This window comes from Drosophila sechellia, unplaced genomic scaffold (assembly GCF_004382195.2).
Source record: "Drosophila sechellia strain sech25 unplaced genomic scaffold, ASM438219v1 U_178, whole genome shotgun sequence".
NCBI lineage: Eukaryota > Metazoa > Arthropoda > Insecta > Diptera > Drosophilidae > Drosophila > Drosophila sechellia.
The window spans coordinates 31,978-86,171 of record NW_022611116.1 but is presented as its reverse complement, the minus strand read 5'-3'; the positions used below and the strand labels follow the sequence as shown (position 1 = coordinate 86,171).

At 40.9% G+C, this 54,194-nt stretch overlaps 1 protein-coding gene and 8 long non-coding RNA genes across 23 annotated transcripts; all 9 read right to left on the bottom strand.

The window, feature by feature from the left end:
- Positions 1 to 7,341: 7,341 nt before the first annotated feature.
- On the bottom strand, positions 7,342 to 8,758 carry LOC116802600. 3 transcript variants are annotated; one of them, XR_004362926.1, is made up of 7 exons: positions 8,732 to 8,758; positions 8,380 to 8,661; positions 8,166 to 8,310; positions 8,048 to 8,102; positions 7,786 to 7,986; positions 7,600 to 7,682; positions 7,342 to 7,537 (listed from the first exon to the last, which is right to left on the bottom strand). It is a non-coding gene; the product is annotated as an uncharacterized LOC116802600 (long non-coding RNA). The 3 variants fall into 3 exon arrangements; XR_004362925.1 differs by having other exon boundaries at positions 8,048 to 8,310; XR_004362927.1 differs by having other exon boundaries at positions 7,342 to 7,529; positions 8,048 to 8,310.
- Positions 8,759 to 9,957: 1,199 nt separating this feature from the next.
- LOC116802602 lies at positions 9,958 to 11,061 on the bottom strand. Of its 2 annotated transcripts, none has more exons than XR_004362930.1 (3): positions 10,762 to 11,061; positions 10,057 to 10,692; positions 9,958 to 9,999 (listed from the first exon to the last, which is right to left on the bottom strand). It is a non-coding gene; the product is annotated as an uncharacterized LOC116802602 (long non-coding RNA). The 2 variants fall into 2 exon arrangements; XR_004362931.1 differs by having other exon boundaries at positions 9,961 to 9,999; positions 10,061 to 10,692.
- LOC116802603 lies at positions 11,060 to 11,707 on the bottom strand. The gene is made up of 3 exons (XR_004362932.1): positions 11,217 to 11,707; positions 11,134 to 11,159; positions 11,060 to 11,075 (listed from the first exon to the last, which is right to left on the bottom strand). It is a non-coding gene; the product is annotated as an uncharacterized LOC116802603 (long non-coding RNA).
- Positions 11,708 to 11,987: 280 nt separating this feature from the next.
- On the bottom strand, positions 11,988 to 13,028 carry LOC116802604. Its single transcript, XR_004362933.1, has 3 exons — positions 12,509 to 13,028; positions 12,437 to 12,452; positions 11,988 to 12,360 (listed from the first exon to the last, which is right to left on the bottom strand). It is a non-coding gene; the product is annotated as an uncharacterized LOC116802604 (long non-coding RNA).
- Positions 13,029 to 14,982: 1,954 nt separating this feature from the next.
- On the bottom strand, positions 14,983 to 16,398 carry LOC116802599. 2 transcript variants are annotated; one of them, XR_004362923.1, is made up of 7 exons: positions 16,372 to 16,398; positions 16,020 to 16,301; positions 15,807 to 15,950; positions 15,689 to 15,743; positions 15,427 to 15,627; positions 15,241 to 15,323; positions 14,983 to 15,178 (listed from the first exon to the last, which is right to left on the bottom strand). It is a non-coding gene; the product is annotated as an uncharacterized LOC116802599 (long non-coding RNA). The 2 variants fall into 2 exon arrangements; XR_004362924.1 differs by having other exon boundaries at positions 14,983 to 15,170.
- A 6,448-nt stretch (positions 16,399 to 22,846) lies between these two features.
- Positions 22,847 to 25,344, bottom strand: LOC6621401. Of its 3 annotated transcripts, XR_004362922.1 has the most exons (7): positions 24,422 to 25,344; positions 24,214 to 24,358; positions 24,001 to 24,146; positions 23,525 to 23,550; positions 23,438 to 23,466; positions 23,275 to 23,358; positions 22,847 to 23,221 (listed from the first exon to the last, which is right to left on the bottom strand). It is a non-coding gene; the product is annotated as an uncharacterized LOC6621401 (long non-coding RNA). The 3 variants fall into 3 exon arrangements; XR_004362921.1 differs by having other exon boundaries at positions 22,847 to 23,089; positions 24,001 to 24,358; positions 24,422 to 25,341; XR_004362920.1 differs by having other exon boundaries at positions 24,001 to 24,358; positions 24,422 to 25,340.
- Positions 25,345 to 26,503: 1,159 nt separating this feature from the next.
- Positions 26,504 to 27,834, bottom strand: LOC116802601. Of its 2 annotated transcripts, XR_004362929.1 has the most exons (6): positions 27,526 to 27,834; positions 27,316 to 27,456; positions 27,198 to 27,252; positions 26,935 to 27,136; positions 26,750 to 26,802; positions 26,504 to 26,694 (listed from the first exon to the last, which is right to left on the bottom strand). It is a non-coding gene; the product is annotated as an uncharacterized LOC116802601 (long non-coding RNA). The 2 variants fall into 2 exon arrangements; XR_004362928.1 differs by having other exon boundaries at positions 27,198 to 27,456.
- A 7,146-nt stretch (positions 27,835 to 34,980) lies between these two features.
- Positions 34,981 to 45,317, bottom strand: LOC116802608. Of its 8 annotated transcripts, none has more exons than XR_004362943.1 (4): positions 36,532 to 36,544; positions 35,433 to 35,936; positions 35,247 to 35,329; positions 34,981 to 35,192 (listed from the first exon to the last, which is right to left on the bottom strand). XR_004362943.1 is itself a non-coding variant. In XM_032727027.1 (4 exons), exons 2-4 carry the CDS (start codon positions 45,060 to 45,062, stop codon positions 35,165 to 35,167), a joined length of 216 nt encoding a protein of 71 aa, XP_032582918.1. In that variant the 5' UTR covers positions 45,063 to 45,121; positions 45,179 to 45,317; the 3' UTR covers positions 34,981 to 35,164. The 8 variants fall into 8 exon arrangements, 3 of the variants coding, with proteins under 3 accessions (XP_032582918.1, XP_032582917.1, XP_032582916.1); XR_004362942.1 differs by lacking the exon at positions 36,532 to 36,544 and adding an exon at positions 36,010 to 36,279; XR_004362944.1 differs by lacking the exon at positions 36,532 to 36,544 and having other exon boundaries at positions 35,433 to 35,607; positions 35,694 to 36,277.
- LOC116802609 lies at positions 43,601 to 44,293 on the bottom strand. Its single transcript, XR_004362946.1, has 3 exons — positions 43,757 to 44,293; positions 43,674 to 43,699; positions 43,601 to 43,615 (listed from the first exon to the last, which is right to left on the bottom strand). It is a non-coding gene; the product is annotated as an uncharacterized LOC116802609 (long non-coding RNA).
- Positions 45,318 to 54,194: the final 8,877 nt, after the last annotated feature.

The following is a 54,194-nucleotide window of genomic DNA, read 5'->3' as shown; positions in this document are numbered from 1 at the left end:
CTCTAATTTTACTTCCATTTCCATGGCCCCAATCGTTGCGACGGCCTCGGCAACTAATCACGTTCCGGAGGCTCCAAGCTGCAAACCCTGACGAAATGGCCACAAAACGCGGCGCACCTAGCCACCCTAGATGAACGACCAAGCCACAATCATCACTGTCGACTCCTCTGCCATAATGAGACAGATCACACCACAATAATGGCAGCAGCTCCAAAACTACGTGACGACCGCTGTTCCGGACCTTTCTTCAGGCATCCTCTTCCCGACGACCGCCGAAGCTGACCTGCAATTTAACAAGCTAAATAAATAATCGCAAACATCTACCACTGAGGGTGGAAGAGAAAACCAACAAATGACAGCGGCGCGTCATATTCTTACCACCAATAAATTACCTGCACGCTTTCCGGACATACATATGGCAAGTGGCGCGCATCCAGCGTCCGAAGCAAATTTCCTGCCAAATCACAACTAATACTCACCTCCAATGACTCTTGAGGCTCCAGCAACTCGGTGCTTCCGTCCTTCTGGCGGGGGTACCTGAAAAGAAATAAAATGTATAATATTAGTACCTAATTTCAATGTTTTTTGTAAAATTACTACAAATTATTAATGTAAACAAAACATATAAGATGATAATGTTACCAGTCCATGTTTCTGTCTATAATCTAAGCCTAAAGCAAAAAAAAAAAAAAATACTAACTAAATATTAAATACTAACTATGTCAAATCCCCAACTCACCTCATGCAATGTTAAATTCTAAATTCAAATAATTGTACCTATATATTGCACAAAATGTAATCAAAGGCAAAATAAATTGTGGATGCGGAACAGAAGTCATTCTGTCTCCGTACCTCCACCAGTAAAGTTAAACACAGCCAACTGGTGATCCAACGCAACCAAAAAGAGAAACGAGCCCTGCAAAGAAAAAACAAAATCGCCATCCTTCGTGATTATAAACACAATAAATTGACAATCTTACAACGCCGTCTCCTCCTCCTGATGCCACTGCACTAACAAGGATTACTATCCCGGAGCTGACATCATATTAAAAATAATTAAAATCCGTCTCCAAATTGTATAAATTTCCCCAGCACCGTTTTTTCAATGATTTCCTGATAACCTGAAAGGAAAGGAAAATTAATAAGAATATAATACAAAACTAATCAAGGACACACAGAAAAATGCAAACCTGACGAGCTCATCCTGCCGATGAAGCGCACGTAAATCAGGAGACAGGCAGCGCAAAAGCAAAACTAAATCGCCAACTTTCGCGATTTTAAACACAAAAAATTGACAATTTTAGGATGCCGTCTCCATCTCCTGACGCCAAAGCATAAATAAGGATAATTTGCATGGCGCAGATGCCACATCAAAATGCTGCAAATCCTGTCCTTAAATTGTATATTTCTCCTCAGTTCTGTATCTTCGACGAATTTTCCGCTAACCTGTAATGAAAGGAAATTAAATAAGAATGCGATACAAAAATTATCAAGGACACATAAATAATAACAAACCGGACAGACAAAGTAGCATATGCTAGTGGACGGCCTCATCCTGCTGACGACAAGCACGCAGCTCCAGCTTCCAAGACCACAACTATTGAAACAAGGGAACACAAGCTATTACTGGGAAAAATATAATTATAATATAATACTTATCTAATTGACAACTTGATGACTCCAAAATCGTGGCATTCCAGCTGCAACAACACAATAACAAGGGCCTCCAATTTAGCCCTCACAAAACGTACCTGAAAAGCAAATAAATCAACGCAATTAAAAAAGCAATTAAATACTCACCCCAGACTAGCTTCCCTTTTAAGTACCTGAAAAACAATAATAAACGCAACAATATAAACAAATATACACCAATATAATACTTACCTTAAATTAATTCCACTCAATGTACCTGAAACAATACAAATTAATGCAATCATAATTAACAAATAGCATATATAATACTTACCAAATACTATTTTTGCATCCATTTCCATGGCTATTCCGTTGCGGCGGCTCTCTGCTACAAATCTTAAAACGGCGGCCCCAAGCTGCCAATCCTGACGCTATGGCCACAAGACGCGGCGCACCTGGCTTCCTTCGGTGACAGACCGAGCCACAATCCTCTCTGATGACTTCTTCGCCACGAGACGACTCCACCACCATATAGACAGCGGCTCTCAAGAAATGCAATGACGGCTGCGTGGGGCAACTCATTGCAACTCCTCTTCCTGACGAACGGCAATTTTATCTGCAATATATTCAAACAATTGCATAAAACTGCCACTGACGATACAACTGATACTCACCAAATGACGGCAGCGATGGATGCCGATACCAAGAACAACTAACCTGCAATCGCCGGCCGGACAAAATTGTTGCAAGTGGCCCACTTCCAGCGGCCGCAACAGACCACTGCCAAAATGCAACAAAACTTACCTGCGATGACTCCTGAGGCTCTCTGCGACGCGGTGCTCCTGTCCTTCTGATGGGGGTACCTGAAAAGAAATAAATAAAACAATGTTAGTCTAAAATTTTAATGTTTTCTGCAAAATAATTTCATTTTATAAATGTAAACAAAACATGCAAGCTGATAATGTTACCAATCATGTCAATGTCTGAAATCCATGCCTACAAAATACTAACTTAAAAATTAATACTAACAAACTATGTCCAAGCCCCAAACTCACCCCAAGCTATGTTAAACTCAAAAATTCAAATTATTGTACCTACATATTGCATTTATTGTAATCAAAGGCAAAATAAAATTGTGGATGCGGAACAGAATTCATTCTGTCTCCGTACCTCCACCTACAAAGTTAAAAAAAAAAAAAAAAAAAATAACAAACCGGACAGACAAAGTAGCAGACGATAACAGACGGCTCCATCCTGCTGACGTCAAGCATGCAGCTCCAGCTTCCAAGACTCCAACTATTGAAACAAGGGAACACAAGCTATTACTGGGAAATATATATGTATAATATAATACTTATCTAATTGCAAACTTGATGACTCCAAAATCGCGGCACTCCAGCCGCAATAACACAATGACAAGGGCCTCCAATTTAGCCCCTACAAAACGTACCTGAAAAGCAAAAAATCAACGCAATTATAAACGCAATGCAATATTCACCCCAGACTAGCTTCCCCCATAAGTACCTGAAAAACAATAACAAACGCAGTTATATAAACAAATATACACAATTATAATACTTACCTTAAATTAAATGTACCTGAAACAACAAAAATTAATGCAATCATCAAATAACAAATATTATACTTACCAATTTCTATTTTTACATCCATTTCCATGGCAATCTCGTTGCGGCGGCTCTCTGCAACAAATCTCGAATCGGCGGCCCCAAGCAACCAATCCTGAAGCTATGGCCACAAGACGCGACGCACCTGGCTTCCTTCGGTGATTGTCCGAACTACAATCCCCACAGACGACTTCTCTGCCACGAGACGAACTCCACGACCATAATGCCAGCAGCTCAATAAAAACGCAATGACGGCTGCGCTGGACAACTCTTCGCAACTCTTCCTGACGACCGGCAATACGCATCTGCAATACAAACAAACTCACTAAACAATTGCATAAAGCTGCCATTGACGATATAATCGGATCTTCACCAAACGACGGCTGCGTGGGATGACGCAGCTGAGAATAAATCACCTGCAACTTGTTGCAAGTTGCCCACTTCCAGCGGTCGCAACAGACCACCGCCAAAATGCAACAAAACTTACCTGTGATGACTCCTGAGGCTCTCTGCGACGCGGTGCTCCTGTCCTTCTGATGGGGGTACCTGAAAAGAAACAAATAAAACAATGTTAGTCTAAAATTTTAAATTTTATTGCAAAATAATTTCACTTTAAAAATGTAAACAAACATGCAAGCTGATAATGTTACCAATCATGTCAATGTCTGAAATCCTTGCCTACAAAATACTAACTTAAAATTAATACTAACTAACTATGTCCAAGCCCCAAAAACTCACCCCATGCTATGTTAAACTCAAAAATTCAAATTATTGTACCTACATATTGCATTTATTGTAATCAAAGGCAAAATAAAGTTGTGGATGCGGAACAGAATTCATTCTGTCTCCGTACCTCCACCTACAAAGTAAAAGTCTCCGTACCTCCACCTACAAAGATAAAAATCCACCTACAAAGTTAAAGTTTTAAAAGTTAAAAAATAATAAGGGGAAAATTAAATAAAATAATTTAAATAAACAAATAAAATAAATTAAATAAATAAATCAATAAACAATTAAATTAAATTTATTTAATTAAAACAAACGCGCTTCGCTTGCCTATTACTTTCACGCGCAAACTTAAATTCGTTCGTCAATAGACAAATTAATTGTTATAAATTGTCTTCCGGCCGCAAAGTAATAAACCGCGACAACAATTAACATTGAGTGGTCTAAAGAAAACGAATAAATAAACAGTAATTGTGCAGCCGCGAAAAAACCGCGAAAAGACGCCGCCCCAACCAAAGGAAACCAGGAGAAGAAAAGCAGAGAGAAAGGAAGAAATTACACTTGGAGAAATTTTAAAAGAGAAGGAGGAGTTCCAAAGCAAAGAAACGAAAAACCGGAGAACACATTAAATCAAAAATCAAGGGTATTTATACCACCACAACTATCGCAATATTTTTATTTTTTATTAAAAATTATATATATTAATAAAATAAAAAATAAACATGTCCAGCTCTGACCACCTTTTCTCTGAAGACGAGGTGCTTTCAATTACCTCTAGCGAGCGATCTTCCCCTATTCACGTAAATATTTCGCCTATGTCTCACGGGTCTGGCAATTCCCTGGTTAAAACGACCAATATTAACCAGAAGAAATTGCCTTTAAAACAAAAGAAAAGCCCAATTAACTCTTCTTGGGTAGCCATGAATTTCTTTAATTCCCTTTCTCTAAATATGAAAGAGAATATAAATGCCAAAAATGCCCAAAGAGACCCCCTCTCGATCACCAATACTGCTGCAGTCAATGTTGGCGCCAAAAGCAGCATCTCGAAGGGGAAATCGCCGTCTTCTCCTTCATTCTCTTCACAAATACACAAAAGAAATTCACTCCCCACAATGACTCAAACAAATACAGCCGCACACACAAACACCGACGCTACTCAAAGAGAGTTTTTATCCACCACAGCGACCAGCACTAATGCAGCCGCAGCCACTAATACGGACACAGAATTTTCCCCTCCTTCTATTACACACACACAAATAAATAAAGCTACCAAAACTAATTTAGAAAGCTGCTCTAGACCTTCCGCGCTTGCCAATTCAGAAACTCAACTCAACAAAGCCAATGATATTGACAGTGGGGAAATTGCTTCCCCACTTATACAAATTAACGAAAGCAAGCAGGAGGAAAAACCAAGTACAACTGCCAAAGCTTTCTGGTCAATTTTTAACCCTAAGCCGGACACTTCTAAACTCAGCCTAAGCATGAAACCCACCACTCGCTCCATAAATACTGGGAAAAGAAGCATTTCCCCTCACCAAAGGAGTGCTTCTTTACGCCCTGATGCTCAGGGCGATTTAAAAATAAAATTACCCAACAATAGATCCATGCCCACTGTGGGGAATTTAGCAACAGCTCGCACCCTTAGTCGGCCTGCTGCCAAGCGGGACTTATTTAAATCACCGTCCAAGAGCCCAGACGAGCAGCCCATGAGTTTCTCGGAAGTGGTTGCTGGAACAGGTCCAATCTTTGTGGCACCTTCAGTTCCGGCTCCAACTACGAAAACCCCGGCCAAGAGGACTAATGACGATCTGGACTGCTCCAGTTTTAAGACGCCAAATAAACGACTATGCGTGACCACCAATTTCAAGTCTCCCAGCATTTTCCCACCCCTCACCACACCCGTTTTCCAAAGCAAGGCAGCCAAATCTGTATATGAGGAAGCCAAAACCAGGAATCGACCCTCAAACCAGCCGTTACCCTGCAGCACCAATGCTCCTGCACGCAGCGCAACGACGGCACCCCCTCAAAATACAGATGCTGAGCTGCCACCTTGGAAACTTGTGCCACTAAGCTGCAGAGCGCCACCCATACTCGTTGACGACGTCAAAGAAATTGTCCCGCTCCTGGAAAAGCTAAACTATACAGCAGGAGTCTCCAGCTACACTACCAGGGCAACTGAAGGGAACGGGGTCAGGATCCAGGCCAAGGACATGACCGCCTACCACAAAATCAAAGATGTCCTTATTGCAAACGGCTTTCCCCTATTCACCAACCAGCCAAAGTCCGAGAGGGGCTTCCGAGTTGTAATCAGACATCTCCACCACTCCACTCCATGCTCGTGGATTGTCAAGGAGTTGCTGACGCTCGGATTCACAGCTCGCTTCGTCAGAAATATGACGAACCCGGCTACAGGTGGGCCCATGCGCATGTTTGAAGTTGAGATCGTCATGGCCAAGGACGGCAGTCATGACAAAATTATCTCACTCAAACAAATCGGTGGGCAAAGAGTGGATATTGAAAGGAAAAACAGGACACGGGAGCCGGTCCAGTGCTACAGATGCCAGGGCTTCAGGCATGCCAAGAACTCATGCATGAGGCCTCCAAGATGCATGAAATGCGCTGGCGACCACCTGTCATCCTGTTGCACCAAGCCAAGAACCACCCCTGCTACCTGCATCAACTGCTCTGGAGAGCACATTAGTGCATACAAGGGATGTCCTGTTTACAAGGCTGAAAAACAAAAGCTTGCGGCAAACAACATTGACACAAATAAAATACGCATAATTAAAGACGCAACCAACAACTTTTATAGACGTCAAGGCCCTCCTCCACGCAATAACACCCCTCGGCTGCCACACAGCTCAGCAATCCTGAACAGATCAATCGCTGAAGCCCGCCAGGAAGCAGCCAGAAAGTCGATGCTAAATCCATTCCGACAGAATATGAATGACAGAAGGCCACGTTTTTCCTCCCATGACACTGCCATTCAGACGCGGCTGAATAAATGGCGCCGAAACACTAATAAGTTACCCAAAAAGGGTAGGATAACTTCAAAAAACAATGCAAAGCCAAGAATGGCACCCAAGACAAGCAACCCAGCGCAAAGACATCTGGAAAATTACCAGGACATGCTCCGAAAACAAAGGAGTGAAGAAAACGACCAGGAACCTGAAAAAGGTACTTCAAATCCCATGCAAGTTAGAAATGACAGCCCTCCTACCACCAGCAGAGCTGCTAGAGCTAGCTTCAAGCCAAGATTTATAGATGAAGCCACGCCATCGCCAATAAACTACAATCCTAACTCGCAAAAAGGCTTCTTGGACGACCACACAACAAACTTAGCAAATAGAGTCGACAATTTAGAGAAGAAAATTGACAGTTTATTGGCCTTAATCATACAAGGAAGAGTTAACAATCCTGACATGGAAACTTCCAATTAATCCTACATTTACTTATACTTATTCTAACAACATCTATATCCGATGGAAAAGCGCACGTCAGTCTGCTCCCAAACTCTTGCTCGGTCATCTCCTTCCTCGACACAGCCTAATTTCCTTAGAATACAAATTCAATTAGATAATGGAATTAAAATATAATCAATATAATCAATACTCACACCTCAAAGCATCCGGATAATCAAGCTTACGAAAACGCACTCCAGCTGATACTGATGAAAGATACGAAAAATACAACCAAGTCCTATAAGATGAAGCGGTAGATCGATACGAAAAGGATTAGTGTGGCAGAAACATGATGAATAAAAGGCGACTCGCTGCAGCAATTTATGCACAACGTCACTTACCTGAACCTCCTTGCCACACGGTCCCGATTAGTATCCCTTATCTCCGATGCAATCCACTTGCAGTGCTGCACTGCAATAGACGGGCCATATAAGCTGCCTACGCTTCGTTCAGGGCTCTCAGCGCGGAGCTGCAAAATCTATCCTTTCCACTACTCTTAAATTCTCTCAGATCGACGAGCGCCTACATTAGAGACGCTAAACCTGAAAACAAAACAATTAACCAATAAGAAAATTAACAAAGACAATCAAATAAAGCACTTACCTCAATAAACACAGCCAACTGGTGATCCAAAGCAACCAACAAGAGAAGACGAGCCCTGCAAAGAAAAACAAAATCACCATATTTTGTGATTATAAACACAAAAATTTGACAATCTTACAACGCCGTCTCCACCTCCTGATGCCACTGCACTAACAAGGATCATTATCCCGGAGCTGACATCAAATTAAAAAGAATTAAAATCCGTCTCCAAATTGTATAATTTCCACAATTCCGTTTTTTTTTTCCAATGAATTCCTGAGAATCTATAATGAAAGGAAAATTAATAATAATATAATAATAAATTAATCAAGGACACACAGGAAATTACAAACCTGACAGGCAAACCAGCAGACACAAAAATACGACCTCATCCTGCCGATGACGCGCACGCAAACCAGGAGACGGGCCCCGTCAAAGCAAAACAAAATCGCCAACATTTGCGATTATAGATACAAAAATCTGACAATTTTATGATACCGTCTCCACCTCCTGACGCCAATGCTTTAATAAAGATCATTTGCGTGGCGCAGATGCCACACCCTTACGCTGCAAAACTTGTCCTCAAATTGTATATTTCTCCCCTGTCCTGCATCATCGACGAATTCTCTCCTAACCTGCAATGAAAGGAAAATAAATAAGAATGCGATATAAAAACTACTCAAGGACACATAAATAATAACAAACCGGACAAACAAAGTAGCAGACGATAACAGACGGCCCCATCCTGCTGACGTCAAGCACGCAGCTCCAGCTTCCAAGACTTCAACTATTGAAAAAAGGGAACACAAGCTATTACTGGGAAATATATATTTATAATATAATACTTATCTAATTGCAAACTTGATGACTCCAAAATCGTGGCTTTCCAGCTGCAATAACACAATGACAAGGGCCTCCAATTTAGCCCATACAAAACGTACCTGAAAAGCAAATAAATCAACGCAATTATAAAAGCAATCAAATACTCACCCCAGACTAGCTTCCTCTTTAAGTACCTGAAAAACAATAATAAACGCAACTATATAAACAAATATACACCAATATAATACTTACCTTAAATTAAATTCCACTCAATGTACCTGAAACAACAAAAATTAATGCAATCATAATTAACAAATAGCATATATAATACTTACCAAATTCTATTTTTACATCCATTTCCATGGCAATCTCGTTGCGGCGGCTCTCTGCAACAAATCTCGAACTGGCGGCCTCAAGCAACCAATCCTGAAGCTATGGCCACAAGACGCGACGCACCTGGCTTCCTTCGCTCAATAAAAACGCAATGACGGCTGCGCTGGACAACTATTCGCAACTCTTCCCGACGACCGGCAATATGCATCTACAATACAAACAAACTCATTAAACAATTGCATAAAGCTGCCATTGACGATATAATCGGATCTTCACCAAACGACGGCTGCGTGGGATGACGCAGCTGAGAACAAATCACCTGCAACTTGTTGCAAGTTGCCCACTTCCAGCGGCCGCAACAGACCACCGCCAAAATGCAACAAAACTTACCTGTGATGACTCCTGAGGCTCTCTGCGACGCGGTGCTCCTGTCCTTCTGATGGGGGTACCTGAAAAGAAATAAACAAAACAATGTTAGTCTAAAATTTTAATGTTTATTGCAAAATAATTTCATTTTAAAAATGTAAACAAACATGCAAGCTGATAATGTTACCAATCATATCAATGTCTGAAATCCTTGCCTACAAAATACTAACTTAAAATTAATACTAACTATGTCCAAGCCCCAAACTCACCCCATGCTATGTTAAACTCAAAAATTCAAATTATTGTACCTACATATTGCATTTATTGTAATCAAAGGCAAAATAAAGTTGTGGATGCGGAACAGAATTCATTCTGTCTCCGTACCTCCACCTACAAAGTAAAATCTCTCAAAACTCAGACTGACGAGCGCCTACAAGAACTGACGCTAAAACCTAAAAATAAAACAATTAATCATTAACAAATTAAACAAAACAATCAAATGCACTTACCTACTTGACCACAGCCAACTGCTGATCAACATCTAACGCAACCGACAGGAGGAGGCGGGCTTCGCAAAAACAGAACGAAATCGCCAATTTTCGCGATTATAAACACAAAAAATTAAAAATCCTAAGACGCCGTCTCCACTTCCTGATGCCACTGCATTAATAAGGATCACTAGCGCGGAGCTGACATCACTTTTAAAAGCTTCAAAATCCGTCCCCAAATTGCATCATTTTCCTCAGTATCTTATGCCCAATTATCTTCCGATAACCTGTAAAGAAATGAAAATCAATAAGAATATGATGCGTAATTAATAAAGGACACACAGAAAAACTTAAAACTTGCCAGGCAAACAAGCAGATACAGATATGCGATTCCATCATCCTGACGCCACGCACGCAAATCCTTCAACGCAACCGACAACAAGAGACTGGCACCACAAAAGCAAAATAAATCGCCAATTTTCGCGATTATAAACACAAAAAGTTGACAATTTTATGATGCCGTCTCCATCTCCTGACGCCATTGCACAAATAAGGACCACTTGCGTGGCACAGATGCCACATCAATATGCTGCAAAATTTGTCCTCAAATTGTATATTTCTCCTCAGTTCTGCATCATCGACGAATTCTCTCTTAACCTGTAATAAAAGGAAAATAAATACGAATGTATACAAAAATTACTCAAGGACAATTAAATAATAACAAACCGGACAGAAAAGGTAGCTGACGCTAGTTGACGGCTCCATCCTGCTGACGACAAGCACACAGCTCCAGCTTCAAAGACCTCAACTATTGAAATAAGGGAACACAAGCTATTACTGGGAAAAATATTTTTATAATATAATACTTATCTAATTGACAATTTGAAGACTCCAAAATCGCGGCATTCCAGCTGCAATAACACAATAACAAGGGCCTCAAATTTAGCCCTTACAAAACGTACCTGAAAAGCAAAAAAAAAATCAACGCAATTATTAAAGCAACACAATACTTACCCCAGACTAGCTTGCTCCTCAAGTACCTGAAAAATAATAATAAACGCAACTATATAAACAAATATACATCAATATAAGACTTACCTTAAATTAAATTCCACTCAACGTACCTGAAACAACATAAATTTATGCAATCATAAAAAACAAATAGCATATATAATACTTACCAAATACTATTTTTGCATTCACTTCCATGGCTATTCCGTTGCGGCGGCCCTCTGCAACAAATCTCGAACCGGCGGCCCCAAGCTGCCAATCCTGACGCTATGGCCACAAGACGCGGCGCACCTGGCTTCTCTCGGTGACAGACCGAGCTACAATCCGCACTGACGACTTCTCTGCCACAACAAGACGAACAGCAGCTCTATAAATACGCAATGACAGCTGCGCGGGATTCATCTTGCCACTGACGATAACCAAATGACGGCTGCGCTGGATGTTGCAACCGAGAACAAAGCACCTGCTACGCCGGCCGGACACACTTATTGCAAGTGGCCCACTCTCAGCGACCGCAACAGATTACAGCCAACTTACAACAAAAACTCACCTGTAATGACAACTAATGCTCCTCAGCGACTCGATGCTTCCGTCCTTCTGGCGGGAGTACCTGAAAAGAAACAAATTGTATAATGTTAGTCTCTAATTTCAATGTTTTTTGTAAAATCACTACAATTTATTAATGTAAACAAAACATGCAAGACGATAATGTAACCAGTCCATGTCTCTGTCTATAATCTAAAGCCTACGAAAAAAAATACTAACTTATTATTAAATACTAACTATGTCCAAGCCCCAAACTCACCTCATGCAATGTTAAACTCTAAATTCAAATAATTGTACCTACATATTGCATAAAATGTAATCAAAGGCAAAATAAATTTGTGGATGCGGAACGGAATTCATTCTGTCTCCGTACCTCCACCTACAAAGTAAAAGGAAAAATTTTAATAAGAATATGATACAAAATATAATTAATTAAGGACAAAGCAAACCGGACAGGCAAATAACCAGGCGACAATAGGCGACAACAGGCGGCTCCATCTTGCTGACGATAAGCATGCAACTGCTCTTTCCAAGATTGTAAATTCTGAAACGAGGAAGCACAAGCTAAAACTGGGAATTAATTACTTTAACAAAACACTTATCTAATTGCCAACTCGACGACCCTAAACCCGCGGCTTTTCCGCTGCCATGTTCCAAAAACAAAGGGCCTCCCAATTAGTTACAAAACGCAGCTGAAAAACAAAATATTAATGCAACCTTAAAAACAATTATAACACTTACCACCAGACTAGCTTCCACCTAATGTACCTGAAAAACAAAAATAAAACAAAACAAAATTAATGCAATAATTATAAAAACAAAAAATTATAAATATCATACTTACCTCCCACTAAACGTACCTGAAAAAACACAAAATGACACAATCACAAAATCAAATAACAAATATAATACTCACCCAATCTCTAATTTTACTTCCATTTCCATGGCCCCAATCGTTGCGACGGCCCTCGGCAACTAATCACGTTCCGGAGGCTCCAAGCTGCAAACCCTGACGAAATGGCCACAAAACGCGGCGCACCTAGCCACCCTAGATGAACGACCAAGCCACAATCATCACTGTCGACTCCTCTGCCATAATGAGACAGATCACACCACAATAATGGCAGCAGCTCCAAAACTACGTGACGACCGCTGTTCCGGACCTTTCTTCAGGCATCCTCTTCCCGACGACCGCCGAAGCAGACCTGCAATTTAACAAGCTAAATAAATAATCGCAAACATCTACCACTGAGGGTGGAAGAGAAAACCAACAAATGACAGCGGCGCGTCATATTCTTACCACCAATAAATTACCTGCAACGCTTTCCGGACATACATATGGCAAGTGGCGCGCATCCAGCGTCCGAAGCAAATTTCCTGCCAAATCACAACTAATACTCACCTCCAATGACTCTTGAGGCCTCCAGCAACTCGGTGCTTCCGTCCTTCTGGCGGGGGTACCTGAAAAGAAATAAAATGTATAATATTAGTACCTAATTTCAATGTTTTTTGTAAAATTACTACAAATTATTAATGTAAACAAAACATATAAGATGATAATGTTACCAGTCCATGTTTCTGTCTATAATCTAAGCCTAAAGCAAAAAAAAAAATACTAACTAAATATTAAATACTAACTATGTCCAAATCCCCAACTCACCTCATGCAATGTTAAATTCTAAATTCAAATAATTGTACCTATATATTGCACAAAATGTAATCAAAGGCAAAATAAATTGTGGATGCGGAACAGAAGTCATTCTGTCTCCGTACCTCCACCAGTAAAGTTAAAAAAAAGGCTCCAACTACGAAAACCCCGGCCAAGAGGACTAATGACGATCTGGACTGCTCCAGTTTTAAGACGCCAAATAAACGACTATGCGTGACCACCAATTTCAAGTCTCCCAGCATTTTCCCACCCCTCACCACACCCGTTTTCCAAAGCAAGGCAGCCAAATCTGTATATGAGGAAGCCAAAACCAGGAATCGACCCTCAAACCAGCCGTTACCCTGCAGCACCAATGCTCCTGCACGCAGCGCAACGACGGCACCCCCTCAAAATACAGATGCTGAGCTGCCACCTTGGAAACTTGTGCCACTAAGCTGCAGAGCGCCACCCATACTCGTTGACGACGTCAAAGAAATTGTCCCGCTCCTGGAAAAGCTAAACTATACAGCAGGAGTCTCCAGCTACACTACCAGGGCAACTGAAGGGAACGGGGTCAGGATCCAGGCCAAGGACATGACCGCCTACCACAAAATCAAAGATGTCCTTATTGCAAACGGCTTTCCCCTATTCACCAACCAGCCAAAGTCCGAGAGGGGCTTCCGAGTTGTAATCAGACATCTCCACCACTCCACTCCATGCTCGTGGATTGTCAAGGAGTTGCTGACGCTCGGATTCACAGCTCGCTTCGTCAGAAATATGACGAACCCGGCTACAGGTGGGCCCATGCGCATGTTTGAAGTTGAGATCGTCATGGCCAAGGACGGCAGTCATGACAAAATTATCTCACTCAAACAAATCGGTGGGCAAAGAGTGGATATTGAAAGGAAAAACAGGACACGGGAGCCGGTCCAGTGCTACAGATGCCAGGGCTTCAGGCATGCCAAGAACTCATGCATGAGGCCTCCAAGATGCATGAAATGCGCTGGCGACCACCTGTCATCCTGTTGCACCAAGCCAAGAACCACCCCTGCTACCTGCATCAACTGCTCTGGAGAGCACATTAGTGCATACAAGGGATGTCCTGTTTACAAGGCTGAAAAACAAAAGCTTGCGGCAAACAACATTGACACAAATAAAATACGCATAATTAAAGACGCAACCAACAACTTTTATAGACGTCAAGGCCCTCCTCCACGCAATAACACCCCTCGGCTGCCACACAGCTCAGCAATCCTGAACAGATCAATCGCTGAAGCCCGCCAGGAAGCAGCCAGAAAGTCGATGCTAAATCCATTCCGACAGAATATGAATGACAGAAGGCCACGTTTTTCCTCCCATGACACTGCCATTCAGACGCGGCTGAATAAATGGCGCCGAAACACTAATAAGTTACCCAAAAAGGGTAGGATAACTTCAAAAAACAATGCAAAGCCAAGAATGGCACCCAAGACAAGCAACCCAGCGCAAAGACATCTGGAAAATTACCAGGACATGCTCCGAAAACAAAGGAGTGAAGAAAACGACCAGGAACCTGAAAAAGGTACTTCAAATCCCATGCAAGTTAGAAATGACAGCCCTCCTACCACCAGCAGAGCTGCTAGAGCTAGCTTCAAGCCAAGATTTATAGATGAAGCCACGCCATCGCCAATAAACTACAATCCTAACTCGCAAAAAGGCTTCTTGGACGACCACACAACAAACTTAGCAAATAGAGTCGACAATTTAGAGAAGAAAATTGACAGTTTATTGGCCTTAATCATACAAGGAAGAGTTAACAATCCTGACATGGAAACTTCCAATTAATCCTACATTTACTTATACTTATTCTAACAACATCTATATCCGATGGAAAAGCGCACGTCAGTCTGCTCCCAAACTCTTGCTCGGTCATCTCCTTCCTCGACACAGCCTAATTTCCTTAGAATACAAATTCAATTAGATAATGGAATTAAAATATAATCAATATAATCAATACTCACACCTCAAAGCATCCGGATAATCAAGCTTACGAAAACGCACTCCAGCTGATACTGATGAAAGATACGAAAAATACAACCAAGTCCTATAAGATGAAGCGGTAGATCGATACGAAAAGGATTAGTGTGGCAGAAACATGATGAATAAAAGGCGACTCGCTGCAGCAATTTATGCACAACGTCACTTACCTGAACCTCCTTGCCACACGGTCCCGATTAGTATCCCTTATCTCCGATGCAATCCACTTGCAGTGCTGCACTGCAATAGACGGGCCATATAAGCTGCCTACGCTTCGTTCAGGGCTCTCAGCGCGGAGCTGCAAAATCTATCCTTTCCACTACTCTTAAATTCTCTCAGATCGACGAGCGCCTACATTAGAGACGCTAAACCTGAAAACAAAACAATTAACCAATAAGAAAATTAACAAAGACAATCAAATAAAGCACTTACCTCAATAAACACAGCCAACTGGTGATCCAAAGCAACCAACAAGAGAAGACGAGCCCTGCAAAGAAAAACAAAATCACCATATTTTGTGATTATAAACACAAAAATTTGACAATCTTACAACGCCGTCTCCACCTCCTGATGCCACTGCACTAACAAGGATCATTATCCCGGAGCTGACATCAAATTAAAAAGAATTAAAATCCGTCTCCAAATTGTATAATTTCCACAATTCCGTTTTTTTTTCCAATGAATTCCTGAGAATCTATAATGAAAGGAAAATTAATAATAATATAATAATAAATTAATCAAGGACACACAGGAAATTACAAACCTGACAGGCAAACCAGCAGACACAAAAATACGACCTCATCCTGCCGATGACGCGCACGCAAACCAGGAGACGGGCCCCGTCAAAGCAAAACAAAATCGCCAACATTTGCGATTATAGATACAAAAATCTGACAATTTTATGATACCGTCTCCACCTCCTGACGCCAATGCTTTAATAAAGATCACTTGCGTGGCGCAGATGCCACACCCTTACGCTGCAAAACTTGTCCTCAAATTGTATATTTCTCCCCTGTCCTGCATCATCGACGAATTCTCTCCTAACCTGCAATGAAAGGAAAATAAATAAGAATGCGATATAAAAACTACTCAAGGACACATAAATAATAACAAACCGGACAAACAAAGTAGCAGACGATAACAGACGGCCCCATCCTGCTGACGTCAAGCACGCAGCTCCAGCTTCCAAGACTTCAACTATTGAAAAAAGGGAACACAAGCTATTACTGGGAAATATATATTTATAATATAATACTTATCTAATTGCAAACTTGATGACTCCAAAATCGTGGCTTTCCAGCTGCAATAACACAATGACAAGGGCCTCCAATTTAGCCCATACAAAACGTACCTGAAAAGCAAATAAATCAACGCAATTATAAAAGCAATCAAATACTCACCCCAGACTAGCTTCCTCTTTAAGTACCTGAAAAACAATAATAAACGCAACTATATAAACAAATATACACCAATATAATACTTACCTTAAATTAAATTCCACTCAATGTACCTGAAACAACAAAAATTAATGCAATCATAATTAACAAATAGCATATATAATACTTACCAAATTCTATTTTTACATCCATTTCCATGGCAATCTCGTTGCGGCGGCTCTCTGCAACAAATCTCGAACTGGCGGCCTCAAGCAACCAATCCTGAAGCTATGGCCACAAGACGCGACGCACCTGGCTTCCTTCGCTCAATAAAAACGCAATGACGGCTGCGCTGGACAACTATTCGCAACTCTTCCCGACGACCGGCAATATGCATCTACAATACAAACAAACTCATTAAACAATTGCATAAAGCTGCCATTGACGATATAATCGGATCTTCACCAAACGACGGCTGCGTGGGATGACGCAGCTGAGAACAAATCACCTGCAACTTGTTGCAAGTTGCCCACTTCCAGCGGCCGCAACAGACCACCGCCAAAATGCAACAAAACTTACCTGTGATGACTCCTGAGGCTCTCTGCGACGCGGTGCTCCTGTCCTTCTGATGGGGGTACCTGAAAAGAAATAAACAAAACAATGTTAGTCTAAAATTTTAATGTTTATTGCAAAATAATTTCATTTTAAAAATGTAAACAAACATGCAAGCTGATAATGTTACCAATCATATCAATGTCTGAAATCCTTGCCTACAAAATACTAACTTAAAATTAATACTAACTATGTCCAAGCCCCAAACTCACCCCATGCTATGTTAAACTCAAAAATTCAAATTATTGTACCTACATATTGCATTTATTGTAATCAAAGGCAAAATAAAGTTGTGGATGCGGAACAGAATTCATTCTGTCTCCGTACCTCCACCTACAAAGTAAAAACTTCTTGCCGCAAGGTCCTTTGAATTATCTATTATCACCGCTGAAATCTACACACATTGATGCTCTGCAAAGGTCGGGCCAACAACGCTTCCACCTCGTCGATCAGGACACTTTGCTGCTCCCATAAACTCCCAGCTCGACGAGCGCCAACAGCGAGTTGACGCTAAAACCTAAAAGCAAACAATCAACAACAAATTAAATAAACAAAATAAAATCAAATCAAATAAAGCAAATATCTCACCCACTGCAGACATAGCTTACCCACATCCTATGCACTAGACAAGAGGAGACGGCTCCATCAAACGTAATACAAAATAGCCAACTTTTTGCCTTTTAACACAAAAAAATCGACAACATTACGATGCCGTCTCCACCTCCTGATGCCACTACTCCAATAAGGATCACTAGCGCGGAGCTGACGCCACACAAATCAATCGCACTATTTGTTCCCAAATTGTATACTTTTCCTCAGTATCGCATCATCCACGAATTTTCCGAAAACCTACAACGAAGGGAAATTAATAAGAATATGATACAAAAGAAAATTTAATTAAGGACAAATATAAATTAACAAACCAGACAGTCAAATAAATAGACGCCAACAGGCGACTCTCTCCCGCTGACAATAAGCACGCAAATGCTTCTTTCAAGCTCGTAAACTCTGAAACAAGGAAGCACAAGCTAATACTGGGATTTACGAACTTTAACAAAACACTTATCTAATTGCCAACTCTACGACACTAAGCCCGCGGCTCTCCTGTTGCTATGTTCCAAAAACAAAGGGCCTCCAAATTAGTTACAAAACGTTCCTGAAAAAACAAAATGTTAATACAACCAAAAAAAAAAAAAAACTATTAGAACACTCACCACCAGATTAGCTTCCACCTAATGTACCTGAAATTAAAACCAAAAATAAATGCATTAATTATAAAAACAAACAAACAAATTACAAAAAACCAAAAAAAACAATTAGAATACTCACCACCAGATTAGCTTCCTCCTAATGTACCTGAAATCAAAATCAAAATAAAGGCATTAATCATAAAAACAAGCAAACAAATTGCAAAAAACAATTGGAAAACTCACCACCAGATCAGCTTCCACCTAATGTACCTGAAATCAAAACCAAAATAAATGCATTAATAATAATAACAAACAATTATAAACACAATACTTACCTTCTACTTACCTCCCATTAATTTCCTGAAAAAACACAAAATTACACTATCATAACAATAAATACTCACCCAATCTCTATTTTCACACATTTCCATGGCCCCAATCGTTGCGACGGCCTCGGCAACTAATCCTGTTCCGGAGGCTCCAAGCTGCCAAACCTGGCGAAATGGCAACAAGACGCGGCGCACCTAGCTACTCTCGTTGAACGACCAAGCCGCAATCTAAACTGACGACGCCTCTGCCAAAACGAGACAGATCCCTCCACAACAATGACGACCGGCAAAGCTGACCTGCAATTTAACAAACTCCATAAATAATTGCATACATCTACCACTGAGGGTGGCAGAGAGAACCACCAAATGACAGCGGCGCGGGATAAACTCTCCACCTATAAATTACCTGCAACGCTATCCGGACATAAATGTTGCAAGTGGCGCGCATCCAGCGTCCGTAGCAAATTCCCTGCCAAACACATCTAATACTCACCTCCAATGACTCTCGAGGACTCCAGCAACTCGGTCCTTCCGTCCTTCTGGCGGGGGTACCTGAAAAGAAATAAATTGTACAATATTAGTACTAAATTTCAATGTTTTTTGTAAATTAATTTCAATTTATTAATGTAAACAAAACATGCAAGATGATAATGTTACCAGTCCATGTCTCTGTCTATAATCTAAAGCCTATGAAAAAAAATACTAACTTAATATTAAATACTAACTATGTCCAAGCCCCAAACTCACCCCATGCAATGTTAAACTCTAAATTCAAATAATTGTACCTACATATTGCATAAAATGTAATCAAAGGCAAAATAAATTTGTGGATGCGGAACAGAATTCATTCTGTCTCCGTACCTCCACCTACAAAGATAAAAAAAAAATGCCTTTTAACACAAAAAAATCGACAACATTACGATGCCGTCTCCACCTCCTGATGCCACTACTCCAATAAGGATCACTAGCGCGGAGCTGACGCCACACAAATCAATCGCACTATTTGTTCCCAAATTGTATACTTTTCCTCAGTATCGCATCATCCACGAATTTTCCGAAAACCTACAACGAAGGGAAATTAATAAGAATATGATACAAAAGAAAATTTAATTAAGGACAAATATAAATTAACAAACCAGACAGTCAAATAAATAGACGCCAACAGGCGACTCTATCCCGCTGACAATAAGCACGCAAATGCTTCTTTCAAGCTCGTAAACTCTGAAACAAGGAAGCACAAGCTAATACTGGGATTTACGAACTTTAACAAAACACTTATCTAATTGCCAACTCGACGACACTAAGCCCGCGGCTCTCCTGTTGCTATGTTCCAAAAACAAAGGGCCTCCAAATTAGTTACAAAACGTTCCTGAAAAAACAAAATGTTAATACAACCAAAAAAAAAAAAAAAAACTATTAGAACACTCACCACCAGATTAGCTTCCACCTAATGTACCTGAAATTAAAACCAAAAATAAATGCATTAATTATAAAAACAAACAAACAAATTACAAAAAACCAAAAAAAACAATTAGAATACTCACCACCAGATTAGCTTCCTCCTAATGTACCTGAAATCAAAATCAAAATAAAGGCATTAATCATATAAACAAGCAAACAAATTGCAAAAAACAATTGGAAAACTCACCACCAGATCAGCTTCCACCTAATGTACCTGAAATCAAAACCAAAATAAATGCATTAATAATAATAACAAACAATTATAAACACAATACTTACCTTCTACTTACCTCCCATTAATTTCCTGAAAAAACACAAAATTACACTATCATAACAATAAATACTCACCCAATCTCTATTTTCACACATTTCCATGGCCCCAATCGTTGCGACGGCCTCGGCAACTAATCCTGTTCCGGAGGCTCCAAGCTGCCAAACCTGGCGAAATGGCAACAAGACGCGGCGCACCTAGCTACTCTCGTTGAACGACCAAGCCGCAATCTAAACTGACGACGCCTCTGCCAAAACGAGACAGATCCCTCCACAACAATGACGACCGGCAAAGCTGACCTGCAATTTAACAAACTCCATAAATAATTGCATACATCTACCACTGAGGGTGGCAGAGAGAACCACCAAATGACAGCGGCGCGGGATAAACTCTCCACCTATAAATTACCTGCAACGCTATCCGGACATAAATGTTGCAAGTGGCGCGCATCCAGCGTCCGTAGCAAATTCCCTGCCAAACACATCTAATACTCACCTCCAATGACTCTCGAGGACTCCAGCAACTCGGTCCTTCCGTCCTTCTGGCGGGGGTACCTGAAAAGAAATAAATTGTACAATATTAGTACTAAATTTCAATGTTTTTTGTAAATTAATTTCAATTTATTAATGTAAACAAAACATGCAAGATGATAATGTTACCAGTCCATGTCTCTGTCTATAATCTAAAGCCTATGAAAAAAAATACTAACTTAATATTAAATACTAACTATGTCCAAGCCCCAAACTCACCCCATGCAATGTTAAACTCTAAATTCAAATAATTGTACCTACATATTGCATAAAATGTAATCAAAGGCAAAATAAATTTGTGGATGCGGAACAGAATTCATTCTGTCTCCGTACCTCCACCTACAAAGATAAAAAAAAAAACGCAATTATAAATACAAATATACACAAACACAATACTTACCTTAAATTAAATTCCACTCAATGTACCTGAAACTACTAAAATTAATGCAATCATAATTAACAAATAGCATATATAATACTTACCATATACTATTTTTGCATCCATTTCCATGCCTATTTTGTTGCGGCGGCCCTCTGCAACAAACCTTGAACCGGCGGCCCCAAACTGCCACTCCTGGCGATTACGGCCACAAGATGCGGCGCATATGGCTTCTCTCGGTGATAGACCGAGCTACAATCTTCACTGACGACTTCACGAGACGAACTCCACCATCATAATGCCAGCAGCTCTACAAAAACGCAATGACAGCCGCGTGGGATTAAATTCTAGCCACTGACGATACAACTTACCTTCACTAAACGACCGTGGCGAGGAATGCTAAAACCGAGTACAAATAACCTGCAACACCGGCCGGACATACTTGTTGCAAGTGGCCCACTTCCAGCGGCCGCAACAGAACACTGCAAAAATGCAACAAATCTTACCTGTGATGACTCCCAGCGACTCGGTGCTTCCGTCCTTCTGGCGGAGGTACCTGAAAAGAAATAAATAAAACAATGTTAGCCTAAAATTTTAATGTTTATTGTAAAATAATTCTATTTTAAAAATGTAAACTAAACATGCAAGTCAATAATGTTACCAATCCATGTCATTGTCTGAAATCCAAGTCTACAATAATACTAACTATAATTTAATACTAACTATGTCCAAGCCCCAAACTCACCCTAAGCTATGTTAAACTCAAAATTCAAATTATTGTACCTATATATTGCATAAAATGTAATCAAAGGCAAAATAAAGTAGTGGATGCGGAACAGAATTCATTCTGTCTCCGTACCTCCACCTGAAATGTTAAAAATCGCAGGATCTTCTCTAGGCACTTTATCCCGAACAGACTAGAAAGAAGCAGGCAGAGGTACTTGAAAATGACAAGGGACCATATCACCCTAAAACAGACTGGACAAACCCTCTCACCTAAACTTCTAAAAATCCCTGATCTAGATGACTGCAGAACCCTAAAAAAGCGAAAGGAGAGAGATAAAATAAGGCAAACACATCTAGTTGAACTCCCCACCCTGCTGAGACTAGAGGAAGAAGAGGAAGAGCTTAGAAGAATAAAAAAACAGGAAGAGATAGAAAGAAGGGAAAGGGAAAGCAAAAAGTGGCCTCCAGATAGATGGTGCGAATCAGAAATCAACCTATATAATAAGCAATATAGAAGGGGCGATCTAACCAGACAGGAAATAATAGAAATATTTAAAGGACAACCACTAAATGTACAGAGAATAATCTTACCCGACTACGAAGGAGACCAAGAACAAAATTAAAATAAATCAGAAAAAAGCAAAATACAGAATTAACCAAAACTGGCGGAAGGGGTGGCAAAATATATAAATAGAGAAGAAATAAATAAAAAAGGCTAAAGGCTCACTTACAGGTTATTTTATAAAGGGAAATGTCTTACATATAAATGGTAAAATCCAACTTATAACACCTACTGGATGATATAGACTGCGCAATCGAATTGCGCTATCCTGGCGAGATGGTGAATGCATCACTGGCGATCCGTCTCTCATTCCAAACTGATGGATTTGTGCCTGAAACAATCGCCGCTTTATGAAGACTCCATCAGCCGCTTTGTCTGTCACTTCACCACCGTTTTCCTGAAAGAAAGAGAATAATTTTTTAGTCTTCCTTCTCTTTCCTAAAAATACAATAAAATTTCATTCCTGAAAACCGGCGTGTTCTTGGCATCCCAGTTGCGTCGGCCTTAATATCAGCTGCTACAAACGTACCTGGAAAATTAAACAAATATAAAAGCAATTAAAACAACAAACGTAATACTTACCTCCAGAATAATCGCAAACGTAAAGAAATCAAAACCAAGGGATCCCAGCAGCGTCGGCCTCAATCTGAGCTGCAACAAATGTACCTGAAAACAAAAACAAATATTAATTCAATTATAACAACAAACTTAATTTAATGCAATTTAAAACAAACATAATACCCACCTTCAGAATAGCCGACCTGAAAAATATACCTGAAAAACAACAAATAATGCAACTATATAAATAAACAAATACAAATATAATACTTACCTCCAAAAACCGTCCAGCCTAGGCACCTGAAAAATACAAAGGGAAAAAAAAAATAAAATACCAGCAGCAACAACAGCAACGACGCAGCCGCCACCGGCAGCGGCAATAGCAGCGACGCAGCCACCACCAGCAGCGACGCAGCCACCACCAGCAGCGACGCAGGCACCACCAGCAGCGACGCAGGCACCACCAGCAGTGACGCAGGCACCACCAGCAGCGACGCAGCCACCACCAACAGCAACAACAGCAGCGACGCGGACGCCACCAGCAGCGACGCAGCCACCACCACCAGCAGCAGCAGCAGCTACGTAGTCACCTTCAGCAACAACAACAGCAGCGACGCTTTCACCACCAACAGCAACAGCGGCGGCGACGCAACCACCACCATAAGCAACAACAGCAGCGGCGGCAGCGACAGCAGTAGCAGGGAATGGTTTCGGCCTCAGTCGCATACCTTGCCAATCGGTTGGACTTACGAAGTATGAGACGTCGATTATCCTGCGGACAAATCCTTCCTTCCGGATGCCTGAATATTTTGGCGAGCCAGCTGATCATTGTTTTTCCGACTCCATACCTGACCACTGGACAATCATCCTGGACAACAATCACCGGCGATTCAAATCTGGAAGAAAGAAATCTGGATCAGTTTGTTTCCTTCAGATTTGTATGTAACTGCATCCCTGACAAACCGGAGCGTTTCCATCAGACGACGCTGGACTGCGGCGCATTTTTCCACCCGCCACAGAATGGACGCTTGCATCAGGCCTGACGGGCCAGATGGGCCGATGCCTGGTACACGATGGCATCTCCGCGGTGGCGCGATGAGCAGCGACGCTGAAAGAAATAATAATATTTAGTTTGCGGTACAAAAAAGGAGAAAACTACATCACAATTTACATCAACAAAGGTAACATATGTTTTCCTTTCCCTTTTCCAAGTAGTAGTGAGACCAGCTACCGAGAATGACCTGGAATACCGGCTAACGCGAAGCAGGGTATCGATAAAGATTCTGGCGGGAAAAATGCCAGAACATCGATTACCAGCTATATTGCTTTTACCCCCGATTTATCGAAGCCCAGGAGTAGTGAGACCAGCTACTGACAATGACCAATGACATCGGCCAACGCGAAGCGATATATCGGTTACCATTCTGACGGGAAAATCGCCAGAACGCCGATTACTAGCCGTGTTTTTTCCCTCCGATTTATCGAAGTCCAATAGCCCGCCTAGGCTTCCCGACCAAAACGGCGCGTCAGTGGTGATTAAAAATCCGACAGAGGCACCAGTGCAACAGCTACCCAAAGTGAACAAGACGGAACGGCATACAAAATGGACGGACACAATGGAAACCAAAGTGAAGGATGGGCAACTGTGCTATCTATCTCCTCGGACGATAGCAACTGCTCGTCGTCGCCGCCATCAGCCAGAGTCTCATCGCTGGAATCCTATGCCACAACAATTTAATTTAGAATATACATCCACCCAAAACTGTTTCCCACTAATACTACAAATTTTCTCTCATAAAATTACTTAAACTTAAAACTACTACTACTTATAAATATTTTTAACTACCGTAAGCTAAGGCTACTTAACGTAAAATCTTAACTTAAATCAGGGCGCGGATAACTGCTGCCAAGCAAATCAAAATTGTCCTCGAAATTGTAATTCTTAAATAACTATTATAGCCAAGGCGCGCACAACTGCCGCCGATCCAAAAATGTAAAATGCCATAAATTGTAACTATATATTTTTAAAACAAAAATCAGAGTACAATAAAATGACAGCACCAACAGGAGCTGAAAATATTAAAAAAAATAAAAAAAAAAAAAAAGCCTACCACAAAATCAAAGATGTCCTTATAGCAAACGGCTTTCCTCTATTCACCAACCAGCCAAAGTCCGAGAGGGGCTTCCGAGTTGTAATCAGACATCTCCACCACTCCACTCCATGCTCGTGGATTGTCAAGGAGTTGCTTACGCTCGGATTCACAGCTCGCTTCGTCAGAAATATGACGAACCCGGCTACAGGTGGGCCCATGCGCATGTTTGAAGTTGAGATCGTCATGGCCAAGGACGGCAGTCATGACAAAATTATCTCACTCAAACAAATCGGTGGGCAAAGAGTGGATATTGAAAGGAAAAACAGGACACGGGAGCCGGTCCAGTGCTACAGATGCCAGGGCTTCAGGCATGCCAAGAACTCATGCATGAGGCCACCAAGATGCATGAAATGCGCTGGCGACCACCTGTCATCCTGCTGCACCAAGCCAAGAACCACCCCTGCTACCTGCGTCAACTGCTCTGGAGAGCATATTAGTGCATACAAAGGATGCCCCGTTTACAAGGCTGAAAAACAAAAGCTTGCGGCAAATAACATTGACACAAATAAAATACGTACAATTAAAGACGCAACCAACAACTTTTATAGACGTCAAGGCCCTCCTCCACGCAATAACACCCCTCGGCTGCCACACAGCTCAGCAATCTTGAGCAGATCAATCGCTGAAGCACGCCAGGAGGCTGCCAGAAAGTCGGTGTTAAATCCTTTCCGACAAAATATGAACGACAGAAGGCCACGTTTTTCCTCCCACGACTCTGCCATTCAGATGCGGCTGAATAAATGGCGCCGAAACACAAACAACATACCCAAAAAGGGTAGGACAACTTCAAAAAACAACGCAAAGCCAAGACTGGCATCCAAGACAAGCAATCCAGCGCAAAGACATCTGGAAAATTACCAGGACAAGCTCCGAAAGCGAAGGAGTGAAGCAAATTACCAGGAACCTGAAAAAGGTACTTCAAATCCCATGCAAGTTAGCAACGACAGCCCTCCCACCACCAGCAGAGCTGCCAGAGCTAGCTTCAAGCCAAGAATTATTGATGAAGCCACACCAACGCTAATAAACTGCAATCCTGAATTACAAAAAGGCCTCTCGGACGACCACACAACAAACCTAACTAATAGAGTCGACAATTTAGAGAAGAAAATTGACATTTTATTGGCCTTAATCATACAAGGAAGAGATAACAATCATGACATGGAAACATCCAATTAATCCTACATCTACTTATAGTTATATTAACGATATCTATATTCGACGAAAAAGCGCACGTCTGTCTGCTCACAAACTCCTCCACTGTCATCACTTTCCTCGACGCAGCCAAACTCATCTGGAATAATAATTCAATTAGTGGATGGCACAAAAACAATAAACAATACTCTCACCTCAAAGTACCCGGATGAGCAAGCCCAAGACAATGCACTCCAGCTGATCCTGACTAAACGATGCGGAGAAAATCAACAGGACATAAAAGATGAAGCGGTAGATCGATATGAAAAGGATTAGTGTGGCAGAAACATGATGAATAAAAGGCGACTCGCTGCAGCAATTTATGCACAACGTCACTTACCTGAACATTCTTGCCACACGGTCCCGATTAGTATCCCTTATCACCGATGCAATCTACTTGCAGTGCTGCGCTGCAATAGACGGGCCATATAAGCTGCCCACGCTTAGTTCAGGGCACTTAACGCGGAGCTGCAGAATCTATCCTTTCCACTACTCTTAAATTCTCTCAGATCGACGAGCGCCTACATAAGAGACGCTAAAACCTGAAAACAAAACAATAACCCAATAAGAAAATAAACAAAGACAATTAAATAAAGCACTTACCTCAATAAACACAGCCAACTGGCGATCCAACGCAACCAACAAGAGAAGACGAGCCCTGCAAAGAAAAACAAAATCGCCATCTTTCGTGATTATAAACACAAATAATTGACAATCTTACAACGCCGTCTCCACTTCCTGGTGCCACTGCACTAAAAAGGATCACAATCCCGGAGCTGACATCATATTAAAAAGAATTAAAATCCGTCTCCAAATTGTATAAATTTCCTCAGTACCGTTTCTTCAATGATTTCCTGATAATCTGTGTGGAAAGGAAAATTAATAATAACAGAATACAAAATTAATCAAGGACACACAGAAAGATACAAACCGGACAGGCAAACCAGCAAATACAAAAATCCGGCCTCATCCTGCCGATGACGCACACGTAAACCAGGAGACGGGCCCCGTTAAAGCAAAACAAAATCGCCAACTTTTGCGATTATAGATACAAATATCTGACAATTTTATGATGCCGTCTCCACCTCCTGACGCCAATGCATAAATAAAGACCATCTGCGTGGCGCAGATGCCACACCTTTATGCTGCAAAACTTGTCCTCAAATTTTATATTTCTCCCCTGTTCTGCATCATCGACGAATTCTCTCCTAACCTGCAATGAAAGGAAAATAAATAAGAATGCGATACAAAAACTACCCAAGGACACATAAATAACAACAAACCGGACAGACAAAGTAGCAGACGATAACAGTCGGCTCCATCCTGCTGACGTCAAGCACGCAGCTCCAGCTTCCAAGACTTCAACTATTGAAACAAGGGAACACAAGCTATTACTGGGAAATATATATTAATAATATAATACTTATCTAATTGCAAACTTGATGACTCCAAAATCGTGGCATTCTAGCTGCAATAACACAACGACAAGGGCCTCCAATTTAGCCCATACAAAACGTACCTGAAAAGCAAATAAATCAACGCAATTAAAAAAGCAATAAAATACTCACCCCAGACTAGCTTCCTCTTTAAGTACCTGAAAAACAATAATAAACGCAACAATATAAACAAATATACACCAATATAATACTTACCTTAAATTAATTCCACTCAATGTACCTGAAACAACAAAAATTAATGCAATCATAATTAACAAATAGCATATATAATACTCACCAAATACTATTTTTGCATCCATTTCCATGACTATTCCGTTGCGGCGGCTCTCTGCTACAAATCTTAAAACGGCGGCCCCAAGCTGCCAATCCTGACGCTATGGCCACAAGACGCGGCGCACCTGGCTTCCTTCGGTGACAGACCGAGCCACAATCCTCTCTGACGACTTCTTCGCCACGAGACGACTCCACCACCATATAGACAGCAGCTCTCAAAAAATGCAATGACAGCTGCGTGGGGCAACTCATTGCAACTCCTCTTCCTGACGAACGGCAATTTTATCTGCAATATATTCAAACAATTGCATAAAACTGCCACTGACGATACAACTTATACTCACCAAATGACGGCAGCGATGGATGCCGATACCAAGAACAACTAACCTGCAATCGCCGGCCGGACAAAATTGTTGCAAGTGGCCCACTTCCAGCGGCCGCAACAGACCACTGCCATAATGCAACAAAACTTACCTGTGATGACTCCTGAGGCTCTCTGCGACGCGGTGCTCCTGTCCTTCTGATGGGGGTACCTGAAAAGAAATAAATAAAACAATGTTAGTCTAAAATTTTAATGTTTTTTGCAAAATAATTTCATTTTATAAATGTAAACAAAACATGCAAGCTGATAATGTTACCAATCATGTCAATGTCTGAAATCCATGCATATAAAATACTAACTTAAATTTAATACTAACAAACTATGTCCAAGCCCCAAACTCACCCCATGCTATGTTAAACTCAAAAATTCAAATTATTGTACCTACATATTGCATTTATTGTAATCAAAGGCAAAATAAAGTTGTGGATGCGGAACAGAATTCATTCTGTCTCCGTACCTCCACCTACAAAGTTAAAAAAAAAAAAAAAAGCGGCGCACCTAGCTACTCTCGTTGAACGACCAAGCCGCAATCTAAACTGACGACGCCTCTGCCAAAACGAGACAGATCCCTCCACAACAATGACGACCGGCAAAGCTGACCTGCAATTTAACAAACTCCATAAATAATTGCATACATCTACCACTGAGGGTGGCAGAGAGAACCACCAAATGACAGCGGCGCGGGATAAACTCTCCACCTATAAATTACCTGCAACGCTATCCGGACATAAATGTTGCAAGTGGCGCGCATCCAGCGTCCGTAGCAAATTCCCTGCCAAACACATCTAATACTCACCTCCAATGACTCTCGAGGACTCCAGCAACTCGGTCCTTCCGTCCTTCTGGCGGGGGTACCTGAAAAGAAATAAATTGTACAATATTAGTACTAAATTTCAATGTTTTTTGTAAATTAATTTCAATTTATTAATGTAAACAAAACATGCAAGATGATAATGTTACCAGTCCATGTCTCTGTCTATAATCTAAAGCCTATGAAAAAAAAATACTAACTTAATATTAAATACTAACTATGTCCAAGCCCCAAACTCACCCCATGCAATGTTAAACTCTAAATTCAAATAATTGTACCTACATATTGCATAAAATGTAATCAAAGGCAAAATAAATTTGTGGATGCGGAACAGAATTCATTCTGTCTCCGTACCTCCACCTACAAAGATAAAAGCGCCAGGATAGCAGCAACGGCAGCGGACTATGTATGCGCAGTTATAGACGTCAGCAACAGTGGCGGCAGCAGCAGGAAATGTTTGTCTGCAGTCTCCTAATGGCAATTTCTTGCTCAGTTGAAATGGACCTGCAATTTTCAAAAAGATACAAACATGAGACTCGGCTCAAATTGGAACATCACACAGACTGTACTCACGTATACACACAGACAAACTGAAGCCTATAGATGACGCTGACTGCGGCTCACTTTTTCCTCAAAAGGTTGTGCGTGCACCAAAGTCGACGGGCCACGCCGACCGATGATTGCAGCACACCGACATCTCCGCAGCATCTACGTTATCAGCACCACTGAAAGCAGAAACAGGTTTTACTATTGGGCAATGCGCAGAAAAATTAAATATTACAATAAGAAATACATACACAATTTTTCTGCCTCGTTTCCGCTTGAAGTGAGACCCTTGCCTGCATATGCCATTGACACTGACATGCGCGGTGAAAAATACTGGAATTCCGAAAATACTAACATAAACATTTCCAGTATTTCTGCCCGATAGTCGATAGGCTGACGACAAATTAAATTGGTAGCATATCGATATCCCGCCGCGCCTTCTGACTATCGAAAAAGCCTGCCTTCGCGCCTAGCCCAAATTTGCAAGTCAGTTGAGATCATAAAACCGACAGAGGCGCGCGCGTAATAGTAACTACAAGTGAAGCCAGCAGCAACAACAACAACTAATGGACGGCCAGAACGTGAACCAAAGCGGAGGATGGGCATCGGTTCTATCCATATCATCTGACGACAGCAACTGCTCATCCTCGCCGCCTTCTGTTATAGTCTCATCGCTGGATACCAAATCATCGTTAAACTTTATCTTAAAATTACTTACCTTAACTATTTTCTCCTATTCCATAAGCTATTTCCTAAGTAACGTAATATTCAAACTTAAATACCACTTTAGAACCATGGCGCGCAAAAAAACTGCCGCCAAATATTTCAAAAACATGGCGCGCAAAAACTACCGACAAATATTTCAAAAACATGGCGCGCATAAAACTACCGACAAATATTTCAAAAATGTTCTCCTTCAAACTTAAATTATAAATTAATGTAATTCACCGCCACCAGTTAGAGACTCATCATTGTTAAACAATTATTAAAATTTACTTACCATAACTACTTCTATTCCATATGCTATATCCTAATGTAATATTTAAATTTAAATTCCACACTAGAACCATGGCGCGCAAGACAGCCGCCAAGTAATTTCAAAAATGTCTCCCGCAATTTTTAATGATAAATTATTACTTTAATCTATGGCATGCATATCTGCAGCCAAAAAAATCCGAAAATGTAATTTGCCACAAATTGTCACTATATATTTTTAAGCAAAAATCAGAGGACAATAAAATGACAACGCCACCAGACGTTGAAAATAATAAAAAAAAAAAAAAAAAAAACCTGCAACGAAAAGAAAATAAATAAGAACGCGATACAAAAACTACTCAAGGACACATAAATAATAACAAACCGGACAGACAAAGTAGCAGACGATAACAGACGGCTCCATCCTGCTGACGTCAAGCATGCAGCTCCAGCTTCCAAGACTCCAACTATTGAAACAAGGGAACACAAGCTATTACTGGGAAATATATATGTATAATATAATACTTATCTAATTGCAAACTTGATGACTCCAAAATCGCGGCACTCCAGCCGCAATAACACAATGACAAGGGCCTCCAATTTAGCCCCTACAAAACGTACCTGAAAAGCAAAAAATCAACGCAATTATAAACGCAATGCAATATCCACCCCAGACTAGCTTCCCCCATAAGTACCTGAAAAACAATAACAAACGCAGTTATATAAACAAATATACACAATTATAATACTTACCTTAAATTAAATGTACCTGAAACAACAAAAATTAATGCAATCATCAAAATCAGAGGACAATAAAATGACAACGCCACCAGACGTTGAAAATAATAAAAAAAAAAAAAAAAAAAACCTGCAACGAAAAGAAAATAAATAAGAACGCGATACAAAAACTACTCAAGGACACATAAATAATAACAAACCGGACAGACAAAGTAGCAGACGATAACAGACGGCTCCATCCTGCTGACGTCAAGCATGCAGCTCCAGCTTCCAAGACTCCAACTATTGAAACAAGGGAACACAAGCTATTACTGGGAAATATATATGTATAATATAATACTTATCTAATTGCAAACTTGATGACTCCAAAATCGCGGCACTCCAGCCGCAATAACACAATGACAAGGGCCTCCAATTTAGCCCCTACAAAACGTACCTGAAAAGCAAAAAATCAACGCAATTATAAACGCAATGCAATATCCACCCCAGACTAGCTTCCCCCATAAGTACCTGAAAAACAATAACAAACGCAGTTATATAAACAAATATACACAATTATAATACTTACCTTAAATTAAATGTACCTGAAACAACAAAAATTAATGCAATCATCAAATAACAAATATTATACTTACCAATTTCTATTTTTACATCCATTTCCATGGCAATCTCGTTGCGGCGGCTCTCTGCAACAAATCTCGAATCGGCGGCCCCAAGCAACCAATCCTGAAGCTATGGCCACAAGACGCGACGCACCTGGCTTCCTTCGGTGATTGTCCGAACTACAATCCCCACAGACGACTTCTCTGCCACGAGACGAACTCCACGACCATAATGCCAGCAGCTCAATAAAAACGCAATGACGGCTGCGCTGGACAACTCTTCGCAACTCTTCCTGACGACCGGCAATACGCATCTGCAATACAAACAAACTCACTAAACAATTGCATAAAGCTGCCATTGACGATATAATCGGATCTTCACCAAACGACGGCTGCGTGGGATGACGCAGCTGAGAATAAATCACCTGCAACTTGTTGCAAGTTGCCCACTTCCAGCGGTCGCAACAGACCACCGCCAAAATGCAACAAAACTTACCTGTGATGACTCCTGAGGCTCTCTGCGACGCGGTGCTCCTGTCCTTCTGATGGGGGTACCTGAAAAGAAACAAATAAAACAATGTTAGTCTAAAATTTTAAAATTTATTGCAAAATAATTTCATTTTAAAAATGTAAACAAACATGCAAGCTGATAATGTTACCAATCATGTCAATGTCTGAAATCCTTGCCTACAAAATACTAACTTAAAATTAATACTAACTAACTATGTCCAAGCCCCAAAAACTCACCCCATGCTATGTTAAACTCAAAAATTCAAATTATTGTACCTACATATTGCATTTATTGTAATCAAAGGCAAAATAAAGTTGTGGATGCGGAACAGAATTCATTCTGTCTCCGTACCTCCACCTACAAAGAAAAAAAAAAAAAAAAGCCTGCTGCCAAGCGGGACTTATTTAATTCACCCTTCAGGAGCCCAGACGAGCAGCCCATAAGTTTTTCGAAAGTGGTTGCTGGAACAGGCCCAGTCCTTGTGGCACCCTCTGTTCCGGCTCCAATAACTAAAACTCCGGCCAAGAGGACAAATGACGACTTGGACTGCTCCAGTTTCAAGACGCCAGTTAAAAGATTACGCGCGACCTCCAATTTTAAATCTCCCAACATTTTTCCCCCACTTACCACACCCGTCTTCCAAAGTAAGGCAGCCAAATCTGTTTATGAGGAATCCAAAACCAGGAATCGACCCTCCCACCAGCCGTTACCCTGCAGCATCAATGCTCCTGCTCACAGCGCAGCGACGCCACCCCCCCAAAATATAGATGCAGAGCTGCCACCTTGGAAACTCGTGCCACAAAGCCGCAGAGCACCACCCATACTCGTCAACGACGTCAAGGAAATTGTCCCGCTCCTGGAAAAGTTAAATTATACAGCAGGAATCTCCAGCTACACCACCAGGGCAATTGAAGGGAACGGAGTCAGGATCCAGGCCAAGGACATGACCGCCTACCACAAAATCAAAAACGTCCTTATAGCTAACGGCTTTCCTCTATTCACCAACCAGCCAAAGTCTGAGAGGGGCTTCCGAGTAGTAATCAGACATCTCCACCACTCCACTCCATGTTCGTGGATTGTCGATGAGTTGCTGAAGCTCGGATTCTCAGCGCGCTTCGTCAGAAATATGACGAATCCGGCTACAGGTGGTCCCATGCGAATGTTTGAAGTGGAGATCGTCATGGCCAAGGACGGCAGTCATGACAAAATTATCTCACTCAAACAAATCGGCGGGCAAAAGGTGGATATCGAAAGAAAAAACAGGACACGGGAGCCGGTCCAATGCTACAGATGCCAGGGCTACAGGCATGCCAAAAACTCGTGCATGAGACCACCAAAATGCATGAAATGCGCTGGCGACCACCTGTCATCCTGTTGCACCAAGCCAAGAACCACCCCTGCTACCTGCGTCAACTGCTCTGGAGAGCACATTAGTGCATACAAGGGATGCCCCGTCTACAAGGCCGAAAAACAAAAGCTTGCGGCAAACAACATTGACACAAATAATATACGAACAATCAAAGACGCAACCAACAACTTTTATAGACGTCAAGGACCTCCTCCACGCAATAACACCCCACGGCTGCCGCACAGCACAGCAATCCTGAGCAGATCGATCGCTGAAGCCCGCCAGGAGGCAGCCAGAAAGTCAATGTCAAATCCTTTCCGACAAAATATTAACGACAGAAGGCCACGATTTTCCTCGCATGACACTGCCATTCAGATGCGTCTGAATAAATGGCGCCGAAACTCAAACAACATACCCAAAAAGGGTAGGAAATCTTCAAAAAACAATGCAAAGCCAAGACTGGTACCGAAGACAAGCAACCCAGCGCAAAAACATCTGGAAAACTACCAGGACATGCTCCGAAAACAACGGAGTGAAAAAAATGACCAAGAACCTGAAAAGGGTACTTCAAATCCCACGCAATTTGGCAATGACAGCCCCCCGACCACCAGCAGAGCTGCCAGAGCTAGTTTCAAGCCAAGAATTATTGAAGAAGCCACGCCATCGCCAAGAAACTCCAATCCTTACTTACAAAAAGGATTCTCTGACGACCCCACAAGAAACTTAGCAAATAGAGTCGACAATTTAGAAAAGAAAATTGACAGTTTATTGGCCTTAATTATTCAAGGAACAGATAACAATCTTGACATGGATACATCCAATTAAATTTACTCTTACTTATATCTACTCTTACTTATATCTATTCTAACGATATCCATATCCGACCGAAAAGTGCACGTCAGTCTGCTCCAAACTCCTTCACGGTCATCAACTTCCTCGACGCAGCCCAATTTTCCTGGAATACTAATTCAATTATAAAATGGCAAAGGAATATAAACAACACTCTCACCTCAACGCACCCGAATAAACAAGCCTACGACAACGCACTCCAGCTGATCCTGACGATACGATACGGAAAAAACCAACCAGAGCCTAAAAGACGAATCGGAAGATCGATATGAAAAGGATTAGCTCGGCAGAAACATGATGAATATAAGGCGACTCGCTGCAGCAATTTATGCACAACGTCACTTACCTGAAATTATTGCCGCACGGTCCTTTGAAGTATCTATTATCAACGCTGAAATCTACACAAATTGATGCTCTGCAAAAGACGGGCCAACAACGCTTCCACCTCGTCGAACAGGACACTCTGCTGCTCCCATAAATTTCCAGCTTGACGAGCGCCAACAGCGAGTTGACGCTAAAACCTAAAAGTAAACAATCAACAACAAATTAAATAAACAAAATAAAATCAAACAAAGCAAATACCTCACCCACTGCAGACATAGCTTACCCACATCCTATGCATTAGACAAGAGGAGACGGCTCCACCAAACGTAAAACAAAAAAGCCAACTTTTTGCCTTTTAACACAAAAAAAATCGACATCATTACGATGCCGTCTCCACCTCCTGATGCCACTTCTCCAATAAGGATCACTAGCGCGGAGCTGACGTCACACAATTAAACCGTACCACTTGTCCTCAAATTGTATACTTTTCCTCAGTATCGCATCTTCCACAAATTTTTCCGAAAACCTACAACGAAAAGAAAATTAATAAGAATAGGATACAAAGAAAATTAATTAAGGACAAATATAAATTTACAAACCGGACAGGCAAATTAATAGACGCCAACAGGCGACTCTATCCTGCTGATGAAAAGCACGCAACTGCTTTTTTCAAGATTGTGAACTCTGAAACAAGGAAGCACAAGCTAATACTGGGAATTATTTACTTTAAATAAACACTTATCTAATTGCCAATTCGACGACACTAAACCCGCGGCTCTCCTGTTGCAATGTTTCAAAAACAAAGGGCCTCCAAATTAGTCACAAAACGTACCTGTAAAACAAAAGACTAATGTAACCATAAAACAATTAAAATACTCACCACCAGATTAGCTTCCACCAAATGTACCTGAAAAACAAAAACAAAATTAATGCAATAATTATAAAAACACATAAATTATAAATATAATACTTACCTCCCACCAAATGTACCTGAAAAGAAAAACACAAAATTCCTTTCCTCAGTATCGCATCTCCCACGGATTTTCCGCTAACCTACAACGAAAGGAAAAATTTTAATAAGAATATGATACAAAATATAATTAATTAAGGACAAAGCAAACCGGACAGGCAAATAACCAGGCGACAATAGGCGACAACAGGCGGCTCCATCTTGCTGACGATAAGCATGCAACTGCTCTTTCCAAGATTGTAAATTCTGAAACGAGGAAGCACAAGCTAAAACTGGGAATTAATTACTTTAACAAAACACTTATCTAATTGCCAACTCGACGACCCTAAACCCGCGGCTTTTCCGCTGCCATGTTCCAAAAACAAAGGGCCTCCCAATTAGTTACAAAACGCAGCTGAAAAACAAAATATTAATGCAACCTTAAAAACAATTATAACACTTACCACCAGACTAGCTTCCACCTAATGTACCTGAAAAACAAAAATAAAACAAAACAAAATTAATGCAATAATTATAAAAACAAAAAATTATAAATATCATACTTACCTCCCACTAAACGTACCTGAAAAAACACAAAATGACACAATCACAAAATCAAATAACAAATATAATACTCACCCAATCTCTAATTTTACTTCCATTTCCATGGCCCCAATCGTTGCGACGGCCCTCGGCAACTAATCACGTTCCGGAGGCTCCAAGCTGCAAACCCTGACGAAATGGCCACAAAACGCGGCGCACCTAGCCACCCTAGATGAACGACCAAGCCACAATCATCACTGTCGACTCCTCTGCCATAATGAGACAGATCACACCACAATAATGGCAGCAGCTCCAAAACTACGTGACGACCGCTGTTCCGGACCTTTCTTCAGGCATCCTCTTCCCGACGACCGCCGAAGCAGACCTGCAATTTAACAAGCTAAATAAATAATCGCAAACATCTACCACTGAGGGTGGAAGAGAAAACCAACAAATGACAGCGGCGCGTCATATTCTTACCACCAATAAATTACCTGCAACGCTTTCCGGACATACATATGGCAAGTGGCGCGCATCCAGCGTCCGAAGCAAATTTCCTGCCAAATCACAACTAATACTCACCTCCAATGACTCTTGAGGCCTCCAGCAACTCGGTGCTTCTGTCCTTCTGGCGGGGGTACCTGAAAAGAAATAAAATGTATAATATTAGTACCTAATTTCAATGTTTTTTGTAAAATTACTACAAATTATTAATGTAAACAAAACATATAAGATGATAATGTTACCAGTCCATGTTTCTGTCTATAATCTAAGCCTAAAGCAAAAAAAAAAATACTAACTAAATATTAAATACTAACTATGTCCAAATCCCCAACTCACCTCATGCAATGTTAAATTCTAAATTCAAATAATTGTACCTATATATTGCACAAAATGTAATCAAAGGCAAAATAAAATGTGGATGCGGAACAGAAGTCATTCTGTCTCCGTACCTCCACCAGTAAAGTTGAAAAGACGCAACTAACAACTTCTATAGACGTCAAGGCCCTCCTCCACGCAATAATACCCCACGGCTGCCACACAGCTCAGCGATCCTGAACAGATCAATCGCTGAAGCTCGCCAGGAGGCAGCCAGAAAGTCAATGTCAAATCCTTTCCGACAAAATATTAACGACAGAAGGCCACGATTTTCCTCGCATGACACTGCCATTCAGATGCGTCTGAATAAATGGCGCCGAAACTCAAACAATATACCCAAAAAGGGTAGGAAAACTTCAAAAAACAATGCAAAGCCAAGACTGGTATCCAAGACAAGCAATCCAGCGCAAAGGCATCTGGAAAATTACCAGGACATGCTCCGAAAACAAAGGAGTGAAGAAAATGACCAGGAACCTGAAAAAGGTAACTCAAATCCCAGCCAAGCTAGCAATGACAGCCCTCCGACCACCAGCAGAGCTGCCAGAGCTAGTTTTAAACCAAGAGTTATTGATGTAGCCACACCATCGCCAAGAAACTCCAATCATTTCCTACAAAAAGGATTATCGGACGATCCCACAAGAAACTTAGCAAATAGAGTCGACAATTTAGAAAAGAAAATCGACATTTTATTGGCATTAATTACTCAAGGAAGAGACAACAATCTTGACATGGATACATCCAATTAAATTACAAATACTTATATCTATTAAAACGACATCTTTATCTGATGAAAAAGCGCACTTCTGTCTGCCTCCAAACTCTCTCAAAACTCAGACTGACGAGCGCCTACAAGAACTGACGCTAAAACCTAAAAATAAAAAACAATTAATCATTAACAAATTAAACAACAATCAAATGCACTTACCTACTTGACCACAGCCAACTGCTGATCCACATCTAACGCAACCGACAAGAGGAGGCGGGCTTCGCCAAAACATAATGAAATCGCCACTTTTCGCGACTATAAACACTAAAAATTAATAATCCTAAGACGCCGTCTCCACCTCCTGATGCCATTGCACTAATTAGGATCACTAGCGCGGAGCAGACACCACATTTAAAAGCTTCAAAATCTGTCCCCAAATTGCATAATTTTCCTCAGGGTGTATCTTCAAAGAATTCCTTCCTAACCTGTAATGAAAGGAAAACAAATAAGAATGCAATACATAAATTAATCAAGGACACATAAATAATAACAAACCGGACAGACAAAGTAGCAGATGCTAGTGGACAGCTCCATCCTGCTGATGACAAGCACGCAGCTCCAGCTTCAAAGATTCCAACTATTGAAACAAAGGAACACAAGCTATTACTGGGAAATTTATATTTAAAATGTAATACTTATCTAATTGCAAACTTGTTGACTCCAAAATTGCGGCATTCCAGCTGCAATAACACAATAACAAGGGCCTCCAACTTAGCCCTCACAAAACGTACCTGAAAATCAAAAAATCAACGCAATTATAAAAGCAATAAATACTCCCAAGACTAGTTTCCTCCTAAAGTACCTGAAAAACAATAATAAACGCTACTATATAAACAAATATACACCAATATAGTACTTACCTTAAATTAAATCCCACTCAATGTACCTGAAACTACAAAAAAAATTAATGCAATCATAAAAAACAAATAACATATATAATACTTACCAAATACTATTTTTGCATCCATTTCCATGCCTATTTCGTTGCGGCGGCCCTCTGCAACAAACCTCGAACCGGCGGCCCCAAGCTGCCACTCCTGGCGATACGGCCACAAGATGCGGCGCATATGGCTTCTCTCGGTGATAGACCGAGCTACAATCCTCACTGACGACTTCACGAGACGAACTCCACCATCATAATGCCAGCAGCTCTACAAAAACGCAATGACAGCTGCGTGGGATTATATTCATGCCACTAACGATACAACTTACCTTCACTAAACTAAACGACCGCGGCGAGGGATGCTGAAACCGAGTACAAATAACCTGCAACACCGGCCGGACATATTTGTTGCAAGTGGCCCACTTCCAGCGGCCGCAACGGACCACTGCAAAAATCCAACAAATCTTACCTGTGATGACTCCTGAGACTTCCCAGCGACTCGGTGCTTCCGTCCTTCTGGCGGGGGTACCTGAAAAGAAATAAATAAAACAATCTTAGCCTAAAATTTTAATGTTTATTGTAAAATAATTTCATTTTAAAAATGTAAACAAAACATGCAAGTCAATAATGTTACCAATCCATGTCATTGTCTGAAATCCAAGTCTATAAAAATACTAACTATAACTTAATACTACTTATGTCCAAGCCCCAAACTCACCCCAAGCTATGTTAAACTCCAAAATTCAAATTATTGTACCTATATATTGCATAAAATGTAATCAAAGGCAAAATAAAGTAGTGGATGCGGAACAGAATTCATTCTGTCTCCGTACCTCCACCTGAAATGTAAAAAAAGTACCTGAAAAACAATAACAAACGCAATCATATAAACAAATATACACAAATATAATACTTACCTTAATTTAATTTCCACTCAATGTACCTGAAACAACAAAAATTAACGCAATCATAAAAAACAAATAACATATATAATACTTACCAAATACTATTTTTGCATCCATTTCCATGCCTATAACGTTACGACGGCCCTCTGTAACAAATCTCGAACCGGCGGCCCCAAGCTGCCAATCCCGACGATATGGCCACAAGACGCGGCGCACCTGGCTTCATTCGGTGATTGATCGAGCCACAATCCTCACTGACGACTTCTCTGCCACAACGAGACGAACTCCACCATCATAATGCCAGCAGCTCTATATAAACGCAATGACAGCTTCGTGGGATTACATTCTTGCCACTAACGATACAACTTACCTTAATCAAACGACCGCGGCGAGGGATGCTGAAACCGAGAACTACTAACCTGCAACGCCGGCCGGACATACTTGTTGCAAATGGCCAATTCCAGTGGCCGCAACAGACCACTGCCAAAATGCAACAAAACTTACCTGTGATGACTCCTGAGGCCCTCAACGACGCGGTGCTCCTGCCCTTCTGGTGGGGGTACCTGAAAAGAAATAAATAAAACAATGTTAGTCTAAAATTTTAATGTTTATTGCAAATAATTTCATTTTAAAAAAAATGTATACAAAACAAGCATATGATAATGTTACCAGCCCATGTCACTGTTATAATCTAAAGCCTACAAAGAAAAATACTAACTTAACATTAAATACTAATCTATGTCCAGCCCCAAACTCACCCCATGCTATGTTATACTCTAAAAATTCAAATTATTGTACCTACATATTGCATTTATTGTAATCAAAGGCAAAATAAAATTGTGGATGCGGAACAGAATTCATTCTGTCTCCGTACCTCCACCTACAAAGTAAAAAAATAAAATCGCCAATTTTCGCGATTATAAACACAAAAAGTTGACAATTTTATGATGCCGTCTCCATCTCCTGACGCCATTGCACAAATAAGGATCATTTGCGTGGCACAGATGCCACATCAATATGCTGAAAAATTTGTCCTTAAATTGTATATTTCTCCTCAGTTTTGTATCCTCGACTAATTCTCTCCTAACCTGCAATGAAAGGAAAATAAATAAGAATGCGATACAAAAATTACTCAAGGACACAGAAATAATAACAAACCGGACAGACAAAGTAGCAGAGGCTAGTGAACGGCTCCATCCTGCTGACGACAAGCACGCAGCTCCAGCTTCTAGGACTCCAACTATTGAAACAAGGGAACACAAGCTATTACTGGGATAAATATATTTATAATATAATACTTATCTAATTGACAACTTGATGACTCCAAAACCGTGGCATTCCAGCTGCAATTTGCACAATAACAAAGATCATCCAAGTCAGCTCCTACAAAACGTACCTGAAAAGCAAAAACAAAATCAACGCAATTATAAAAGCTACTCAATACTCACCCCAGACAAGCTTCCTTTAAGTACCTGAAAAACAATAATAAACGCAATTATATAAACATTTATACCCAAATATAATACTTACCTTAAATTAAAATCCACTCAACGTACCTGAAAAAACAAAAATTAATGCAATCATAAAAAACTGATAACATATATAATACTTACCAAACACTATTTTTGCATCCATTTCCATGCCTATTTCTTCGCGGCGGCCCTCTGCAACAAATCTCGAACCGGCGGCCCCAAGCTGCCACACCTGGCGACAGGGCCACAAGATGCGGCGCACCTGGCTTCTCTCGGTGATAGACCGAGCCACAATCCTCTCTGACGACTTCTTTGCCACGAGACGACTCCTCCACCATATAGCCAGCAGCTCTCAAAAAATGCAATGACAGCTGCGTGGGGCAACACATCGCAACTCCTCTTCCTGATGAACGGCAATTCTATCTGCAACATACTCAAACAATTGCATAAAACTGCCACTGACGATACAATTGATACTCACCAAATGACGGCGGCGAGGGATGCTGAAACCGAGAACAAATCACCTGCAACTCCGGCCGGACACACTTGTTGCCAGCGGCCCACTTCCAACGGCCGCAATAGACGACTGCCAAAATGCAACAAAAACTCACCTGTAATGACTCCTAAGGCTCCACAGCGACTCGATGCTTCCGTCCTTCTGGCGGGGGTATCTGAAAAGAAACAAATTATACAATGTTAGTCCTAAATTTCAATGTTTTTCGTAAATTCATTACATTTTATTAATGTAAACAAAACATGCAAGACGATAATGTAACCAGTCCATGTCTTTGACTATAATCTAAAGCCTACAAAAAAAAAATACTAACTTAACATTAAATACTAACTATGTCCAAGCCCCAAACTCACCCCATGCAATGTAAAATTCGAAATTTCAAATAATTGTTCTATATATTACACACACTGTAATCAAAGGCAAAATAAATTGTGGATGCGGAACAGAACTCATTCTGTCTCCGTACCTCCACCAGTAAAGTTAAAAAAAAAAAAAAAAAAAAAATCCGTCTCCAAATTGTATAAATCTCCGCAATACCGTTTTCTCAATGACTTCCCGACAACCTATAAAGAAAGGAAAATTAATAAAAATATAATACTAAATTAATCAAAGACACAGAAAATTGCAAACCTGACAGGCAATCCAGCAGATACAAAAATTCGCCCTCATCCTGCCGATGATGCGCACGTAAATCAGGAGACGGGCCTCACTATAGCAAAACAAAATCGCCAACTTTTGCGATTATAGATACAAAAAACCGACAATTTTATGATGCCGTCTCCATCTCCTGACGCCATTGCATAAATAAAGAGCAATTGCGTGGCGCAGATGCCACACCAACATCCTGCAAAACATGTCCTTAAATTGCATATTTCTCCTCAGTTCTGTATCTTCAACGAATTTTCCGCTAACCTGTAATGAAAGGAAATTAAATAAGAATGCGATACAAAAATTACCCAAGGACACATAAATAATAACAAACCGGACAGACAAAGTAGCAGATACTATTAGCCTGCTCCATCCTGCTGACGACAAGCACGCAGCTCCAGCCTCAAAGACTCCAACTATTGAAACAAGGGTACACAAGCTATTACTGGGAAATTTATATTTAAAATGTAATACTTATCTAATTGCAACTTGATGACTCCATATCTGCGGCATCCCAGCTGCAATTGCACAATAACAAAGGTCCTCCAAACCAGCTCTTACAAAACGTACCTGAAAAGCAAAAACAAAATCAACGCAATTATAAAAAATACTCAATACTCACCCCAGACAAGCTTCCTTTAAGTACCTGAAAAACAATAACAAACGCAATCATATAAACAAATATACACAAATATAATACTTACCTTAATTTAATTTCCACTCAATGTACCTGAAACAACAAAAATTAACGCAATCATAAAAAACAAATAACATATATAATACTTACCAAATACTATTTTTGCATCCATTTCCATGCCTATAACGTTACGACGGCCCTCTGTAACAAATCTCGAACTGGCGGCCCCAAGCTGCCAATCCCGACGATATGGCCACAAGACGCGGCGCACCTGGCTTCATTCGGTGATAGATCGAGCCACAATCCTCACTGACGACTTCTCTGCCACAACGAGACGAACTCCACCATCATAATGCCAGCAGCTCTATATAAACGCAATGACAGCTTCGTGGGATTACATTCTTGCCACTAACGATACAACTTACCTTAATCAAATGACCGCGGCGAGGGATGCTGAAACCGAGAACTACTAACCTGCAACGCCGGCCGGACATACTTGTTGCAAATGGCCCACTTCCAGTGGCCGCAACAGACCACTGCCAAAATGCAACAAAACTTACCTGTGATGACTCCTGAGGCCCTCAACGATGCGGTGCTCCTGCCCTTCTGGTGGGGGTACCTGAAAAGAAATAAATAAAACAATGTTAGTCTAAAATTTTAATGTTTATTGCAAATAATTTCATTTTAAAAAAAAATGTATACAAAACAAGCATATGATAATGTTACCAGCCCATGTCACTGTTATAATCTAAAGCCTACAAAGAAAAATACTAACTTAACATTAAATACTAAAATATGTCCAGCCCCAAACTCACCCCATGCTATGTTATACTCTAAAATTCAAATTATTGTACCTACATATTGCATTTATTGTAATCAAAGGCAAAATAAAATTGTGGATGCGGAACAGAATTCATTCTGTCTCCGTACCTCCACCTACAAAGTAAATACCTGTCCTTCTGATGGGGGTACCTGAAAAGAAACAAATAAAACAATGTTAGTCTAAAATTTTAATGTTTATTGCAAAATAATTTCATTTTAAAAATGTAAACAAACATGCAAGCTGATAATGTTACCAATCATGTCAATGTCTGAAATCCTTGCCTACAAAATACTAACTTAAAATTAATACTAACTAACTATGTCCAAGCCCCAAAAACTCACCCCATGCTATGTTAAACTCAAAAATTCAAATTATTGTACCTACATATTGCATTTATTGTAATCAAAGGCAAAATAAAGTTGTGGATGCGGAACAGAATTCATTCTGTCTCCGTACCTCCACCTACAAAGTAAAATGCACAACGTCACTTACCTGAACTTTCTCGCCACACGGTCCCTGACAGTATCCCTCATCACCGATGCAATCTACCTGCAATGCAGCGCTGCAAAAGACGGGCCACAAAAGCTGCCTACGCTTCGACCAGGGCACCCAGCGCGGAGCTGCAAAATCCATCCTTCCTGCTACTCTCAAAATCCAGATCGACGAGCGCCTACAAGAGCTGACGCTAAAACCTAAAAATAAAACAATTAACCATAAACAAACTAAACAAAACAATCAAATGCACTTACCTACTTGACCACAACCAACTGCTGTTCCACATCTAAAGCAACTGACAAGAGGTGGCGAGCGTCGCAAAAACAAAACGAAATCGCCTATTTTCGCGATTATAAACACAAAAAATTAATAATCCTAAGACGCCGTGTCCACCTCCTGATGCCACTGCACAAAAAAGGATCACTATCCCGGAGCCGACATCATATTAAAAAGAATTAAAATCCTTATCCAAATTGTATAAATTTCCTCATTACTGTATTTTCAATGATTTCCTGATAATCTGTAAGGAAAGGAAAATTAATAAGAATATAATACAAAATTATTCAAGGACACACAGAAAATTGCAAACCTGACAGGCAAACCAGCAGATACAAAAAATGCGACCTCACCCTGCCGACTATGCGCACGTAAATCATGAGACAGGCACCGCAAAAGCAAAACTAAATCGCCAACTTTCGCGATTTTAAACACAAAAAGTTGACAATTTTATGATGCCGTCTCCTTCTCCTGATGCCAAAGCATAAATAAGGATCATTTGCGTGGCGCAGCTGCCACATCAATATGCCGAAAAAACTTGTCCTTAAATTGTATTATTCTCATCAGTTCTGTATCTTCGACGAATTCTCTCCTAACCTGCAACGAAAAGAAAATAAATAAGAACGCGATACAAAAACTACTCAAGGACACATAAATAATAACAAACCGGACAGACAAAGTAGCAGACGATAACAGACGGCTCCATCCTGCTGACGTCAAGCATGCAGCTCCAGCTTCCAAGACTCCAACTATTGAAACAAGGGAACACAAGCTATTACTGGGAAATATATATGTATAATATAATACTTATCTAATTGCAAACTTGATGACTCCAAAATCGCGGCACTCCAGCCGCAATAACACAATGACAAGGGCCTCCAATTTAGCCCCTACAAAACGTACCTGAAAAGCAAAAAATCAACGCAATTATAAACGCAATGCAATATTCACCCCAGACTAGCTTCCCCCATAAGTACCTGAAAAACAATAACAAACGCAGTTATATAAACAAATATACACAATTATAATACTTACCTTAAATTAAATTCCACTCAATGTACCTGAAACAACAAAAATTAATGCAATCATCAAATAACAAATATTATACTTACCAATTTCTATTTTTACATCCATTTCCATGGCAATCTCGTTGCGGCGGCTCTCTGCAACAAATCTCGAATCGGCGGCCCCAAGCAACCAATCCTGAAGCTATGGCCACAAGACGCGACGCACCTGGCTTCCTTCGGTGATTGTCCGAACTACAATCCCCACAGACGACTTCTCTGCCACGAGACGAACTCCACGACCATAATGCCAGCAGCTCAATAAAAACGCAATGACGGCTGCGCTGGACAACTCTTCGCAACTCTTCCTGACGACCGGCAATACGCATCTGCAATACAAACAAACTCACTAAACAATTGCATAAAGCTGCCATTGACGATATAATCGGATCTTCACCAAACGACGGCTGCGTGGGATGATGCAGCTGAGAATAAATCACCTGCAACTTGTTGCAAGTTGCCCACTTCCAGCGGCCGCAACAGACCACCGCCAAAATGCAACAAAACTTACCTGTGATGACTCCTGAGGCTCTCTGCGACGCGGTGCTCCTGTCCTTCTGATGGGGGTACCTGAAAAGAAACAAATAAAACAATGTTAGTCTAAAATTTTAAATTTTATTGCAAAATAATTTCATTTTAAAAATGTAAACAAACATGCAAGCTGATAATGTTACCAATCATGTCAATGTCTGAAATCCTTGCCTACAAAATACTAACTTAAAATTAATACTAACTAACTATGTCCAAGCCCCAAAAACTCACCCCATGCTATGTTAAACTCAAAAATTCAAATTATTGTACCTACATATTGCATTTATTGTAATCAAAGGCAAAATAAAGTTGTGGATGCGGAACAGAATTCATTCTGTCTCCGTACCTCCACCTACAAAGTGAAAAAGTAAAGTAAAAATGCAGCGCTGCAAAAGACGGGCCACAAAAGCTGCCTACGCTTCGACCAGGGCACCCAACGCGGAGCTGCAAAATCCATCCTTCCTGCTACTCTCAAAATCCAGATCGACGAGCGCCTACAAGAGCTGACGCTAATACCTAAAAATAAAACAATTAACCATAAACAAACTAAACAAAACAATCAAATGCACTTACCTACTTGACCACAACCAACTGCTGTTCCACATCTAAAGCAACTGACAAGAGGTGGCGAGCGTCGCAAAAACAAAACGAAATCGCCTATTTTCGCGATTATAAACACAAAAAATTAATAATCCTAAGACGCCGTGTCCACCTTCTGATGCCACTGCACAAAAAAGGATCACTATCCCGGAGCCGACATCATATTAAAAAGAATTAAAATCCTTATCCAAATTGTATAAATTTCCTCATTACTGTATTTTCAATGATTTCCTGATAATCTGTAAGGAAAGGAAAATTAATAAGAATATAATACAAAATTATTCAAGGACACACAGAAAATTGCAAACCTGACAGGCAAACCAGCAGATACAAAAAATGCGACCTCACCCTGCCGACTATGCGCACGTAAATCATGAGACAGGCACCGCAAAAGCAAAACTAAATCGCCAACTTTCGCGATTTTAAACACAAAAAGTTGACAATTTTATGATGCCGTCTCCTTCTCCTGATGCCAAAGCATAAATAAGGATCATTTGCGTGGCGCAGCTGCCACATCAATATGCCGAAAAAACTTGTCCTTAAATTGTATTATTCTCATCAGTTCTGTATCTTCGACGAATTCTCTCCTAACCTCCAACGAAAAGAAAATAAATAAGAACGCGATACAAAAACTACTCAAGGACACATAAATAATAACAAACCGGACAGACAAAGTAGCAGACGATAACAGACGGCTCCATCCTGCTGACGTCAAGCATGCAGCTCCAGCTTCCAAGACTCCAACTATTGAAACAAGGGAACACAAGCTATTACTGGGAAATATATATGTATAATATAATACTTATCTAATTGCAAACTTGATGACTCCAAAATCGCGGCACTCCAGCCGCAATAACACAATGACAAGGGCCTCCAATTTAGCCCCTACAAAACGTACCTGAAAAGCAAAAAATCAACGCAATTATAAACGCAATATTCACCCCAGACTAGCTTCCCCCATAAGTACCTGAAAAACAATAACAAACGCAGTTATATAAACAAATATACACAATTATAATACTTACCTTAAATTAAATGTACCTGAAACAACAAAAATTAATGCAATCATCAAATAACAAATATTATACTTACCAATTTCTATTTTTACATCCATTTCCATGGCAATCTCGTTGCGGCGGCTCTCTGCAACAAATCTCGAATCGGCGGCCCCAAGCAACCAATCCTGAAGCTATGGCCACAAGACGCGACGCACCTGGCTTCCTTCGGTGATTGTCCGAACTACAATCCCCACAGACGACTTCTCTGCCACGAGACGAACTCCACGACCATAATGCCAGCAGCTCAATAAAAACGCAATGACGGCTGCGCTGGACAACTCTTCGCAACTCTTCCTGACGACCGGCAATACGCATCTGCAATACAAACAAACTCACTAAACAATTGCATAAAGCTGCCATTGACGATATAATCGGATCTTCACCAAACGACGGCTGCGTGGGATGACGCAGCTGAGAATAAATCACCTGCAACTTGTTGCAAGTTGCCCACTTCCAGCGGTCGCAACAGACCACCGCCAAAATGCAACAAAACTTACCTGTGATGACTCCTGAGGCTCTCTGCGACGCGGTGCTCCTGTCCTTCTGATGGGGGTACCTGAAAAGAAACAAATAAAACAATGTTAGTCTAAAATTTTAAATTTTATTGCAAAATAATTTCACTTTAAAAATGTAAACAAACATGCAAGCTGATAATGTTACCAATCATGTCAATGTCTGAAATCCTTGCCTACAAAATACTAACTTAAAATTAATACTAACTAACTATGTCCAAGCCCCAAAAACTCACCCCATGCTATGTTAAACTCAAAAATTCAAATTATTGTACCTACATATTGCATTTATTGTAATCAAAGGCAAAATAAAGTTGTGGATGCGGAACAGAATTCATTCTGTCTCCGTACCTCCACCTACAAAGTAAAAATGACCGCCTTCCACAAAATCAAAGATGTCCTTATAGCAAACGGCTTTCCTCTATTCACTAACCAGCCAAAGTCTGAGAGGGGCTTCCGAATAGTAATCAGACATCTCCACCACTCCACTCCATGCTCGTGGATTGTCAAGGAGTTGCTGACACTCGGATTCACCGCGCGCTTCGTCAGAAATATGACGAATCCGGCTACAGGCGGCCCCATGCGCATGTTTGAAGTGGAGATCGTCATGGCCAAGGACGGCAGTCATGACAAAATTATCTCACTCAAACAAATCGGTGGACAAAAAGTGGATATTGAAAGGAAAAACAGGACACGGGAGCCGGTCCAGTGCTACAGATGCCAGGGCTTCAGGCATGCCAAGAACTCATGCATGAGGCCACCAAGATGCATGAAATGCGCTGGCGACCACCTGTCATCCTGTTGCACCAAGCCAAGAACCACCCCTGCTACCTGCGTCAACTGCTCTGGAGAGCACATTAGTGCATACAAGGGATGCCCAGTTTACAAGGCAGAAAAACAAAAGCTTGCGGCTAACAACATTGACACAAACAAAATACGTACAATTAAAGACGCAACTAAAAATTTTTATAGACGTCAGGGCCCTCCTCCACGCAATAACACCCCTCGGCTACCACATAGCTCAGCAATCCTGAGCAGATCAATCGCTGAAGCCCGCCAGGAGGCTGCCAGAAAGTCGGTATTAAATCCCTTCCGTCAAAATACGAACGACAGAAGGCCACGTTTTTCTTCCCACGACACTGCCATTCAAACCCGGCTGAATAAATGGCGCCGAAATATTAACAAGATACCCAAAAAGGGTAGGACAACCTCAAAACACAACGCAAAGCTAAGACTGGTATCCAGGACAAGCAATCCAGCGCAAAGACATCTGGAAAATTACCAGGACATGCTCCGAAAACAAAGGAGTGAAGAAAATGACCAGGAACCTGAAAAAGGTAACTCAAATCCCATGCAAGCTAGCAATGACAGCCCTCCGACCACCAGCAGAGCTGCCAGAGCTAGTTTCAAACCAAGAGTTATTGATGTAGCCACACCATCGCCAAGAAACTCCAATCCATACATACAAAAAGGCTTCTCGGACGACCACACAACAAACCTAGCTAATAGAGTCGACAACTTAGAGAAGAAAATTGACATTTTAATGGCCTTAATCATACAAGGAAGAAACAATAATCTGGACATGGACACATCCAATTAAATCTACATCTATTTATAAATATATTAACGATATCTATATCCGATGGAAAAGCGCACTCCAGTCAGCTCCCAAACTCGTGCACGGTCACCACCTTCCTCGACTCAGCTTAATTTTCCTGGAATACAAATACAAGTAAATAACAGCAATAAAATATAAACAATGCTCTCACCTCAACGCACCCGGATGAACAAGCCCAAGACAACGCACTCCAGCTGATCCTGAAGAAACGATGAGGAGAACATCAACCAGGACATAAAAGAAAAATCGGTAGATCGATATAAAAAGGATTAGCGTGGCAGAAACATGATGAATAAAAGGCGACTCGCTGCAGCAATTCATGCACAACGTCACTTACCTGAACTTTCTCGCCACACGGTCCCTGACAGTATCCCTCATCACCGATGCAATCTACCTGCAATGCAGCGCTGCAAAAGACGGGCCACAAAAGCTGCCTACGCTTCGACCAGGGCACCCAGCGCGGAGCTGCAAAATCCATCCTTCCTGCTACTCTCAAAATCCAGATCGACGAGCGCCTACAAGAGCTGACGCTAAAACCTAAAAATAAAACAATTAACCATAAACAAACTAAACAAAACAATCAAATGCACTTACCTACTTGACCACAACCAACTGCTGTTCCACATCTAAAGCAACTGACAAGAGGTGGCGAGCGTCGCAAAAACAAAACGAAATCGCCTATTTTCGCGATTATAAACACAAAAAATTAATAATCCTAAGACGCCGTGTCCACCTCCTGATGCCACTGCACAAAAAAGGATCACTATCCCGGAGCCGACATCATATTAAAAAGAATTAAAATCCTTATCCAAATTGTATAAATTTCCTCATTACTGTATTTTCAATGATTTCCTGATAATCTGTAAGGAAAGGAAAATTAATAAGAATATAATACAAAATTATTCAAGGACACACAGAAAATTGCAAACCTGACAGGCAAACCAGCAGATACAAAAAATGCGACCTCACCCTGCCGACTATGCGCACGTAAATCATGAGACAGGCACCGCAAAAGCAAAACTAAATCGCCAACTTTCGCGATTTTAAACACAAAAAGTTGACAATTTTATGATGCCGTCTCCTTCTCCTGATGCCAAAGCATAAATAAGGATCATTTGCGTGGCGCAGCTGCCACATCAATATGCCGAAAAAACTTGTCCTTAAATTGTATTATTCTCATCAGTTCTGTATCTTCGACGAATTCTCTCCTAACCTGCAACGAAAAGAAAATAAATAAGAACGCGATACAAAAACTACTCAAGGACACATAAATAATAACAAACCGGACAGACAAAGTAGCAGACGATAACAGACGGCTCCATCCTGCTGACGTCAAGCATGCAGCTCCAGCTTCCAAGACTCCAACTATTGAAACAAGGGAACACAAGCTATTACTGGGAAATATATATGTATAATATAATACTTATCTAATTGCAAACTTGATGACTCCAAAATCGCGGCACTCCAGCCGCAATAACACAATGACAAGGGCCTCCAATTTAGCCCCTACAAAACGTACCTGAAAAGCAAAAAATCAACGCAATTATAAACGCAATGCAATATTCACCCCAGACTAGCTTCCCCCATAAGTACCTGAAAAACAATAACAAACGCAGTTATATAAACAAATATACACAATTATAATACTTACCTTAAATTAAATGCACCTGAAACAACAAAAATTAATGCAATCATCAAATAACAAATATTATACTTACCAATTTCTATTTTTACATCCATTTCCATGGCAATCTCGTTGCGGCGGCTCTCTGCAACAAATCTCGAATCGGCGGCCCCAAGCAACCAATCCTGAAGCTATGGCCACAAGACGCGACGCACCTGGCTTCCTTCGGTGATTGTCCGAACTACAATCCCCACAGACGACTTCTCTGCCACGAGACAAACTCCACGACCATAATGCCAGCAGCTCAATAAAAACGCAATGACGGCTGCGCTGGACAACTCTTCGCAACTCTTCCTGACGACCGGCAATACGCATCTGCAATACAAACAAACTCACTAAACAATTGCATAAAGCTGCCATTGACGATATAATCGGATCTTCACCAAACGACGGCTGCGTGGGATGACGCAGCTGAGAATAAATCACCTGCAACTTGTTGCAAGTTGCCCACTTCCAGCGGTCGCAACAGACCACCGCCAAAATGCAACAAAACTTACCTGTGATGACTCCTGAGGCTCTCTGCGACGCGGTGCTCCTGTCCTTCTGATGGGGGTACCTGAAAAGAAACAAATAAAACAATGTTAGTCTAAAATTTTAAATTTTATTGCAAAATAATTTCATTTTAAAAATGTAAACAAACATGCAAGCTGATAATGTTACCAATCATGTCAATGTCTGAAATCCTTGCCTACAAAATACTAACTTAAAATTAATACTAACTAACTATGTCCAAGCCCCAAAAACTCACCCCATGCTATGTTAAACTCAAAAATTCAAATTATTGTACCTACATATTGCATTTATTGTAATCAAAGGCAAAATAAAGTTGTGGATGCGGAACAGAATTCATTCTGTCTCCGTACCTCCACCTACAAAGTAAAAAATACTTACCTCCCACTAAACGTACCTGAAAAAACACAAAATGACACAATCACAAAATCAAATAACAAATATAATACTCACCCAATCTCTAATTTTACTTCCATTTCCATGGCCCCAATCGTTGCGACGGCCCTCGGCAACTAATCACGTTCCGGAGGCTCCAAGCTGCAAACCCTGACGAAATGGCCACAAAACGCGGCGCACCTAGCCACCCTAGATGAACGACCAAGCCACAATCATCACTGTCGACTCCTCTGCCATAATGAGACAGATCACACCACAATAATGGCAGCAGCTCCAAAACTACGTGACGACCGCTGTTCCGGACCTTTCTTCAGGCATCCTCTTCCCGACGACCGCCGAAGCTGACCTGCAATTTAACAAGCTAAATAAATAATCGCAAACATCTACCACTGAGGGTGGAAGAGAAAACCAACAAATGACAGCGGCGCGTCATATTCTTACCACCAATAAATTACCTGCAACGCTTTCCGGACATACATATGGCAAGTGGCGCGCATCCAGCGTCCGAAGCAAATTTCCTGCCAAATCACAACTAATACTCACCTCCAATGACTCTTGAGGCCTCCAGCAACTCGGTGCTTCCGTCCTTCTGGCGGGGGTACCTGAAAAGAAATAAAATGTATAATATTAGTACCTAATTTCAATGTTTTTTGTAAAATTACTACAAATTATTAATGTAAACAAAACATATAAGATGATAATGTTACCAGTCCATGTTTCTGTCTATAATCTAAGCCTAAAGCAAAAAAAAAAAATACTAACTAAATATTAAATACTAACTATGTCCAAATCCCCAACTCACCTCATGCAATGTTAAATTCTAAATTCAAATAATTGTACCTATATATTGCACAAAATGTAATCAAAGGCAAAATAAATTGTGGATGCGGAACAGAAGTCATTCTGTCTCCGTACCTCCACCAGTAAAGTTGAAAAGATTAAAAAGGACAATGAAGACAACCGCCTAAGAACTGACTACCCCTGGACCAGGACCTTAGATGAAAAAGCTGAAGCTTTTGCA

Bases quoted from the DNA above. Each gene is read 5' to 3' on its own strand.
- LOC116802608 (XM_032727025.1), bottom strand. From the start codon at position 45,210: ATGTGGAACAGCAGTTGGTTGTGGTCAA. The intron at 45,122-45,182 runs GTAGGTAAGTGC...TTTTATTTTTAG, and splicing joins CAGCAGTTGGTTGTGGTCAA to GTTTTAGCGTCAGCTCTTGT. The intron at 35,296-44,921 runs GTAAGTGACGTT...TCGTATCGTCAG, and splicing joins CGTGTGGCGAGAAAGTTCAG to GATCAGCTGGAGTGCGTTGT.